Raw genomic sequence first — 72,089 nt, 5'->3', positions numbered from 1 at the left:
CATAGTACTCCCTGTCTGACTGAGGGCTCCTGGAGCTATGATATGAAGCACCTTTACCTGAGACAACAGATTATAAGCACATTGGCAAAAAGGCCAGTGCAGAAATGGGTCAATAGCATGTGTCAGATTCTCAGTATCAGAAAGTTTAGGAATAAACCAATACAACAGAATTTTTGCAGAGGTACATTTGGGACTGTCTTTATGTGGGTTGAAACAGAAAGGGAGGAATTAAATATCACAAGAAAATTAGTCTTCGAAGTTGAAGTTATTACAGTATTATAATGACAACATTTAGAGCACAGTTTGTACATGTGTAAGTAAAGAACTGTCTTGTAGATTGAGAATTGAAAAAATAATTAACAATAACACTAATATTATTTTTAGAAATAACAGTTGTTATCACAGAGCAAATGAAAATGAGTTTATTCCCTTAAGCTGGCATAAGTGAAAACATCATGGAAGGAATCAAATCAAACATAGGCCCTGTCACGCACGAGTGAGCAGGGGTCCGCGGACGGACCTTAATACAATCGGGAAGACATACGCCAGGAGGGAGTGGCGGGGTACTAACCTTTCTCGCTTTTGTTTCTTACAGAAGAAAAGACGCACCGCCGCCATGAGCCTACCTCCTACAGCTTCCTGCAGTATACTACTTCCGTCCTTCCTCTGTCCACTACTCATGACGTCATCAATCCCATCAACCACCACGGCTCCTACCCAGCATTCCTCCACTTCCGGCCCCTCCTACATAAATACTCCGCCGACGCCATCTTTGACTGTCAAGCCAATACTAATTGTTTCATGTATTTTTTGACCATAATATTTTCATACTGTGGATAATTTTTCAGTATTCGGGCCGGAAACCCCAAACCTTTATGCGTGTGTTTGATTACTCTTTACAGTGGCGTAGTCGGCAGGATAGAGTGTCCGAAAGAATGTCAGGAGGACAGGACCTGAACTCCGTGCTGCAAGGGCTGTCAGCACAGATCCAGTCCCTACAGAGAGCGCAAGCTGCGACAAACTGGGAACTAGAGGAGACAAAGTCCAGGTTGGCCACCGCGCAGACGGTAAGACCGGATCCGCCTCGACCGATGCCTCCTCCTCTTGTTCCCCTGTCGGAAGCCAAAAACATTGAGTCGTATTTGGGCATCTTTGAAAGGACGGCCACCCGGAACCAGTGGCAGCGGTCCGAGTGGGCGTCCATCATGGCACCCTACCTGAAGGGACCCGCGCGGCGGGCTTATTACGTCCTCCCCGAGGAGGAGGCCGCGGACTATGACCTCCTAAAACAGGAGATCCTGGCACGCTACAGCATTACACCGGGCCAGCACACGAGCGAGTGGAGGAACTGGCAGTTTGACCCTGACAAACCGGCCCGAGCTCAGGCATTCGACTTCTGGGGCAAGATGGGGCGTTGGTTACGGCCCGAAGGTCCCCAAGCCCGGAATGTGGTAGAACAGGTGGCCTGTGAGGGCCTGGTCAACGCGATGCCAAGTTACCTCGCCCAGCAGGTCTGGCGCCATCCTTTTAAGGATATGCAGGGTCTCCTGGAAGTCCTCAAGCGTCAGCTTGCGGTCCTCCGGGCCGGAAAGGCAAGCTCGCGGGAACCGAAAGGGAAGTGTCTCCACCCCCGAGCCCACTCGACTCGCTGTGGAAGCACCGCCGAAACCCAAAGAGAAGCCGGCCTCCCCGCGCTGTTTCAAGTGTGGTGAGGTCGGCCACCTGCTACCTACGTACCCACTAAACACGGAGCCTATGGATTGCACTTGGGCTACAACAGAGAGGTACTGTGCTCTGTCGCATCCCCTGGCAAGTCCTAATATGGGAGTGGTGTTAGTAAATGGGCACTCGGTGATGGCTTTGTTTGATTCCGGCAGCAACATAACCATTGTCGCTCCCCGTTATGTTTTAGCACAACAGTGGCTAACCCAACATCTACAAGTCACTTGTGTACATGGGAAGACCAGGTCTTATCGTTCCGCGGAGTGCTACATCGCCTGGAAAGGGGACTTGACTCGCTTGCCAGTCGCTGTGTTACCTGAACCCCCCTTTCCAGTGATTTTGGGACAGGACTGGTCGCACAGAATCTGCGGTAAAAAATACACCGCTCCCGGGGCCTCGTTGGGTCTGGTTATGAAGGGGCGGGACTCCCTTCCCGCGGTCCCCATGCCGTGCTCTAGGGCAGACACGAATGACGCAGGCCCTCCGGGGGACGCTTCTCTGGCAACGAACCATGACCCAGAAGTATCCGCCGGGGAGGGCACGAGCCAGGGAACTCTTCTGGTCACTGACACAAAAGACCCTCTGAATAGCCTGGATCAGCAGTTTCGATCCACGCCTGCGTCATTCAAAAGAGAACAGTGGAATGATGATTCCCTGAGATTTGCCCGGAATGCTATTGTTGTCCCCGGCAACCCACAGGCTGACGATTCCATACCACGCGAGCCTTTTTTTGTTATGGAGAATGATCTGCTATATCGAGTTGCGACCCACGAGGGTGAGGTGCGGAAGTTGCTGCTAGTCCCGCGTACCTTCCAGGGGGAGATATGTGAATTAGCTCATGCTGACCTATTAGGCGCCCACCTCGGGGCCGAGAAAACCTTGGAGAGAATAAAGCTCCGCTTTTACTGGCCCTGGATTAATGAGGAGGTCCGGCATTTCTGCCAGTCCTGCCCGGAGTATCAGATTTGCCAGATACCTAGGAGGGACCGTGCTCCTCTCGTCCCCATTCCGCTAATTGATGTTCCCTTTGACAGAATAGGGGTGGATTTGGTAGGACCCCTGGAACCCTCTAATCGTGGCCATAAATATATATTGGTCATGGTTGACTACGCAACCTGATATCCAGAGGCGGTTCCCCTACGCTCCGCTAATGCAAAAAACATCGCACGGGAATTGGTCAACCTCCCGGATAGATGACCTTATTGAGCGCTTGGGTACAGCTCGATATCTGACTACCCTTGACATGACAAAAGGGTACTGGCAAATTCCCTTAGCGGCATCTGCCAAGGAGAAAACCGATTTCAGCACCCCAAGTGGACATTGGCAATATAAGGATCTCTCATTTGGACTGCACGAGGCCCCAGCGACCTTTCAGCGTCTGGTGGATAGAGTGCTAAAGCCCCACCAGTCCTATAGTGCCGCTGACCTGGATGATGTAGTCATCTATTCCGGCACCTGGAAGAAGCATCTATTGCAGGTATCCGCTGTCCTTGCGACACTAGCGAAGGCCGGCCTCCGCATAAACCCCCGTAAGTGTTTCTTTGGTCTAAAGGAGGCCAAGTATTTAGGCTAAGTAGTGGGACGAGGACAGGTGAAACCACAATGTTCAAAAATAAAAGACATCCTGGAATGGCCCCGTCCGAATACCAAGAGACAGGTGCAGGCTTTCTTGGGGTTAGCGGGGTACTACCGCCGGTTCGTGCCCTGCTTCTCTGAAAGAGCAGCACCCTTGACGGATTTAATGAAAAAAGGTGCTCCCTTATACGTGGTATGGAACAACAAGGCGGAACAAGCATTCAGTGACTTAAAAAAGGCCCTGACATCGGCACCAGTATTGAGAACCCCTGATTTTGCTCTTCCTTTTCTTCTCCAGACCGATGCTTCGGACACAGGCCTGGGCGCCGTGTTGAGCCAAAGTATCGATGGTGTCGAGCACCCCGTAATGTACCTGAGCCAGAAACTGCTGGACCGGGAGACCAGGTATGCGGCAGTGGAGAGGGAAGCCTTGGCCATTAAGTGGGCGGTGACACATTTATGTTACTACCTGTTGGGTCGCGAATTCACTCTGGTGACTGATCACGCTGCTCTTCAGTGGATGTCACTGCACAAAGAGTTGAATCCCCGAGTCACCAGGTGGTTTCTGGATTTGCAACCATACAAGTTCGCCATCACTTATCGTCGTGGCAACCTTCAGGCCAATGCCGATGCCCTCTCCCGTATTCATGACCTCTCGGTTCGGTCCGCCCGACCTGACGGGTCTGGGCTTGGGGTCGTGTCACGCACGCGCGAGTAGGGGGCGCGGATGGACCTTAATACGATCGGGAAGACATACGCCAGGAGGGAGTGGCAGGATACTAACTTTTCTCTCTTTTGTTTGTTACAGAAGAAAAGACGCACCGCCACCATGAGCCTACCTCCTACAGCTTCCCGCAGTACGCTACTTCTGCCCTTCCTCTGTCCACTACCCATGACGTCATCAATCCCATCAACCAAGACAGCTCCTACCCAGCATTCTTCAATTCTGGCCCCTCCTACATAAATACACCGCCGACGCCATCTTTGACTGTCAAGCCGATACTGATTGTTTCATGTATTTTTTGACCATAATATTTTCATACTGTGGATAATTTTTCAGTATACGGGGCCAGAAACCCCAAACCTTTATGCGTGTACTTGATTTCTCTTTTACAGCCCAAAGTTAAGGAATGCATTACTATGCTGCTAACTAACAATATATCTGCTGGTAACACTGGACATGATTTTAATTTCAAATGCTTTACATGGCTGGCATAACTTGAAGTGCTGTGCCCTCATTGTATTCAGACATTGATACAATACAGGGTTAATGCTATAAAACTTTGTTTAAAGTGTTAGCTAGCCTTTTACACTCATCCCCTTTTTTTGGACCTTGAAGCTGGATGAAACAACAATGCAAAATGTTTAAAAACTGCATAAAATCATTTGTTTACTCTCAGTTATAATTAAAGTACTGTGTTTTTCCGTTAAAATGACACACATTATGCGTCAATAACATGCTGCAATGTTTTTCTGTCTTCTCTCAAAGATGACCAAATTGCAGCATCACAGCAACACCTGTGCCCTCGGATCTCTTGAACATGCTGATTCAAATGGATGTGATTTGACTGACAGACTATTATCTACTAAATGAGAGGGGTGATTCAGCTCTCTAATGACACCACATTCCAGTTTCTATACAGTAGTTCAGGTGTTTTTTTTTTTCTTTGCCAAATACATATTTTCTGACAGATTTACACTGGCCTTCAAAATGATACATAGGTTATGGGTTTTTAATAATAGGAAGGGGCGGCACGGTGGCGCAGTGGTAGCACTGCTGCCTCGCAGTTAGGAGACCCGGGTTCGCTTCCGGGTCCTCCCTGCGTGGAGTTTGCATGTTCTCCCGTGTTCGCGTGGGTTTCCTCCGGGCGCTCCGGTTTCCTCCCACACTCCAAAGACATGCAGGTTAGGTGGATTGGCGATTCTAAATTGGCCCTAGTGTGTGCTTGGTGTGTGGGTGTGTTTGTGTGTGTCCTGCGGTGGGTTGGCACCCTGCCCAGGATTGGTTCCTGCCTTGTGCCCTGTGTTGGCTGGGATTGGCTCCAGCAGACCCCCGTGACCCTGTATTTGGATTCAGCGGGTTGGGAAATGGATGGATGGATGGATAATAGGAAAGAAATGCTATGGGTACTTATTTAAAAACAGTATATGTTAAAAAAAAATCCTTCAAAACTATTAAAACTGGACATATTCCTTGTATATAATTTTTCTCCAATCCTTTCATGTCAATTAGTTTTCTAACACTTTGTCACAAAATGCATTTTCAGGAATGTAAAGTAGTTGAAAAATCTCCAAGTTCATTAAGTATGTTGAATGATTTTGCCACCAAAAGAAAAGAGATGTGTAAATGACTAACTTGTTTAGTCATCCTTTTGGCACAAAGCATGAAGTCAAAACACAGTTTTATTCATGATCAGTTTTGATCTACATTAAACTGGAATTTGACAGAAAACAAAAAACAACCATCTCATGATAAGCTTGAAGAACCAAACTGTGACAAACAGCTCTGTCCTGTTGGCTGGAATATTCCTTTAAAAAATATTAATTTATTTTAGTGATGCTTCACAAATAGGAATTGGCTAATTCATGCCTGAACTAATTCTAGCTGTATTTTAAATAAGTATAACTGAAAATGTTCTTCAACAGTTGTTTATTTACTAGAGCTGAAGGTTAAAGCTGTGCGATATGCAAGTAGCTCTCAGGTGACACTTGAGCGAAACACACACACATACAAACAAAACGTGGGAAATAGTGGCCTTTAAAAAACACAGTGGCTAATCTTTTTTTCTCTGTGCTTGGCTTTGCTTCATTTCCACCACTCTGCAGCATGCTGCAAGAGTTCAGTCCCATCTCTCCTACCCTACAGTATCCTCTTCTTCATTGTCCAGTGCCCACTCTTCATCAATTTGAAGTCTCCCTATGCTTACTTGGAGGTCCAAGGTAATACTACTCTCTCACTTCCCACCTCTTTGTAACTCCCCTAAAATGTAACACCACCCTAAAACCACAGGTGAGTGTATTTTTTTCACCACTTCCTGTTCCCAATAAGTAGTGAACAAATTATTGTATTTTGAAACATTCAATTCCTGGAGAGGTATGCCAAGAAAAATGGGTTGAGAACCCCATGCCTAGAAATAGCAAACAAGATTAGATAACATATTTGTCGGTAGTCTATTGTAGTCAAGCATTTTTTTTTTTATTTTAAATTACCCAACATTTGTCTTTATTGAATAGCATTCCATGTCCCATTTCATGAAAAATGCTACAGTCAAACAGGCTCAAAGAAAGAATAAATTACAAAAGATTTTTTGGTAGGTTAACTGGCAGTTGCAAATTGTCAATGCGTGTGAATATGGGGTGTATGTGTGCCATGTGTTTATGTGACTCTTTGTGCTCTTTGTGATGGACTTGAGTCCTGTCAAGGCCCGTTTTCAATGTTGTTGCCCAATGCTAGCGAGCATTTGGCCATTGAAACTTGAAATTGGATCGAGGAGGATATAAAACTGACCTGCAGAACTCTCGATCGCATCTGAATGTTATGCGTACATTTTCTAACTTGTTAATCACTAACTAAACAGCTAAAACTCGCAAAACATACTGCTGTGTTTTGAAGAATTTCACGCAAATGTTCACGCCTTAGCACGTCGATAAATTAAGCATTATAAGAAAATATTATCCTCATGTCAATCCTAGTGTAAAGCCGATGCTTTCCTTGCGAGATTATGTGTACATGTGTTTTAGATAAGCCGTTAACATACAGCTTGATTTAAATATGTCTTGAAGAAAAGAAACACAACTTAATAGCGCTTTTCTACATTTCTCATCACTCGCTGGCGATTTACTATTATGAAACAGTGCAATGGTTAACACCTACTTTTACACAAAAGTAACACTTCCTGAAAGCAGCTAGTACAATCGGGGTCGTAACAATTTAGCAGTCTAAAGAAACCCTAGAAACGACGCCAACAGCCGTCAGCAAACATACGTAACGACTCACGCTAAGGCGTGTGGGAATTAACTATGGCAGAAACGCCGATTCGAAGAGAAAACACTCCGCCACGCGACTTTCAATTCGTGTCGGAACAAAAGCCGAGCGTCTATGGCACTTCTCATACTGCAAAAAGGGCTGTGTTTTCTGTTAGAATCCCTTCAACCACATACACAATAACAATAATAAGAATACACTGGGAGCACCACTATGTTTCTTCACTCGCAAACTTACTGATGGTGTATTTTTACTTTGCCCAAAGCCGGAGAGTCCTCCATACGGTCTAACAACATAACAAGTCATTTTAAAACTAACCTGCCATAAATATCTGGTCCATGGTGCTCATCCAGCCATTTTACAGCAACGTCACAAACAGCGTCCATTAACTCTTTCACCAACAGTGAGGCGTCACTTCCGGGAACTGATGGTCTTTAGATCTCGGGTCGAATTCGAAGAGAATACTGTAGGAAATACGTGTTTGCAGTGCGCGTGCGTGTTTGTTATTATTTATACATTAGATAGATCGATAGATAGATAGATACTTTATTAATCCCCAGGGGAAATTCACATAATCCAGCAGCAGTATACTGAAAAAAAAAAATTAAATTAAATAGTAATAAAAATGAAAAAAAAATTAATAATAAAAAAGAAGACAATAACCTTGAGTAATGTTAGCATTTAATTGTAATTTAAATTTTAATTAAATGTTAGAATTTACGATTCTGTACTTGCGCAATGATATTCATGTAGATGCAGAAGCAGGGGTCAATATTTATTCATAGTGTGAAGTTTGTCAACTAAATATGTGCTAACGATATTTTTTGATTTGAACACTACTGTAATACAATCGACAATGCAAATATACCATATTTTACAGAAATTTAGAGAGGGAACATAGAAATAAATACACAGGACGAATTAAAGAACAGTTCTTTTTCATGCATCGCGAAGAGTAGAAAATTTGAATTAGGAGATGAAATTGAATGAGAGGGGTAGTTATAAGATAGTTGCGTTTATGAATAAAAATTCCCAAAATGCACAAAAAAGCCTGCATATTGTTTTTCTAGAACAAATACAAAAGTAATATATTTTTTCTAATTCTATACAAACATTTACATAGCTCAGATCATCATATACCTGTATTTGTTATTTGGATCAGGGTATGCACAATGTTTCTGTCTTTAGGAGGAATGTAGTAAATCAATGGGCAATTAGGGTAAAAAAAAAAGAAAAATAATCATCACAAACATTTCAAGTTACAGAGGATTCAGGAAGTATTCAGACTTTTTCACTTTTTTCACATTTTGTTATGTTGCAGCTTTATACTTAAATCATTTTACATTATTTTTTTCTCCTCATCACTTCATACCCCAGAATGACAATATGGAGAAAGGATTTTTGACATTTTTACAGATTTATTAAAAATAAAAACTGAAACATCACACTGACACAAGTATGTAGTCTATTTGCTATGACACTTGAAATTTGGCTGATGTGCAGCCCAGTCTGTTGATCATCACTGAGATGTTTCTACACCTTGTTTGCAGTTCACCTATGGTCAGTTCAATTGATTGGACATGATTAAGAGAGACGCACACCTGCTTATATAAGCTACCTTATTTAACAATTTACCTCAGAGCGAAAACCAAGCCATTAGGTGGAAGGAATTTCTAAGGAGCAGAGCTTAGAGGCAGGATTATGACGAGGTGCCAATCTCAGGAAGGCTGCACTGAAGGCTTCCAGGAGCATTGTGGCCCTTATAATTCCTAAATGGAGTAAGTTTGGAACAGCCACAACTCTTCCTAGAGCTTGCCACTTGGCGTATCATTGGAGAAGAACCATGGTAAGAGAGGTAACCAAGACTCCCCATGGTTAGTCTCGCTGATCTCCAGAGAACCTGTATGGAAATAGGAGAAATGTCTAGAAAGACAGCCATAACTGCAACACTCCACTGAACTGGGCTGTGTGACACAGTGGCCAGACAAAAGCCTCTCCTCAGTAAAATACACATAGGAGTATACTTGGAGGTAAGAAAATGGCACCTAAATGACTCTTAGACTATGAGAAACAAGATTCTCTGCGTCTGATCAACCAAGATTAGCCTTAAGTCATATCTGGAAGAAAGCAGTTCATCACTTCTGCAATACCATTCCAGCAGTGATGCATGATGGTGGGAGAAACATGCTTTGGGCCTGTTTTTCAGCATCAGGGACTGGAAGACTAGACGGGTTTGAGGGAAATGTGAACAGAGCAAAGTACACAGAGACCCTGAATAAATACCTGTCCGAGAGCACCCTGGACCTCAGACTGAACCAAAGGTTCACTTTCCAACAGGGAAAGTGACCCTAAGAACAAAGCAAAGACAACATAGGAGTGGCTTAGGAACAACTTTGATAATGTCCTTTAATTGACCAGGCAGTGTCTGGACTTGAACCCAATCAAATATCTCTGCAGAGACTTGGAAAAATGCTGTCTACAGATGAACCTCATTCAGCCTGACACAGCATGAGCGAATAGGCAGAGAACAATGGCAAATAATACCAAATTCAGTTGTGTGAAGCTTGTCACGTCATACCCAAGAAGACTCATTTGCTGCGAAAGGTACTTCAACTAAGTACTGAGTAATGAATCTAAATGTTTATGTCATTGAGATATTTCAGTTTTTATTTTAATGCATTTACAAAAATCCTGTTTGTGTGTTGTCAATCTAGGGTATTGAGTATTGATTGATGTGGGGGAAAATATTAATTTAAATTATTTTAGCACACTGCTTCAACATAGAGTAGCAAAATGTGAAAAAAACGAATGCGTCTAAATACTTTATGAATCCATTGTACTCCAATGGAAACCTAAGCACTATTGTAGTAATTCTTTAGGAGAGTATACAGTATTTAAAATTTTAAAATTAAAAGCTTTAGGATGATCAGGATACTTTAAATGTTAAGTTCACAAATAATGTAGAGTTTTCTTTGGGTAAATTTGAAATAAGTAATTCTTATTTGAATTTTGAAATACTTGATCATAAGACACCATACTACTGTATTTAGAAGACTGCCATCTTTAAAATCAAAATATTGAATTAATAATGAATGGAGATGGGGGTTGTTGGATAAATTACCTGGGTATTCTGAATAATTCTTAACATGGAATACCGTTAATAACCTAATTATATTGTTTACGATTCAAATTATATTTAAAAAAAATGTCTTCAAAAATAATAAAATTCTATTTGTTAATCAAAAATCACTGTCTTCAGTGGTGTGAAAAAATAATAAAATTCTATTTGTTAATCAACATATGCATCACTGATCCTTGTTAAAAAATAACCTAACGGTGGTGTATACTGAGTACAGGCCTTTACTATCAATCAAGAAATCACTTAAATAGGACACTATTGTACAGCAATTAATTTTAAACAAGAAATAAATATTTTAGACTGGTGTATTATTTGGTGTAACAATATAAAATGATCCACCATAAGAAAGAGACCAAAATTGGCAGACCGAAACCATGTAAGCAAAAAGAACATTACGGCTCGTCTCAATTTTGCTAAGAAACATCTTAATGATTGCCAAGTGGGAAAAAGAAGACAGTATAAAATGTCATTTATGTATACTAAGGTCACAGCAAAATAAAATAAATTGGCTAATACCTGTATAGCCAGTATTTCTCTAGGTATATGATGTCAGATACTATTGACAGGTTAAAAAAAGATTTTAACAGTTTTTTTCTCCCTAAATAATAAAACCATTTTAAATACTGTATTACCATTTTAAGGCTAAAAAGCATTCATTTATAGACTATCATCCTTAAACTCTAATCCTGCTTTTCTTTTTCCAAATATAATTTTTTTACCAAGCAAAGTTAAATTGATTAATTTGTGATAGTTTTATTAAAAATAATTAATGAATCAGGTAGATAAATACATAAGGAAAGGCTTTCTATTTTTGTTACAGATATAGCCCTTTGTGGCCATTTATTTAGTTTACATTTACATTCATCAATCATATTGAAAATGTTTAGCCTTTTTACTTAAGCCACTGTGTTTAGTGATTTGTATTTCAGATTATTGTACAGTTGGTTTAATAAGAATATTATAAGCGTCAGTTGCACCACAGTTATCTATTGGCATCAATTCACATTCATTTAGATTTAAAGGCAAAACCTGATGCTCTACACTAGTGTTTCTCAACCTTTTTAATGTCGCAACCCACTTTTTCCCATGTAAATGTCCTCACCAACCCTTCGCACCCCACTCGTTTATGCGGGGAGCATTGGGTTTGGGGGGTGCTTGGTGGGAGAGGGGGTTTTGGATACAAACACAAGCACAATCAACAAAATGACCCACTTGTGACCCACTACAACCCAATGGCAACAAACGACTCAAAATTGGATCGTGATGCAGTAGTTGAAAAACACTGCTTTACACAATTATTTGTTATCTGTAAGGTGCTGGGACTCTTTTTATTTTTTTAAAAAGATTGTAATTTTTTAGCTAATTTAATAGAAATAAAGTATTTCCCAAGTTACTGAGTGATATTAAGGTGGGTAATATCTGACATTTTAATGTGAATGGCAATAATACTGTAAGCAGTAAAGGAGATAAGAGAAAACTCTCTTCTTTATTCCATGATTAATTTTAAATCTAAATTAAATTCCATTAAGCAAATAAACTGAGCTGATTGAATTTTTATACAGGGATTGAATTATAAAGTGCAAATAAAAGGTATTCACCCTCTTGGAAGTTTTCACGTTCTACACATAAATAAATCACAGTGGACTTAATTTGGCTTTTTTGACACTGATCAACAGAAAAAAGACGCTTTAATGTGAAAGTGAAAATAGAGTCCTACAGAGTGGTCTGAATTAAATACAAATATAAAACACAAAATAATCGATCACATACATATTCACCCACTTTAATATGACACATGTAAATTATCACTGAGGCATCCAATTGGTTTTTGAAGTCACATAATTTGCTTTGCAGAGTTCATCTGTCTGAAGTCAAGGGGTTTCACTCGATTGTTTCTAGAAGGTCCAACTTTTGGAGACTTAGTATCTTGACCAGGCCTACTCAATGAAGACAAAAGAACACTCCAAGCAACTCTTCAAAAAGGTGATTGAAAACACAAGTCAGGGGATTTATACAAGAAAATATCCAAGTCACTCAATTTCCCTTGGAGTACATTTAAATAAATCATTAAGAAATAAAAAGAGAGTGCTAAATGATTTTTCATACAAAATAGAAAGCTCATTAATTTTATATTAAAAAAAAGCTTACTTAGCTCTATTTGATGTAGTATGTTTATCTTAACTAACTTATGAAATGATTGATTTAACACCTTGATAGGAAACATGAGTTTAAAGAAGTACAGTAGATTTAAACTTAAAGTAGCCCATGACTCCACAGTAGTAAAGTTTGGAAGGAATCAGAATTAAGCTAATTATACAAAGATTATTATACAAGAGCAGCTGTGTAATTCAGGAAATGCCACATTTATAACAATGTTTGATATTCACCAAAACACAGGTTTAATTCAAATACAGTATACTAATACTTGGTTTATTTCATGCCAGGATCTACAAGACCTTCAAGTCCTGCAAATGTTTTCTGTTTAAAAACTAGGATAACCTAACCCAGGAGTTATATAGGACACACAGCGCTTGCTACAGTTTGTTTTTTACAAACTATAATTCTACTTCTTACTCGTTTAACAGCAGCAGCACTTACTGAAATGTGAGTAATTACTATTCATAAACACTCTTGTCTTAGTTTTAGTGGCTCAATGTCATTCTTTGTTTTCACTACAGTTACTGAAAACTAAGTATTTTAGAAATGACAAATCGGTTAAAAAAACAAAACAAATAAACAAAGCGCTATTGTTGCAAATTGTCCCAGTTTATTTGTTTGTTTCCTGTTGCCTGATACTGCTTATCTTGGTCAACAGCTTTAACATTTATAGCAAGTGACTGAACACAGGCAAGCTTCAGAAAAGTGTTCAAATGCTTGTTAATGAAATGAGCATGATATTTAGGCTTACTTAGATTTCTAACAGACAACAACTGTTCATGGGCGTATGTTTTTTCAAACTGGAATATAATTCTTGTGGCACCATAGAAAGATTTTTTTTAAATAAATGTTGACACTAACAATACTGAAATATATATGTTACATAGTTTACTGTCAAATAATGCAAAGAGTACGCAACATGTGTTTAGCCCTTATTTGGGCTCATCAGGCGTACACACTCCAGCCCTTGCGGCGATCGAACCTCGGACATAAGCATCAGAGACAAAGTCCCTGATAGCCTGGCGATAGGAAACCTGCATCCGGTGTGAGTCTCCTTCGGGCACAGTGGCGCAGTGATAGGTTTAGGAAACCCTCCGGGTGCTCCGGTTTCCTCCCACAGTCCAAAGACATGCCCTAAATTGTCCCTAGTGTGTGCTTGTTGCCCAGGGTTTGTTTCCTGCCTTGCGCCCTGTGTTGGCTGGGATTGGCTCCAGCAGACCCCCATGACCCTGTATTTAGAATATAGCGGGTTGGATAATGGATATGTGTATATATATGATCAGCATGGGCCTTTCTGAAGTCAATAATCATCTCTTTTATATTATCCACATTAAGAAACAGATTGTTGCACTTACACCAGTCTGTCAATCATTGTATTTCCATTCTGTAAGATGACTCATCCCAATTGCTGATGACACAAACCCCTGTTGTGTTGTCAGAAAATGTAATTATGGTGTTAGAGCTGTACACTACTGTACAGTTATAAGTCAGCAGAGTGAACAGCAGTGGCCTGAGTACACAGACCTGGGGGGCGCCAACGCTCAGCATGATGGTGCTGGAGATACTGTTTCTGACGCTGACCGTCTGTGGTCTCTCTGTTAGGGAGTCCTGGGTCCAGTTGCATAGGAAAGAGTTGTAGCTTAGCAGATTTAACCTCCGCTATGAACTTCTGACCAATGATGGTGTTGAATGCTGAACATAAGTTTATCAATAGCATTCTTTGTCCAGATGGGACAGGGCCAGATGAAGAGAAGATGATACAGCAAGCTCAGTGGAATGTTTTGGGTGATAGGCAAACTGGAAAAGGTCTTGTGATCTGTAAAGTCTGGCTTTCAAGTGGCCCAAGACAAGCCTCTCAAAGTAGTTTGTGATGACCAGTGTGTGGGCTACAGGGTGATAGTCATTGAAGCAAGAGACGGAGGACTTCTTCAGCAAAGATATGATAGTGATGGTTTTGAAGCACTTGGGGGGTACTGCCTACCTCAGGGAAATGTTGAAGATGTCTATAAAGATATCTATCAGTTGATTTGCACATACACTGGGTGATCATCCAGGTATGTTGCCTGGTCCAACAACTTTATGTGGGTTTACATTCAACAAAGTTCTTCTCACATCAGCTGTGGACAAAGATAATACCTGTTTCTCTGGAGGAGGAATGGGCTTCTACGCAGGTGTATTGCTGACAGCATCAAACCGCTCGTAGAAGAAGGGAGGCATAACTACTGCAAATGGGTGGTGTGGTTTATAATCTGCAATGGCTTGGATTTTCTGCCAATGCGCCATGCATCTCTGGTATCCTGAAAGTGGTTATGAATTTCCTTACTCTCACTTAGGGAGCAGCACGGTGGCGCAGTGGTAGCACTGCTGCCTCGCAGTAAGGAGACCTGGTTTTGCTTCCTGGGTCCTCCCTGTGTGGAGTTTGCATGTTCTCCCCATGTCTGCGTGGCTTTCCTACGGGTGCTCTGGTTTCCTTCCACAGTCCAAAGACATGCAGCTTATGTGCAGTCCAAAGACATGCAGCTTATGTGCATTGGCGATCCTAAATTGTCCCGCGTGTATGTGTGTGCCCTGTGGTATGCTGGCGCCCTGCCCGGGGTTTGTTCCTACCTTGCATCCTGTGTTGGCTGGGATTGGCTCCAGCAGACCCCCGTGACCCTGTGTTAGGATATAGCAGGTTGGAAATGACTGACTGACTCTCGCTTAGCTGCTTTGATGCCCCCAGACAGGTTTTCCCTTTATCACCTGATCTGTGTATTGTGTTGTATTGACCCCCTTCTTTTGACACCCACTGCACGCCCAACCTACCTGGAAAGGGGTCTCTCTTTGAACTGCCTTCCCCAAGGTTTCTTCCATTTTCCTACAAGGTTTTTTGGGAGTTTTTCCTTGTCTTCTCAGAGAGTCAAGGCTTGGGGGCTGTCAAGAGGCAGAGCCTGTTAAAGCCCATTGCGGCACTTCCTGTGTGATTTTGGGCTATACAAAAATAAACTGCATTGTATTGTATTGTAAAGGCTGTATGTCACTCACTGTTTTTGATTTGTACATACTCTGTTGGTCTTTAAGACAGTACCATCAGTTATGCTCTTGTTACTGTAGCCAAGTGATGCACACTCCTCGAAGTTGATCTGTTGGCCATTGTTGGCTACTACTTTAAATACTATATGTTTCAGTCCAGTTCCCTTATGTACTTCTTTAATAAAAAAATCCAGAGGATACACCAGTATCTTGGTGCGGATTCATCCAGTACTTCGTTTGAATTTCATCCACCTACTCACTCATTTTCCTCCTTTCAGCTTCCTACTTTCTCAGATCGTGTCCGTAAATCTAAGCAGTCCACTTGTCAGTTGGATCCTTTTCCCACAGTTCTGTTTAAAGCCTGTCTCCTTTCTCTGGTCCCCCTTATTTCTGCTATAATTCACTTCTCTCCCACCACTGGAACTGTTCCTTCATCTTTCAAAACTGCTGCAATAACCCTAATACTGAAAAAACCTGGTGCCGATCCTACTAATTTCAGTAATTTTCATCCTATTTTTAATCTTCACTTCATCTTTAAAATTCTCAAAAAAACAGTAGTTATTCAACTTCATTCCCGTTTATCTCACAATAATCCAGTCTGGTTTTTGCCCCCTCCATAGTACAGACATGGCACTTATCAAAATTACTAACAACCTCCTTATGGCTACTGACTCTGGTTTAATTACTATTCTCATCATTCTTGATCTGAGTGCGGTCTTTGACACTTTTTGTCACACCACTCTTCTCAATAGATTATCTTTGATTGGCATTACCCACACTCCACTGGATTGGTTCAGATCCTATCTCTTAGGCCACACTCAGTTTGTTCAGCTCAAAATTTTTACATCCCGACCCACTGCTGTTACTTCAGGTGTGCCCCAGGGCTCTGTCATTATTTATCTCCTTCCCCTTGGCAATATTTTTCATAAATATAACATTAATTTCCACTGTTATACTGATGACACCCAGCTCTACCTCACTGGAAAACCTACCTTTTCCTTCCCACCCTCCTTGCTTATTGACTGCATAGCAGAAATTAAATCTTGGTTCTCCTCAAATTTTTTAAAATCAAACAGTGACAAAACTGAGGTTCTCCTCATTGGTACAAAATTAACATTATTCAAACCCAATAATTTTTATTTGTTATTGATAATTCCTCTGTTTTCCCTTCCGCACAGGTCAAGAGTCCGGGTGTCATCCTTGACAGTGCTCTATCTTTTCAGTCCCACATCAATAAAATCTCCCGGTCTGCATATTTCCACCTGTGTAACATTAATTTATATATTTGTCACTTCCTCACTCCCCACACCACTGCTATCCTTGTTCATAGCCTTGTCATTTCTCCCCTGGATTATTGCAGTTCCCTCTTCTTTGTTCTTTCTCACAGATCCCTCTATAAATTTCAACTGGTCCAGAATTCATCTGCCCACATCATTACTAGAACCCCCTCGATTCACCATATCACTCCCGTCTTACAGCATCTTCACTGGCTTCCAGTTAAGTTCCGCATTGACTTAAAAATTCTAATGTAAACATTCAAGGCTGTCCACAGCCTAGCCCCTCCATTCAATTGCTCTGCTCCCAATCTGTGGAACTCATTACCATCAGAACTTAGAAATATTGATTCATTTTCACTTTTCAAATCTAAACTTAAAACTCATCTGTTGAAGACTGCTTTCTCTCTGTGATTACAATTGTTCTGTCTGATTTTAACTTTTTTTTTATATTTCTTTGTATTTTTCTTTTTGTTTAAAATGTGATTTTGATCTGTTGTTCGGTGTTCTTGAGTGTTTAGAAAGGCGCCTATGGATAAATAAAATGTACAGGTATTATTATTATATGTTCAAAACAGTCCTGCATGGCTGAAACTGATCCCTCTGGCCACACCCTGATCTGTCTGAGAGTTGGTTCAGACCCTTTAAAATTGGACCATGTGGCTCAGATGGAATGTTAGAAACTAATACTGATTAAACAACCAGCAATTAGGACACCTGGACTTTTAAACAAAGCTTCTATATACCAAGACTAATTGCAGTCCTTTCAAGTATACCATACTGAACTGTGAACACTAGTGAACTCTGAGCATTAGTGACAAAAGTAATAGCTTAGGGAAAACAGGAAGACAAGTTCATATTAAGTTTCATTGATAATAAGAGTGACATATCTAGGTTCCAAATTAAATCATCATATCAGTAATAAACAATATGAAAAATTACTCACAGACTGCATGCCAGAAACAAATACTTGAACTTCCTATAATTCAGGGTGAGCAACGTTGGTCTTAGAGGGCCACAGTGGCTGTAGGTTTTTGTTCCAATCCAATTTCTTAATGAGAAGTCAGCTATTGCTGTTAAAGCACTTATTACTCAAACAACATTTTTATGTTTCATTTAAATTGGTTCAGTTGCTAAGATTTCCCACTCATAATTGACAAAAGAACCAGAAGATCTTCATTTGATTTGTTTCCATTTGCACCTGTCTGTATTCATCATGAACTATCTGGTATGGAAATTATGCGAAGGACACAACAAAAAGGTTGCAGGTAGCCACCCCATATACTTGAAGATTTGGCTGAAAAAACAAAGAAAAATCAACAGTATCTGTTTACAGAGCTGAGTCCACAACTGAACTGATTTGTAACAGACAAAATGGCGATTTCAAAGGCGGATAGAAGAAGTGACATCATCGGGACCGGAAATGGAAGTGATGTCTTCAAGGCCAGAACCAGAAATGATGTCATCGGGCCCGGAACAAGAAGAGACATCCATTGGGCCCAGGCCAAATTTCTCATAGTTGGTCTGTGGAAAAAAAGGAGAAAGGATCAGTGCACTCTGCCACCCCCTAGACTGGCATGGAATTACCCTCTTTCGAGCCCTTTAGTTGCCTCCCGTGCACATATTTGTGACACTGGTTTAATAAATTATGTGGAAAGAACCTGAAAAGGAAAAATGAAGGACTGAGAATTACTCAGCCCTTTCAGGCTAAAAATCATTTGGATAATAGTTTTGGACAGAAAAAAAAATCTGACATTGCAGAGTTAAAACACTAACAATCCATGGAATTAAATTTGATATTTTATTGGCAAGGATTGGTTTCTAATTAAGCAATTGGGTTGGAACAAAACCCTTCAGCCACTACGAGCCACCAGGACCAACATTACTCACACTTGCTACAGATTATAGGTTGATTAAAAAAGTGAGCATTTACAAAAATGTATTACTCAGCAAAATGTAGTTCTCACAATTTTTCTTCATCTTATAAATGCTCAATATGCGCCTCTTGTGCTAGTGACATACGTCAACAGTGTAATCTAATCATCCTGAGCACTTTGCATGATGACCCACTCTTGTTCAAATCAAAATAAATTCAAAATCTGTAGCAGAAGTAATATAGCTATAATTTTATTGATGCTTACTGTAATCTACACTTTTGCCTTATATCCAATGTTTCTCCAATATCCTCTAGACCCTGTGGCCATGTATTGAACAAAGCAGAAAGTAAAGAAATAAATGGATTAATGGATAAAAATATTGAACTTATTTCTTAAAATACACATTATAACTTATATGTAATTGTATTCCAGAGCTGTTGCATCCAAATAATAAAAACACATTGACCTTTAACAAGCAATTTAAATTGAAAGAAGATAAACATTTTTTTCTAAATTGCATGAATTAGAATAGATAAATAAAATTAAGTTAAGAGCATAAAAAAAACATTTCCTGAGGAGAGACTCAAAGGCTACGTAGGTGCAGCGGGGTGGAGGAGAGTTGTCTGTCACATTAAATGCTTCTACATCTGACACAAGGATCTATTCAGGGTTTAAACATTCTGAAATCCACCTTCCTTCCATACACAGAAAGAAAGAAAAGGTAAAGCCATAAACTGAGTTTTATGTATAAAGTTAAATTTATTTAAGACTCTTTAAAACACCTTTTCAGATAAGATTCTGAAAGCAGTTTAGGTTTTCATTCAGTTTATACTAATTTTGATCTGATGTAATTTTTAATTTAGGAAAATGAAGATGCCTATTTGTGGTGCAATATTTATTATCTGTATGCTTGTCAGATGCTTAACTGGTAAGTGAGATCTTTTAAAACTATATCAAATATGACTGCATAAAATATAGACTTGAAGAAATTTGTCAAAGTTAACTTTTGCTGTTTTTATTGCAGTATAATAAATTTTGAGTTCTTCTTTTGATATTTTAATTTACATAAAAATGCATTCATGAAAGTAATTAGCTCAGGAATTTTGTGAGCACTATATTTTTAAAATAATTACATTATTGGCCTTTTAATTGGTATACATGTATGATTTTAATTCACAGTAGAGCACATATTAACATTAAGAAGGATAGAGGAAAGTTTCAAAATGCAGACAGAGGGCCTTTTGTACATTTTGAAGGAAATATCTCTGGATGCCTCATGGGATATACTTGATTTTAGCAAACTGAAATGATTCTTTGTATGCCACATGCACAGAATTCTTAATGTGCTTTTTTTTCATTTCCAGATGCCTCAGTGATTCGAGAAGGAGGTAATAATGCAAAATATCATATTTTGTAAAGTTAAATAAAACTGTAGCACAGAACTTTATAAAATATTTATAATAAATATATTCTGCTGAAAATACTAGACAGGATGAAGACACATGTATCAATGTGAGCACATATGGCAAACAGAGATCAATAGACTGTGGAATGTAATGTTTTGTACAGATTGGTAAATCTGTCTATAATGAGTTACAGTTTTTCTTCGATTTACACCAAACACAAATATTTTCATAAAGGTGCACAGTAATTTTATCGCAGCATTTAACTTTGTGACTAAATGAAAACAATCATTGTAAGTACTGAATATAATACAAAGCTTTAAAAATGAACCAAATTTAAGTTTAAAACAGCAAAAAATGAAAATCATTTCTTGATCATAAAGAAGTCTCCGGGGTAATGTGTTTACATTGAAAGTAACACAATCTTTGGACGCTATTCTGATTTCTTATTTGCAAAACAGAGTACTTCTTGGTCAGTTTTAATGGTGAATTTTGACTTTATAGTTCTAAAGTGACAGATTTGTACAAACTAAAAAAACAAATTAAATTTGAGGCTAGTACCAAATAAACAAATAAAAGGTGTTTTAAAAAGTAGAAAAAAACAACCAGCATAAACAAAACAAATAATGTATAAGAAAATGTACAAATTGACAGTAATAAAAATAAATAGAGAGAGGTTTAAAATTAAAGTCACATAATTTTAAAATAAAAGCTGAACAAGTTTTAATTAAAATTTAAAAATGTAAAAAATGGTTAGTACAGACTTAAGTATTAAACTTCAGCAACAAGATAACAAATCTATTAGTCCCTAATCTGGACAACCCAATAGAGAGCTTTTTAGATTAGGTATTAGCAGGCTATCCAAAAGAAAATTTTATATCATGGCCAAATCCCTCGGTTCTAAAATTTCCAGTATTTTTGTTACAGAAAATTATAAAACATTCAACTTGAATAATTTAATCAAAGGGAAAAATGGGGTTTTTGCAAAAATCAAGCTGATGTTAGTTTGTGGAAAACTGAAAGGGCAGAGGCTAATATTCAGAGGGAACAAAATTAAATGGGACAGAACCCTTAGATCCCAAAAGGCAAAAACAAAAAATCCCAATATTAGTTTCATTCTTCTTCACAGTCTGTGAGGAGTATGCACTCTCTTCATATGTTTATCTTTTATCTAGATTTACTATATTTTCCAGTATCAGAAAAATACAATATGTATTTCAAGGTACTTAGAGACACTAAATTTATCTAGTATATGCTTATGTGTATGCATTACCTGCGATAAACTGACATTCTTCCAAGGTTAGTTTCTTTCTTGAGCCCAAAACTGCTGGAACAGACTTGGGTTCTCTGCAGCATTGTACTCTATTCAGTCATTTGGCAATATTAATGAATGAATAATATTAAATTTGTAGTCCACAATATATGAAAACACCTATCCATATCAAACCTTTTAAAATGAGTTTAACGTTGCATGGGCTGGAGTCTATCTCAGCAGCATTGGTCACAGAACAAAATTAACTTTGTGCTAGGTATGCTCAGATGGACAAATGAATTCTCCAGTTATCGTAACATGTACAGTTTGTATTTGAGATTCAAGAGGAACACTGGAGCATAGACAGAAATTGGGACAATGCATACTCACCACAGGCAGCACCTGGGTCATATTTAAAACTGGAGCTCAAGAACTGTGAGGCAACAGCAGTTAAGAAATATGACAAATACAATTGTTAATGAGCCATAAAGTGAAGTTTTGAAGAAAGTGTATTGTTTAGTTATATGTCATTTTTGTGATTCATAAACAAACTAAACAGGAAAACAGACATTTCAACAATAATAGCATCAAATGTAACATACAGCATTAAGCTATGTTATGAAAGCAAATCATCATTTTTTAAAATAATGTGATACACTTAAAAAAATTAAATTGCACATGCAGGCAATCATAGCAAGACACACACTGGGTCAAGGAAATTGTTATCAATTTATAGAGCTTGAGTCATTACAACCTGGCCATATATTTTTTAAATACTTCATAAGATTATGTTTTAACTCAGTTTTTTCTGTAAATATTCTCTGCTCTTAACTGATATGTTATATTCTTATATCTAAAAAATACATAAAAGTTATAAAATGTTTTACATACTGTAAACAGTTCACAAATGTCTATGTTCTATGTTACTTCTCACTTTCTCAGCCCACCAGCAGAAAGTAACTTGTTTCCACATAAATGTTTAGCATTCTATTTGCTCATGGCTTTTATCAATTGTGATGTCTAATGCTAGAAGGGAAGTTGGAAGAGGAATGGCAGGAAGATTAGCATGAACAAATTCAAGATGGGCAAGCACCGACTCATTGTAGGACACATTCATATACTCACTTATGCTGGCCAATTTTGAAAGTACGAAGAAGTAGGTTGAAATGGGATGAACATTTGATCAGGAGTGACAATAAATATGTGGGCAAGATGGAAAACTAGGTGCAGAGATAACTCATAGAGTGCAGTGTGGATGGAACAATTGGATTAAGAGATCAGGAGTATTGTGTGTGGGCGGCACGGTGGCGCAGTGGTAGCGCTACTACCTCGCAGTTAGGAGACGTGGGTTCGCTTCCCGGGTCCTCCCTGCGTGGAGTTTGCATGTTCTCCCTGTGTCTGCGTGGGTTTCCTCCCAAAGACATGCAGGTTAGGTGGATTGGTGATTCTAAATTGACCCTAGTGTGTGCTTGGTGTGTTTGTGTGTGTCCTGTGGTGGGTTGGCACCCTGCCCAGGATTGGTTCCTGCCTTGTGCCCTGTGTTGGCTGGGATTGGCTCCAGCAGACCCCTGTGTTCGGATTCAGTGGGTTGGAAAATGGATGGATGGATGGAGTATTGTGTGATTGAAGAATTAAGGCGTATGTTAAAGGTAAGGTTTTTAAGACAGTAGTAAGACCAGCAGTGATGTATGGAGCTGAAAAAGGGAGCACAAGAGAAGAAATCGGTTGTGGCAGAAATAAGAATTTTCAGATAGATGTGTTGAATTACAAAACGGAGAGAATAAGAAATGAGACAATAAGAGGTGTAACAAAAGTATGAGAGATATATAAGAAAGTACAGGAAAGTAGGTTGAAGTGGTATGGATATGTGATGAGGTGAGACAATGAGTATGTGGGGAAAAGAGTGATGGGAAATAAAGTAAAAGGGAAGAGAAAACAAGGGAGGCCAAAACGGAGGTGGATGTAGTAAAAGAAAAGGACTTGTCTGGCTAAGAGTTGCAGGACTGAGCTGTATGAAGAAGGTTGATCAAGCACATAGAAATGGAAAAAGTTGAAGAAGAACAAGAAGAAGAAGAACCAGGATACCTGTGGAAAACTCATGTAAATTCCTTACTGAAAGGGGCTATGCCACTATTGAACCTTAAATTCCTGTCAAGAAAGGTAATGGCAGTAATCAATGCATAAGATTACATTTTCAGAACTCTTGTGTGCAAGTTTTCAATTGTACTGTGGCCACTAGGGGACACCAGAGAGTCCCAAACATGAATGCTTAGACAAGTCCTGAGTATAAAACAAAGGCTTTATTTTTAAACAAACACCTCCAAACAATTAACAGCACTAAGCAATCAAGTGCACAATTATTCAGTCTTATTCTCCACTGCTACTCCTCCCAGGCAAGTGTTGCCGGTCTCCACTCTCGGATCTAACTTGCCTGGCCAAGGAAGTGAGGTCTCTTTTATTGAAGACCCAGGAGTAATTTTGGTGCCAGGGCTTTGCCTGTTGAAAGCACTTCCAGTCCACACAGAAGTCGCAAAAAGTAGGGAGTGTAACTACCTGCTGTGCCCATCAGGAGGACCCATGGACTCCAGCAGCAATGTGCTCCCAGACTACAATTCCCAGCATTCCTTGTGGGTTTGCAAATAGGTACCAAAGCCCAGGGATGCTGCCATCTAGTGGGTCAGGGGAGTATACAGCCTTGAGATAGAGCATCCCCCAATCTTTCAGTTATATTGGTCTCCTGGCCAGTTTAGGTACTTGCACCAGTCCTGGCAGGGATGCCACCCCATCCATGCTGTTTTACATATTAAAGTATTCTACAAATCACATCTCTGAAGGATTCTAAACATACACAATAGAAATCCTATACAAACCCACTTTTAAAAAATTAGAGGATGAGCAGTGTAGTCACAAAGGACAATGTCCAACAACTCTTAAGAAGGCAGTGGCTGATTAAACAATTATTTGTTCTTTGACCTAGTGAATCCCTTGAGTTAATTTATAGTACACAGAGAGCAGAGAAGCATGGTTCTTCCATGCAGGCGTGACAACACATGGCGGATACTTTTGTTAAAAGGTTTCAGCAGAGGGAGTTATAACTGTAAAATAAAAAGTACATAAGATGTGCATGCTTCACATTATTATTTTCTAGGTAACTAGAATTTTAGTTATCACAACAGCCTTTTGTTTCAGATTAAGCTGTAAATACAAATTCATGTTAAAAAACAAACAAATAAACAAAAATGGGTATCTAGAGTTGTTCTGGGTGGAAAGGTAGCTCAATGGTTAACATTGCTGCCTCACAGTTCATGAAGTCGGGCCAGGGCACTGTTCTGCATAGAGTTTGAATGATTTCCCAGTCTCCACAAAAGTTTAGTACCCTAAATGTTTACATGTTAGATTAATTGGCAACTCCATAGACTTTGTAGTAATAATACTGTGGTTAAATTAATTAGAGTGGCTGTGTGTGTGCAACTGTTCCCCAGCACCTCATCCAGGGTTGGTTCCCAACCTTGCTCTAGATCAGGGGTCCTCAATCACGGTCCTGGAGAGCCGCAGTGGCTGCAGGTTTTTGCTCCAACCCAGTTGCTTAATAAAAATCACTCACAGTGCTAAAGTAACACTGCTGCTTCACTTTAGTGATTTTGAGCCCTTATTGCTTAATTTTGTCTTAAACAGCTATTTTAATTGCTCCTTATTATCAATAACATGCAAATGACAAGAGAGAGAAGCATTTCTCCATTTAGCTTATTTACATTTACACCTGTGTGTATTTATCTGCACTATTGGGTTTAATTAAATACTTGGAAGAAAAATGAAGAGAAAAAAGTGAAGGACTGAGAATAACTCGTCCATTTTAGCCTTCAAATCATTTGCATGATAGAAAGGGAAAGAAAATCTAGGATATGAGAATGACCTGACATAGCAGAGTTAATTTAATTTCATAGCTTGTTAGTGCTTTACTGGCAAGAATTGCTTTCTAATTAAGCAACCAGGTCAGAACAAAAACCTGCAGCCACTGCAGCTCTCCAGGACTGGGATTGAAGACCCCTGATCTAGATAAATGGAATAGGCAAAGAGTGTATGCAGTACTTATGCAGTACTGCTGCCTCTGTACTATTCTGTTGGTCAAAATTTGCAGCAAGCATATTTTTCATATACTGTACTTTTATTCTGAAATGCAGATGACATCACCTCAATATATAAAGTCCACTTATGACGTATGACTTCAGCTTTAGGCATACCAAATGTATACTGATGAAATAAATTATTAATAAATTATTGACATTTTTAAACATCTCAAGATTTTTTTTTTCTTTTTATAGTTCCATATGATGAGTCTCCTGCTTTACCATACTGGTCATATTCAACCAATGACTTCTGGAGATACATTGAGTATTTCAGGAGCATTGGAGCTTATCACCACATCAATAACATGGCCAGGACATTCTTTGCTCATCAGCCTTTGGGAGACACTCTTGGCTACGAAGTGCCTGTTGCTGACGAAGAACACTAAGCGGCTGTCCAAACTTGTATTGAGAGCTATTCACTTTGACGATAATTCATAGAACATGTCTAATATTCAATGCATTTATATAATGGTGTAGTTTAGTTATAGTGTTTACCATATCCCTTAGTCTGTAATGATGCTTCCTTTTTGGTTTTATTCTGTAATGTGATCAGTGGTAATATTAAACTAAATTATGGTTGCACATTGAATTTTCAAAAATCTCTTCTTCAAGATTTTTATGCCAGAAATAGAAAATAAATACTGTACATCAAAGCTGAACAAATGGAAATGAAAATGAAACTAGCAATAGTCCATGTGGGTGGTTGGTTTCATTAACTAATTATTATTTGAAGCAATTCTATGTAAAACTAACGTTATCTGTTCCTCTTTCTGTTACATTATATCTTACATCTGCTTGGGCACCTGAGCTTCATTAGTTAAAAAAACGTAATGATTTGCACTTTATGTTTCTAGCTGGTGACAGAATAAATGAAGAAATCCTTATCCAAATGAAAGGCAGTTTCTCCAAATACTACACAAGACTCCTTGAAATTCAGTACCTACACATACTGTATTTGTACAACTCACTGGCAGATGGGGATGAGCAAAATAAAACCACTTACAGTAACATTATATTAATGTCAAGGACCTTATAAAAATTAGGTACGCCCTTTGTCTTCTGAGCAGCCTCATTCCTTTCTGGAATGCTATGATGCAGCCAACAATGTGTAGTGAGTTACTGTACAGTACTTGTTGCAGAAAATACTCAAATCTGTTAAAGGATGAAGGAGGAGTACTTTGTACTCTGCACTCCACAGCTTTCCATGAAGGTTATATGATGTTTAGATCTGACGATTGGAGAAGCCATTGGAAGTATTTGGTTTTTCTTGGTGTTTGTGAAATCAAGTTTCACCTACTTAATCTGGATCTATCTGCTTGGAATATCTATATTATCATGGAGGAGGAATGTTTGCACATCAGATTATATTTTTGGGGTGTTGGCCTTGGACAATAGCAGTTTCCAAAGTGCATTCCTGCCATAAAGCTAACAACAAGCAATTTTTATTGTGACTGGTCACAGATGTTTCTATGATTCTATTCTTTGATCATTTTTTGAGGCTGTACTTATGTGGCATTAAGCAAATACCCTGTAAAGTGTTCATCTGTCCATCACAGTGAGCTTCAACGTCAACATCAACTAGGGGCAAATAACTAGCAAACGTTTACCGCTGTGCTATTGAAATTATCCTGACTGGATACATGATGATGTAGCATGATAACCTGACTTGCCAGGATTGCAAACTTCTCCAAAGGACTCTCTGTACAGCTTCTAAAATCGTTGGGGCTTACATTCCACAACTTTTCTTATTTTTAGCTCCTTATTCATTTATTTATCTTCAGCTACTCTTATTTATTACTATATTTTTATACATCTCCACAACTGCGGCATGCATGTACGGTGTATGTGACAATAAAGATCTCTAATCTCTTATCTAATTTTGCTAATGCAGTTTGTTCATGTTTGGCATATGCCATCATTTTTTTGAGGCTATTTGACATGAAACAACTTTGCATTTTTGTTATTTAGCTTCTTTAAATTTCTGTTAGTTGCCCCATGTTTTTTTAAAATCTCATTTGTCAAAGTAATAATGACCAGACCTTTCTTTATAGCTGACACATACTGTTAACTGGCAATCACCCTCATTTAACTGACCTTTACAGCTGTTTTTGTAATTGTGTTTTTTTTTATTAATTTTATTACACTTCATACAAAGCAATCAAGTTTTTACAAAAAGAGAAATAGAGTTAAGAACAGATCGATCCCCACCCTTGAGAGAGAGAGCAAGCCAAAGGCATACAAATTTTACAGCTTTTAAAAATACCTAAATTAATAAATTCTCTATGCTTCATGAACTTATTTTAAAATATTACTGATTAGATCCTGCCATGTTTTGAAAAACGTCTGTACGGATCCTCTAACTGAGTATTTGATTTTTTCCAATTTCAAATAGTATAACACATCGGTTTCCCACTGACTTAAAAGAGGAGAGTTTGGATTCTTCCAGTTTATCAGAATAAGTCTGCGTGCCAAAAGTGTAGTAAATGCAATCACAATTAGTTTGTCTTTCTCCACTTTAACCCCTCTGGAAGAACCCCAAACACAGCTGTTAATGGGTTAGGAGGGATTGTGAGTCCAAGGCTATCTGAAAGGTAATTAAAAATTTTTGTCCAGAATAATGTTAATTTGGTGCAGGCCCAGAACATGTGACCTAGTGAGGCTGGAGCTAATTTGCAGCGTTCACAGGTTGGATCATGCCCTGGATACATTTTGGAGAGTTTTAGTCGAGACAGATGTGCTCGATAAATAATTTTAAGTTGTATAATTGTATGCTTTGCGCATATGGAGCTCGAATGAATTCTCTGCATTGCTACTTTCCACTCCTCTTCTGATATATTAATTGAGAGATCTTTTTCTCAGTGTCCTCTTGGATCTTTGAAAGGGAGGGATTGTAAAATGATTTTATATATTGCAGAGATGGAGTCTAAGTCCTTGAGATTGAGCAATATTTTTTCCAGCATGGATGAGGGTGCAAGATGAGGAAAATCTGGAAGGTTCTGTTTAACAAAGTTCCTGATTTGAAGATAGTGAAAGAAATGTGTAGCTGGAATGTTAAATTTGGAATGTAATTGTTCATAGGAAGCAAAGACGTTGTCTATATAAAGATCTCTAAGCAAGTTAATTCCAAATTTTTTCCAGATATTAAAAACTGCATATGTTTGTGAAGGTTGAAAGAGATGGTTCTCTTGCAGAGGTGCCACAGATAGAAGCTTCTCCATCTTAAAATGCTTTCTACATTGGTTCCAGATTCTAAGTGAGTGGAGCACAATTGGGTTATTAGTGTATTGCCGATAGCGTGTGTTTATTGGAGCGCATAGCAGGGAATACAAAGAAGTACTGCAGGATTTTACTTCTATTGTGGTCCAAGCCTGTGTATGTTCTTCTATTTGTGTCCAGGTTCTTGTGTTTTAGCTATTTCAAAATTCAACTCCTTAGTATAACAGGAAAAACCCCATTTTTAAGAATTTCCATTTTCCCCTTTAAAATCCCATTTACGTTCTATGGAAAATTACCAACAACAGAAATGTCAATCAAGATCAATATACATTTAACTTGTTAATGGACATACAAATACACAGCAGATGCCAAGGGATCTTTTTTGATCACAAAGAGAGAGAGAGAGAGCCTTGGCTTTAAATCTCATACTAAGGATGGCTCCATTTTTACAACACAGTTTCTTCATCATCGCACTGCGATTCACACACAGACCACAGGGTAAGTGCCCCACTGATGGCTTCAACAACATCTCTTATAGCAGCAACCCAAGCTTTTGTCTAAAAGGTCTCTTATCCAAGTACTGGCTAGGCCCAAACATGGTTAGTTTCAGGTGGATGACCTCTTCTGTAGTGCAAGTGATATGGCTTGTTTATAAATAGGTACAGAGTATGCAATATCTTTTGTGATTTTGTTTTTTCTATGACAGTTTTGACAGCTGCAAGTGAACAGATACCAATACTGACAATCTGTACTTTATAAAGCAATGGTCCACCTTATTACAACCTTATTACAAGGCATTTAGAAATGCAACGTGGTTTATACAAAAGTGCAAAGTGTGAAACAAGACAATACAAAAATGATGCTGGCTAAATCCTAGTAAAATAAAAATATGAAAAGGACTACAAGATTAAAAATAAGTTGACAGTGCATAGTTCACTCACTCACCAATGGGTGTCTTTAGCATACTAAGTAGATGACAATTTTCCACAAAAACTTGGAGAAAATCTTTTATTCTGCAAAACTACAACTGTTCCAGGTCATTTTTGTGATGAGGAAAACCTGACAATACACCACTTGGTGGTGCAATAGACCACAACTGGCAAGTGCAACACCAAATAAATAATAGTCGTAAATTTAAAGAAAAGTCCAGTACCAAACTAAGGAAGAACTAAATTTTGTAACCGAACTCTTTAAAAATGAGAAAAAGGAATATAATTTTTGAAAATATTAGATCATTAGAGATAGTATTTTGTTAGTAGGACATAAGGAAATACATTCATCACATGACCAATTTTTTTGCAAGGCAGATATCAGCACTGCATAATGTGTATAACAGTGCAGAACATCTCATGCACTTTTGAACTGCAAGGCGACCTAATGCATCTCTTGCAGGGATGTGGAAAGTGTCACACGTGTGCTTAGGGATCACTTTCCTGGCTCTGCTAAGGTAAGCGGTACCACTCCAGGGTTAATTCTCTCTCTTTTTCCACCTGCAGCTCCAAGGAACCACCCAGTGTGGGCATCTAACCTGTTCGTAATGCCCAGAGCTGGCCCAGTCCTTTTTGGACAGAGATCTATAAAACTGGACAGTCCCCAAAGGATGGTGTCTGACTTCAGAGACAAAACATGACCTAGAGTAATCGCCAACAAGTTACCTGTGCCTCCCTAACTTAGGAAAACCTTTATTTGTTTGGCTAATACACTGTGTTTTTTTTTTTGTTGTTGTTTGTGCCACCATGCACAGGTTTTGTTTTATATGTTTACTAGTGGGCCAAGCCCCCCGGCACCTTCAGTGCCCAGCCCCTATTTGTGGCCAGAATATTAGTAAAATCTGTAAATGTACAAAAGAAAAATTTTTATTTATTAAAGTCAAAATCATGAAAATCTATAAATATGTAAAAGAAAAATGGATTATTATTTAACAGAGTAAAATCATGAAATGAGAATAAAATATTTACTCTCTTACCGATTGGAGTATTCCCATTAAACTGAGGTCTGCTATGCTCGATGAGTATTTATAAGAGACTAAATAAGCAATCCATTCATTTTAATTGAATTTTCTTATGGATAAAAAAAAAATAATAAAAAATGACTCATTTAAATAACAGGAGAAATCACGTGAAAACTAAAGTGGTATGCAATGGGTCATTGTAACTCAACCTTCAGCTAACTAAATCACCTAAATACAAACATTGGTGTTATGAATAGATAATTTTTTTTAACAGTTTGTTCCTATGAAAGAAAGTTTACTCGATCAAAAATAAAAACCTCGACTTTCTTGATATTAAAAACCACGACTTTCATGATATTTTAGTTTATAATTTACAAACGGAATAAGAATCTGAAAATCTAACAACATCACATTAAAGTCTGATAAATTCTGAAAAGAATGATACCAAACATATATATGTAGGTTTTAAAATAAGCCTAATTTAAAGTGTGACAAAAAAGTGACATAAAAACATCACATAAAATCGTTGCACTTTTAGGCTTAGGATTTTATATATAGAGAGTAGATTAAACAGAGAGACCTGGCTGGTGCCCCAGTGTTTGAAGTGGCATGTGATGTTCTGTCCACAGGTCACAAAGGTAACCAGATTCCATGGGAAAAACCTTACATAGATATTACTCAGGCCTTGATTTAAACTCAAAGGCAGCACTATGTTGCTGTGTTGTAAGAAAACCTACAGTACAGGTGTAATAGTTCATGTATCTAACCATATTCAAAATGCGATTTTCCCATTCATGTTGCAGGAAGCTTGAATTTATCCCAGCAGCTTGGGCGAGTAACAACCTGAGACAGTATGCACCAACAAACAGACTGTGCATTCACTCATACAAGGTACCTACAGAATCTCCAGTTAAATAAACCTGAGGGTATTTGCAATATCGAAGGCAAAACTGGAGTATGTGGAGCAAACATCACGAGAACATGCAAACACCACACATAGCGTGTTGAGGCTGGGATTTAATCCATGGAATTTGAACATACAAGACAACCACTCTGATATCTGCATGAACATTTTTTTTTGTTTTGCAAAAGAATGTTTTTGAATACAGAGGGACATTAAGTGTTGTATTTTTAGATATATTTTTCTAAGTATTTGTACAGTATTTCACTATTAACAAAAGGTACATGTCAATATTACTAATTACACCATTCATAAACTGGCTGTTTAAAAGGAAACTGTTTCATTACCCAGTAATGAAAAGAAGGGATTCATATAATGGATAGACAAAATGTCTTAAAAGTAACTTATAAAATATTACTGACAAATTCATCCATCCATTCATCCATTACCCAACCCGCTATATCCTAACTACAGGATCACGGGGGTCTCCTTGAGCCAGTCCCAGCCAACACAGAGTGTAAGGCAGGAAACAAACCCTGGGCAGGGCACCAGTGCACCGCAGACTGACAAATTCAGTAACAGTAAAAATGGATGCTGTGCTAACATTGCTAACTCTCAGTGTAAAGAATCCCAAGCTACAAAATGATGTCAGGATTATATGATGAAAGGAAAAAGAATGGTCAAGGCCTTTCCAAAAAGAGTCTTAACCCAGTGAGTCATTGTTTCAGGAAAGAATATTTCATCTAGGCGAGATTCTTATTACGGTACATTGCAAATACACAATATTGAATTTCAAACAAAGTAATTCTGAGCCTACCCTAGTTCAAAGTTTATCTCCATTAGACCTGCCCGTGGAATTTCCCACATTGCACCTTTCAAATTCCCAAAAAGGAGTTAAATATTTAGGTCTTACTATAACTAAAGATCTTTAAGTCTATGAAGTGGCAAACTTTCTGAATAGTTTAAAGAAACATGAGTCAATTTTAGATTTATAACTTCACTGCGATATTGCAATTTTTGAAACACCGCTGCTTATCAAAATGGAGTGCTTGCCTCCAAAGTCATTGAAGAGGTATATGAGATGAATTTTAATTTTATTTGGAAAAACAGATATAATTACATAAGGAAGGTAAACATCCAGAAATAATACGAGAATGGTGTCTTAAACATTATTGATTTTGATACTATGAATGGTACATTAATATTGAATTATTGTAGTCTGTTATTTTTGATAATCTGTCTGTATAGTTCACAATATGTTCAACTGTCTTGAATGATGTAAGTGGTATAGAATCATCGATTCATTATCCAACACGCTATATCCTAACACAGGGTTATACTGGAGCCAATCCCAGCCAACACAGCGTGCAAGGCAGGAACAAATCCAGTGCAGGACGCCAGCCCACCACAGGGCACACACACACACACACACACACACACATCCACACACCAAGCACACACTAGGGACAATTTAGGATAGCCAATGCACCTAACCTGCATGTCTTTGTACTGTGGAAGGAAACCAGAGCACCTGGAGGAAACCCATGCAGACACGGGGGAGAACATGCAAACTTCATGCAGGTGCGAAGCGAACCCAGGTCTCCTTACTGCGAGGCAGCAGCACTACCAATGTGCCACCGTGCTGCCCATGTGGTATAGAATTTCTTTGGAAATTAAAAAAACTATCAAATTTTCACCAGCAAGCTCTTTGATACTGGAAATCAGCTTCTAAGCAAATCTTTTCTATTTATAATTTTCAAGGATGGGACAATATGTATTTATTAGTAAAAACGAAATCTACTGTTTATTATTACAAACATGGCGAGATAAGCGTATTTTGGGCTCTACTGTCGCATCTTGGATGTTATTTGGAATTTCATGGATTATAAAGTTTTATAAAAGTTCAGTAAAATATATAAATAGTTTTGAAAGCTATTCCTTCAGTTTTGGCTCATACTGTATAATGTGCCCTCCATAATGACTGGTACAAAGACACATTTTTCCTTAATTTACCCCTCTGCTCCACAGTTTAAAACTCAAACCATCCAGGCATGATTAAGGTGCATATTACAGACTTTAATTTAAGGGTTTTTAAATACATTTCAGTCAAACCATGTAGAAATGACAACACATTTTCTACATGGTCTCCCCATCTCAGGGCACCATAATGTTTGAGACGAATAGTATATTAATAGTATAGTATATTAAAGCTGTCATTTTTAGCACATTGTCGCATGTCCCTTGCATGCAATGACTGCTTGATTTACTACAACTTGAGCAGATAAGATGTTTCTATGCAACTCAGAATTCATTGTGCCACTGCTGTCCAGCAGTTCTATATTTAATGAAGATAAGTGTGCCAGTACCTGGGGCAGCCATACTGTACATGCCCAAGCCATAACACCCCCACCACCATGTTTAACAGATAAAGTCGTATGCTTTGGATCTTGGGCAATTCCTTTCCATCTCCACACTTTGCTCTTGCCATCACTCTGATGCAGGTTCATTTTTCTCTTGTCTTTTCACAAGACCTTTTCTTGAATTCTGTCTCTGTTAAGTACTTTTTTGCAAACTGTAATAATCCAATCAATGGTAAACATTCTGTTTTTGTGGCTAACTACTGTTTTTCATCTTGCAATTTGGCCTCTGTATTTCTGTTCATAAAGTTTTTTGCAGGTAGTAGTCTCTGACACATACAGTGGGTACGGAAAGTATTCAGACCCCCTTCAATTTTTCACTCTTTGTTATATTGCAGCCATTTGCTAAAATCATTTAAATTAATTTTTTCCCTCATTAATGTACTCACAGCACCCCATATTGACAGACAAAAAAAAGAATTTTTGAAATTGTTGCAGATTTATTAAAAAAGAAAAACTGAAATATCACATGGTCCTAAGTATTCAGACCCTTTGCTCAGTATTTAGTAGAAGCACCCTTTTGAGCTAATACAGCCATGAGTCTTCTTGGGAAAGATGCAACAAGTTTTTCACACCTGGATTTGGGGATCCTCTGCCATTCCTCCTTGCAGATCCTCTCCAGTTCTGTCAGGTTGGATGGTAAACGTTAGTGGACAGCCATTTTTAGGTCTCTCCAGAGATGCTCAATTGGGTTTAAGTCAGGGCTCTGGCTGGGCCATTCAAGAACAGTCACAGAGTTGTTGTGAAGCCACTCCTTCGTTATTTTAGCTGTGTGCTTAGGGTCATTGTCTTGTTGGAAGGTAAACCTTCGGCCCAGTCTGAGGTCCTTAGCACTCTGGAGAAGGTTTTTGTCCAGGATATCCCTGTACTTGGCCGCATTCATCTTTCCCTTGATTGCAACCAGTCGTCCTGTCCCTGCAGCTGAAAAACACCCCCACAGCATGATGCTGCCACCGCCATGCTTCACTGTGGGGACTGTATTGGACAAGTGATGAGCAGTGCCTGGTTGTCTCCACACATACCACTTAGAATTAAGGCCAAAACGTTCTATCTTGGTCTCATCACCATCTCAGAGTCCATCAGGTGTCTTTTAGCAAACTCCATGGTGGCTGTCATGTGTCTTGCACTGAGGAGAGGCTTCCGACAGGCCACTCTGCCATAAAGCCCTGACTGGTGGAGGGCTGCAGTGATGGTTGACTTTCTACAAGTTTCTCCTATCTCCTGACTGCATCTCTGGAGCTCAGCCAAAGTGATCTTTGGGTTCTTCTTTACCTCTCTCACCAAGGCTCTTCTCCCCCGGTAGCTCAGCTTGGCCGGACGGCCAGCTCTAGGAAGGGTTCTGGTCGTCCCAAACGTCTTCCATTTAAGGATTATGGAGGCCACTGTGCTCTTGGGAACCTTAAGTGCGGCAGAATTTTTTTTGTAACCATGGTCAGATCTGTGCCTTGCCACAATTCTGTCTCTGAGCTCTTCAGGCAGTTCCTTTGACCTCATGATTCTCATTTGTTCTGACATGCATTGTGAGCTGTAAGGTCTTATATAGACAGGTGTGTGGCTTTCTTAATCAAGTCCAATCAGTATAATCAAACACAGCTGGACTCAAATGAAGGTGATCTAAAGGATGATCAGAAGAAATGGAAAGCACCTGAGTTAAATATATGAGTGTCACAGCAAAGGGTCTGAATACTTAGGACCATGTGATATTTCAGTTTTTCTTTTTTAATAAATCTGCAACAATTTCAAAAATTCTTTTTGTCTGTCAATATGGGGTGCTGTGTGTACATTAATGAGGGAAAAAATTAATTTAAATGATTTTAGCAAATGGCTGCAATATAACAAAGAGTGAAAAATTGAAGGGGGTCTGAATACTTTCCGTACCCACTGTATACATTTACCTCCTGAACACTGTTTCTGATCTGTCAGACAGGTATTTTGGGCTTTTTCTTTACCATAGTGATAATTCTTTTGTCATTAGCAGTGGAGGTCTTCCTCTGCCTCCCAGTCACTTTGTGATTACAGAGCTTACTTACCAGGGCATCATTTTTTCTTAAAAATATTGCAGACAGTTGATTTAGGTAATCCTAAGGTTTTACCGATGTCTCTAATGGTTGTTTTTCCTTTGACTTTCACTGGAGCAGCTCTTGTCCTTGTTTTGAATGATGACAACTACAGACTTCAAAGTTAGTCTTTAGGTAGAAATAAGCCTGGGTATCTTATGCCTGCACTAATGAAGCAATGAAATGCACCTGAGTAATTACAAACACCAGTGATGCCAATTGTCCCAAACATTATGGTGCGCTGAAATGGGGGGTCCATGTGGAAAACATGTTGTCATTTCTACATGGTGTGACGAAAATGTATGCAAATACCCTTAAATTAAAGTCTGCAAAGTGAACATTTATCATGTCTGAATTGTTTGATTTTTTAATCTTAAACTGTGCAGTAGTGGGGTAAGTCAGGGAAAATGTGTCTTTGTCCCAAATATTATGGGGGACACTGCAGTTAAAGGGTATACAACATATTCTAGCACAGTGCCTTTATTAATGCATCTTTTGTTAGGAAACATAAGCTTTAAAGAAAGAAACTATAACAATAAAATTATTTGGATAACCATGAGTACCAGACTATATCTGAGAAACGGTAAAATAAAGTATTTGTTGAAAGAGTATATAAAAGTATTACTTGGAAAATGAGAACAAAAGATCTTTTCCTATTCCATCAACAGCAAAAGAAATACGATTACAATTTTTGATTGGTATATAACCCAGCCACAGGGGATGCACAAACCAGTGTGTTTCTTTGTGCTGGTCCCAAGCCTGGATAAATGGGGAGGGTTACGTCAGGAAGGGCATTTGGTGTAAAATTTTGCCAGATCAATATGTGGACAACAATACAGATTTATTTACCGTATCGGTCAAGGCCTGGGTTAACAACGGCTGCCACCAGTACTGTTAGCTAACAGGGTGCTGGCGGAAATTGGGCTACTGTTGGCCGAAGAAGGAGAAGAAGAGGGAAGAGGCGTCGTGGAATAAAGAAGGTCAGATGATAGAGGATTATGCAAAAAGGATGGACATGGCTGGGGTGAATACAAATTTAAAGAAGAGGGAGGAACATAGGGTGACATACAAGAGTGAAGAAAATGTACACAGGTAGATTATATCCTATGCAGGAGGGTTAATCTAAAGGAGACTGAACATTGCAAAGTGGTGGCAGAGGAAAGTGTAGTAGGATTGTGGTCTGTAGGATGACATTAGAGATCAAGATGAGGAGGAGATTGAGGGAAAAGCCAAGGATCATAAGGTGAAAGTTGAAAAAGGAAGACTGCAATATTGAGTTCAGGGAGGAGGTAAGACAGGCATTGGGGGCAGTGAAGAGTTGCCAGATAGCTGGGCAACTACAGCAGACATAGTAAGGGTGACAGCAAGAAGGGTGGTGGGCATGACATCTGTATAGAGGAAGTAGGAAAGGGAAACCTGGTGATGGAATGGGGAAGTACAGGAGAATATACACAGGAAGAGGATGGCTAAAAAGAAGTGGGATAGTCAGAGAGATACAGAGAGTAGACAAGAGTAGAAGTAGATAAGGCACAAAGTGAAGAGAGAGGTGGCAAAGGCTAAAGAAAAGGCATATGATGAGTTGTATGAGAGGCTGGACACTAAGGAGGGAGAAAAGAACTTTTACTGATTGGCTAGACAGAGGGACCGAGCTGGGAAAGATGTGCAGCAGGTTAGGATGATAAAGGATAAAGATGGAAACATATTCACAAGCGAGGAGAGTGTGTTGAGCAGATGGAAAGAGTACTTTGAGAGGCTGATAAATGAAGAGAATGAGATAGAGAGAAGGTTGGATGATGTGGCTATAGTGAATCAGGAAGTGCAACAGATAAGCAAAGAGGAAGTATGGACAACTATGAAGAGGATGAAGAATGGAAAGGCAGTTGGTCCAGATGACATACCTGTGGAAGCATGGAGGTGTTTAGAAGAGGTGGCAGTGGAGTTTTTAACCAGATTGTTTAATGGAATCTTGAAAAATGAGAGGATGCCTGTGTAGCGGAGAAGAAGTGAACTGGTACAGATTTTAAGAAAAAGGGGGATGTACAGAGCTGTAGTAACTACAGGGGAATAAAAGTGATGAGCCACAGCATGAAGTTATGGGAAAGAGTAGTGGAAGCTAGGTTAAGAAGGAAGGTGATGATCAGTGAGCAGCAGTATGGTTTCATGCCAAGAAAAAGCACCACAGATGCAATGTTGGCTCTGAGGGTGTTGATGGATAAGTATAGAGAAGGCCAGAAGGAGTTGCATGGTGTATTTGTAGACCTGGAGAAAGCATATGACAGGGTGCCTCGAGTGGAGTTGTGGTATTGTATGAGGAAGTCGGGAGTGGCAGAAAAGTATGTAAGAGTGTTACAATATACTGTATGTATGAGGGAAGTGTGACACTGGTGAGGTCTGCGGTAGAAGTGACGGATGCATTCAAGTTGGAGGTGGGATTACATCAGGGATCGGCTCTGAGCCCTTTCTTATTTGCAGTGGTGATGGACATGTTGACAGATGAGATTAGGCAGGAGTCCCTGTGGACTATGATGTTTGCTGATGACATTGTGATCTGTAGCGATAGTAGGGAGCAGGTTGAGGAGACCCTGGAGAGGTGGATATATGCTCTAGAGAGGAGAGGAATGAAGGTCAGCAGGAACAAGACAGAATACATGTGTGTAAATGAGAGGGAGGGTAGTGGAATGGTGAGGATGCAGGGGGTAGATTTGGCGAATGTGGATGAGTTTGAATATTTGGGATGCACAGTACAGAGTAATGGGGATTGTGGAAGAAAGGTGAAAAAGAGTGCAGGCAGGATAGAATGGGTGAAGAAGAGTGTCAGGTGTAATTCGTGACAGACGGGTATCAGCAAGAGTGAAAGGGAAGGTCTACAGTATGGTAGAGAGACCAGCTTTGTTATATGGGATGCAGACAGTGCCACCGACTAAGAAACAGGAGCCAGAGCAGGAGGTGGCAGAGTTAAAGATGTTAAGATTTGGGTGTCACGAGAATGGACAGGTTTAGAAATGAGTACATTAGAGGGTCAGCTCAGGTTAGATGGATTGGAGATTGTGTTGGTTTGGACATGTGCAGAGGGGAGATGCTGGGTATATTGGGAAAAGGATTCTAAGAGCTGTTGGGCAAGAGGAAAAGAGGAAGGCCTAAAAGAAGGTTTATGGATGTGGTGAGAGAGGATATGCAGGTGATGGATATAACAGAACAAGATGCAGAGGACAGGAAGATACAGAAGAAGATGATCTGCTGTGGCAACCCCTAACGGGAGCAGCCGAAAGAAGAAGACTATACTGTATACCGTTCTGAAGAGTTTTTGAAGATTGAAATTTAGTTTAGATTTTAGTTACAATTATATTGAAATTACATTACAATTCATATCTTCCTTCTTAAAAAAATAGCATAAGATTTTAGGGAATCTTTAAACAACTGGCTTCATGCAAATAAATCTTACCTGCAATCCAGTTAGAAAATATTGTATTTGGTTAATTTAAAAAGGACAAGAGGGTAAATTATTTGATTAACAATATTCTAATTTAGGTTAAATACGATATCTCTAAACTTCATTGGCAGTATTGGCTAATGGTTAAGAAACAGTATTCTTTGATTTCTTAAAACTAATTAAATCAAAGTACTGTATCTTCTGAAATTATTCCTTTTGTTAGCAGTATTAAATTTTTATTTCTTTATTTCAATACAATTTGAATTGCGAATATTCAAAATGCTCAACTATAAATTATTTTATATGTGATCGTATTTATATTGATATTGTATTCTCTGATTATGTTCAATAAAGTTTTATTTAAAAAAAAATTCGTTCTTTCCTAACGGACGCGTTTCATTGTAACACTGTAGCTACAGAAACACATTGGTACCCTCCCAGTATATTAGTGTCTAAGAATATCATTCTGTTTGATTCCGTTTAGTTGCTGAAGCTACTGTTTAATTAAAGCTCAATAACGTTTATTTATTCACTTTTTAAACTCTAAGTAGTGGAAACTATTTTTAAATGTTTATTTCTATTTTTGCCGGTGCGGTTGGAATTGTGGGCCGTGTTGCTGTAGGATCAATTTCACTGCGGCCAAAGGCGGAAGAGCGGATCCGAAGGCTGGTAGACTCTTGTGGTACAGTTTGATGAGCTTGTAAACACCTTTAGTAAAATGAAGCCTGCCGTGGACGAAATGTTTCCAGAGGGTGCTGGACCCTATGTAGATCTCGATGAGGTTAATGTCTTTTTTTAATACTGCCATTGAATAGTAATTTAGTATACATTATACATTTCTTTGTTGTTAAAAGTAGAATATTATAGGCAAACCAGATGAAGAATATGTTGTACATAGATCGAGGTATATACTGGGTTATTAATGCTTTTAAAGTAAAGGAATTGTCTTGGTGCCGTCATTCTAATATGAGCTAAGGCGTAACGGCTTAAAAAGAAACTGCCAAGCAACATCGTATTTGCTGAACGAGGTGCTTGTTTTGACCTTTTTATTACTTCGTTTTATAGAAGGAGCATTAACGACGTTATTTGCAAAATGATGCCACTGACAGCGCAACTGTTTTTTAATGTATCTTTCAATTTTGACACAGCAAGCTGTAGTTACAGTACATAGTCATTATTGAGAGTTTTAAATCGCTTAATACGAAAGGTGAATTTTACAATTTAACAATAATATATATGTATATATTTCTAAATGAAAATGGAAGAGAAATACAATTTGAGAAAATGTTAACACATACGTAGGATTTAGAAGTCTGTATAGCTTTAGGATTCATTTGTCCCTTAATCATTTTAATTTAATTTAACGATTAACTTTTTTTGTCCCTATTCTAAGTGTGCGTTAATTAACTGTATTTCAGGCTGGGGGAAGCACGGGTCTCTTGATGGATTTGGCTGCTAATGAAAAAGCCGTTCATGCAGATTTTTTTAATGGTAAGTTATTAAATACATATTTAGAAGACTGAAAAACTCACTGATTAATAATTATGTATGTTAAAAGTTATTTTGTCAAAGGTATCTGGCCACTCATAAACAATATGTGTGGCAATTTTACTGAACATTTTGTTGTACTTTTTTCATGTATTGCTATTCCTGACATACAGCATTTATGTACGTTTTATAAAGGCATGATGGTTAATAGCAAAACAGATTAAAAGTAAAAATAAAAAAATACTGCAGTGGTGAAATACTTGATACATTTGACATTATTTAAAACCTGATAAATAATGGCTTGGAACATGTAGGAGTGAATCTACATTTTAGGTACATTTTGCTTTTATCTATCTTTGTGGTTTGTCGTAGCCTGAGGCTTACTGACATAGCCTGTCTTAGCTTGTAATGAAACAGTGGGCATCTGTTAGTTTGCTTATGAAAGGCCAGTGATAATACCTTTTTATTACATGGTAAGGTCTGTAATATCCTGCCGTCTCCTACCTCGAGCTAAACATTTCAATTAGTTACAACTTGTACTTCACTTACGTTAACTCCAGCTGAAATGTTGAATGTATGTATTGTACAGACACTTCATATGAGAACAAGCAATTAATAGGTATAAAAGTATTGTGTTCATTTCACATTACAACTGTTTTCTAGTTGGAACATCTGCATTAGAGTATAAATACAACAGGATAGCATTCACTCATATGTTCAGCCTTTTCATATATACTGTATATTTTTTTCTCTTTGTAATTATTTCAAAGTCTGTAATATTTCTGTTGTTGAATTTAAGGTGAAATTCTGTGGTGGCCTTTTTACATTTTTCTGCTTACTGTTAAATCATGTGAATTATTTTCTGTTTTAGATCTAAAGAAAACGATTCACTAACCTTTTCATTTTACCAAGTACAGAACAATTTTAATCATAACGCAACACATTTTCAACATAGAGTTTTGGAATAAAAATTCAGTGCAGTTCATACACCGCTGCATAAAAACATTTGGTGCTTTTTTTAGAGGAACTTTAGATATGTCAGGTAGTAAATGCTATCTGTCAAAAGTTGCATTTTTGTGTATTGCACTTTGCAATATATAATTTAAGACTATTCAGGTTAGAACAGAGATCTAGTTAAAGTTGAGCTGGTTGTAAAGAGGTAAGATGTAAGAACTGTAAAACAATTGCTGGCATAAATTAGTCTCCATCCCAGCATGACTTCCAGTCTTACACTAATTTACCCACAAATTAAGACATCTGGGTTTTACTTTACTGTGGGGAACCTTTTAAGGGAAAACAAAATGTGGCCAACAGATTTGTCAGCAAGAAAAAGTCCACGTCAACACGTTTTTGCAGCTGGGGCACAAGGGGTTGAGTATAACATCTGCTTTTCAGTTTCTTTCATAATTACAGTATAAGGACATTAGCAGATCTTACATGAGATTTTATCAGGTAATGTGAAGGTAAACTGATTGCAAAGCATATATAAAATTATGCTGCCAACTACCATTCATTATTTCTGTCAAGCAGAGCAATTTAAATTTATATAATGATATTAAACTAAAGACCTGAGTCATCTTTAGTCAAATTACTAGGCTTGGTTTTGCTTTTTTGATTTTCTTTTTCTTTCTCTTTAATGGAATATTTACATCCTGTGATTTAATCTTTGACTTATATTTTTTTTAAAATTTTTTTTAAATCTAAAGGGATTTGAATGGCTTCTTTCTGTTAAAGTGTGAGGTAATGGATATGATTTTGTTTCTGCTTTTCGAAGACTATGTACCAAAATTTGGCATTGTATGACTAGAAAAAAATTACATTAATGGGAAGATGTGTGTGACCTGTGGTATCTGGCACCAAGACATTTGTAGCAGCTCCTTTAAATCCTGTAAGTGGCGATGTGGGACCTCCATGGATTGGATTGTCTTTCCAGCACATCCCCACAGACGCTTAGTCAAATTGAGATCTGGGGAATTTGGAGGTCAAATCAGCACCATGATCTCCTTTGTCATTGTCCTCATCCCATTCCTGAACAATTCTTGCAGCGTGGCAGGATTTATTATCCTGTTGAAAATGGTCTTAGCCATCACGGAATACCATTGCCATGAAAGGATATATATGTTGTCTGCAACAATCTTTAGGTAGGTGGTACATGTCAAAGTATCATTCAAATGAACGCTAGGATCCAATGCCAGGTAATTTTGACACATAAACAGATAAGTTATACAGTAGTTATGTAAGGAAGAAAAGGGTAAAATATGTGAAACAGTCTGAAACTTTACCATGAAAATCAGAATAGCTCAAGAATAAAAACACAAAAAAGTTTGGGTTTGTTTCTTCTTTTTTTGGCAGCTGGCAAACCAACTGTAAAAATGCATTGTCACCCCCTACTGAACTGAAGTATGCAGAAGAATTAGGATGGTGAAACCAGTACCTACCATGCACAGTTTACATATAAAAAAAAAAAAAAAAAAAACAACCTTTCTAAATTAAATAGCGTTATATAACCCAGTTGCCTGCAAGTACTTCAATATGTTTTTATGATTCCTTTGGGGTCCTTGACTATATCCAGCCAAATTATCCAGTGTCACATGTTTATTTCCTATAGTGTGCCCCCAGACATCCTCAAACACTATTCGATCTCTTTTCGCTGTTCCTTTATTTCACAGAGTAATATTTTCTGTTTGTTTGCGCTAATGCAATCTTTACTATCATTTTTTTGAGACTTTCGAATTTTCCTACTTCCATTATCTCTAACCTGCTCTGCATGTGTATCGCGCCAGTGTTTTTAAATTCTTTACGACGTTCTACTTTGTCATCTAGTCTTTGTTTTTTTCCTGCCCCGAGCATGGTTAAATCTCTTGGCACAAACTCTAGTCTCGCGGGACTTGAAAGTATCTCTCTGAAAAAAGTCATGTCTCATCCCAATTTTTTTTTATATAATAGAGAGATAAGACAGACGTTTTATGGTTAGATAGTTATTAGAGTTAATTGAAGGCAAAAGGTTTTATGATAAAGTATATGCACAAATCATGGTGCCAGAGAATGGCATTTTATTGCATGTTGATTAGTACATGCAAGTGAACATTCCATCACACTCTGCAAATGACAATATTTATCCTATAAACATAAATGTAGATATTGGCAGTGGAGTTGTTTTGGAGAAAGTAGTGAAGTTCTCTTGCTTAGGTGTCATGTTATTTTGAATACAGACATAGGAGTAGTCACAGCACTGAAGGCAAGGATAAGTGGTGCGTGGAAGAAGTTTCAGAACCTGTCCTTCTCAAGTATTGAACGGAAAAGTTAATGAAAGCTGTGTGAGTAGTAATAGTAGTAGTATGCACAGTGGGAGTTGACATATGATTGATAAAGGTGGGACATGAAGCTAAGGTGGAAAGAAGAAAGATGAGAATGATCATGTGGAGTGTCACAGAGTGAGAGGAAGATGAATGCTGGTTTATATAAAATACTTGTATTAGAGACAATAGATTTTGTGCTGTAGAGAAAGGGACTAAGGTGACTTGGGCATGTGGAAGTAAAAGCAGAGGATGATTGTGTAAAGAGGGGCACCAAGATAGTGGAAGCCCATATGCATGCCAAAGAAAATGGAAGTAGTGGCAGATGTTATGAAAAGTATGGGTCTTGCCTAAAAGAATGCCCAAGACCACTGATAGCGGAGGGAAAAACTGAGGGCCATTTTTAGATGCAGAAAAATGGCCCAAAAAATGGATTATTTTGATTTCTTTTTTGTATATTTTAAAATAAATGTAAAGTATATTTGTTAGAAAATACATGGATGCAACACTATTACAGTCAAGTAATCCCTGCTAGACAGTAAGACTTTAGGGACTTTCAATACTAGACTTGATGTTTTTTTAGAAGAATTAAGTGGATAGATTAAGCTTTGTGGGGCTCATCTAGATTTATTTTAATGTTCAAACCTGTAAATATATGCAATGTATGTGTAGTATGTATATAATGTGTCTGTATATGTATATATGTGTTATGAGCAGTATATATATTAAATCTGTATATTTTCTTTTTTAGAATCAGGACAAATAAAGGTTTTTTTGTTATAAAAAAAGAGTGGTTTATATTCCTATTTTCACTTGTTTATATTACAATAAATTAGAATATTTTGTGAGCATTGATTTATAACGAGAATGACTACATGAGCCTTTTCACTGCCAATCAAAAAGATCCCCATACGAAACCAAATATTTATTTATGAGACAGATTTTTGTGAAATATGCATTTTCTGTTGTTTGTAAAAGCTGTCATGTAAAGTTAATCAATTATTCTTTTTTGTATTGCCTGTTTCATAAACTTCACTATCATGTATTTGTATCATAATAGTTTACATTTTGTTGTCTTTCACAGTGCTTCTTTAAAAATGTTTTATTTTTCTGAGTTGTTTTTCTTACTGCCTATTAACATATAATTTAATGTCAGTGTGACTTGGGCAGTGTTTATTTTAATTAGTTTTAGAAGAGCAGTTTATCAAATTGCTATGATATTTAATAAAAAGAACTGGGACAATACTGCAGGTGTATTCCAATTAATTACACTTAAGTGTTGAGTCATTGTGATTTGTTTTAGACATTTGCCTAACAAAGCAGGTTTTGGAATGCATTATATGGGCACAGATGACCAAATGAAATTCCTAGAATCACTGTCAGTTCTGTTTTCAACTGTTGTTCATATGATAGTGACTTGTTTGTTGAAACTTTTTTTATTATATGTCCTGTGTATTTTGTGCTTCATGGTGTAGTTGTGAATACTCCTTACTGTAAATACAGCCTTTCTCTCTTTTATCTTTAAATTCTACATAAATTGTTAATGTATGTAGAATTATTTGGCTATGAAAAAAAAGGCATCTACGATTCTTTTTTTCCCTTAAAATAATGCCTCAGAAATATTTTAATTTGTTCTTGTATTTGTTGCCTAAAGAAACAAATTTGATTATTTACATACATACACACTATATATATATATATATATATATATATATATATATATATATATATATATATACATACATACAGTATATAATGTTTGTATGTATATGTGTGTGTATGTGTATGTGTGTATGTATGTGTGTGTGTATGTGTATATATATATATATATATATATATATATATATATATTAGTACATACAAACACCCATTCACTGGCCACTTTATTGGGAACACCTGTTCAACTGCTTGTTAATGCAAATATTTAAGCAGCCAATCACATGGCAGCAACTTAATGACATTGTCAAGTTGAAACTAAGCATCGGAATGGGCAAGAAAGTTGATTTAACTGACTTTGAACATGACAAGGTTGTTGGTGCCAGACGGGCTGGTCTGAGTATTTCAGAAATTGCTGATCTACTGAGATTTTCATGCACAACCATCACTAGGATTTACAGAGTCTGAAAAAGGGAAAATATTCAGTGAGTGTCGGTTCTTTGGGTGAAAATGCCTTATTGATGCCAGATTGGTTTGAGCTGATAGAAGGGCGACAGTAATTCAAATAACCACTTGCTACAACAGAGATATACAGAAAAGCATCTCTGAATGGATAACACGTCAAATATTGAAGCAGATGGGTTACAGCAACAGGAGACTACATCATGTGCCGCTCCTGTTAGTTAAGAACAGGCAACTGAGGCTGCAATTCGCACAGGTTCACCAAAATTGGACAATAGAAGATTGGAAAAACATTGCCTGGTCTGATGAGTCTCAATTTTTGCGGTGAAATTCAGATGGTAGGGTCAGAATTTGGCATCAACATGAAAGCAAGGATCCATCCTGCGTTGTATTGATGGTTCAAGCTGGTGTTGGTGTTGGTGGTGGTGGTGGTATAATGGTGTGGGGTATATTTTCTTCGCACACTTTGGGTCCCTTAGTACCAATTAAACATCATTTTAATTGCCACAGCCTACCTGAGTATTATTGCTGACCATGTTCATCCCTTTATGACCACAGTTTACTCATCTGATGATGACTACTTCCAGCAGAATAACACACCATGTCACAAAGCTCAGATCGTCTCATACTGGTTTCTTAAGCATGGCAATGAGTTCACTGTATTCAAATGGCTACAGTCACCAGATCACAATCCAATACAGCACCTTTGAGATGTGATGGAATGGGAGATTTGCATCGTGGAGGTGCATCTGACAAATCTGCAGCAACTGCGTGATGCTATCATGTCTATATGGCTCAAAATCCCTGAGGAATGTTTCCAGCACCTTGTTGAATATGTGTGCCATGAAGAATTACAACAGTTCTAAAGGCAAAAGGGGGTCCAACATAGTACTAACAAGGTGCGCCTAATAAAGTGACCGGAGTGTGTGTAAATTTTTTTTTTCTCTTCATTCCACATGCTGCTTTACATTTGTTCTAAACCTCACCAGTAATTTGGGGCCTCTCTATTTATAATTGCTTATTTTGTAATACTTTCTACTGAGTATTGTTTTAATAAATTGTTTAAACTGTTTTTTCTTTTAGATTTTGAAGATTTGTTTGATGATGATGATATTCAGTGACAAAAGCTAGAATGGACAGCACATTTTTCAAAAAGAACTAATTCATCCAAAGTAATATATGCTTGTCTACTGGATTAAAAGAAATTCCTCTTTCCCTTGCTGGGAAACATGTTGACTGACGATGAGATTAAATTCTGTTTTCACCTGCACACCAGAGCTATTTTGTCTATATTTTCTTCTAATAAAGTATTCTTTTAAATTACGTCTTCATTTTGCCAGCTGTTTCAACATTCTAAAAATACTTTGGATTCCATTATTTCTGTTAAATTATTACCTGATACCTGTTTCAGACTTAGATTGTAGGTTTACTTTTTCTCCAACACCTGCATTTGAAAAACTCTGTTTATAATTATTTGTGTAATACCTCATTGTGGCCTATGCTGAAAAGTCATGATATAACAGATGTCAAATGATTAATGTATTTAGCCTAAGACCAAATAGTCTCCAAAAATAAAGGTTTCCTAAAATTAAATAACTCTTGATCATGTTCACATATAAAGTGATTTTTTTTTAAATGATTACTTTAAAAATACTATTGTAGTGGGAGAGCATTTGCCTACTTTACTCAAATTAAAATTTAAGTTTAAATATAAAGTGAGCCGCAAAGGTACAAAAGAGTATGCAGCTCTTTAGACTCTGATAGTTCAAGGAAATAGAGTGTAAAATTAACACTTCTAGTTGGTGGATTAAAAAAGTATGTACACCTTTGTTCTTATGAAAAAAATAGTTGTGTCATTGTATCTTTTTAAATGGTAAATATTGTATAGAAGTCTAGTATTGATCTTCATCAGGTCTGTCATATTGTCTGATAAACTGGTCCCGAGCTATTAGAATCACTTTTCAAATACTTTACAACTGAATGCAAACCTTTTTGACTTTATGAACTCATAGAATTACAAAAAGATAATTCAGTATATAAAATATAACAGAAACCATCAGCTGGAGAGGATTAAGATAAACTTCTTAAAGGTTTAGGTAATGTGATTTGTACTTGCAAGTAAGGTCAAGCTTTATTGATCATTACAGTATCTGCTGAGAGAGGTAAAATAATAAAAATGAGCTCTTATTTCATCTTTTCTTTATGCTTTGTTTAAAATTTGGTCTCATGAGGGCTGTTCATCTTATTGTAATCTCATCATAAGCAGAATCCCATTACACTAAACAATGTTCATGGTGTTAAAGACTGCACATTTCCATTACAGGAAAAAATCCATATTTGGAGAGCATTTTTTCATAGTGGTTTTAAAAAGTAAAAATTGCCTGAGATGATCATTTGGCCTGCCAGTAAAAATGCTTTCTGTTTTTGATGTCTTTTAAATACTTAAATGGTAGTAGAGAATTTTTTTCATGCAGTGCTATGAAGAGGCATAATAATAAAGCAAAATTGACTTTGGGTTGTTTTTATTGGGCTTGGGAGCTAACGTTTGTCCAAAGAAAGATCATGAAAAATGATAAAATGCTAGAGTCTTGATTTGAACTTGTGATTGACTGCTGGTAACTGAAGCAATACTGTTTGAATAAGGTAGATATGAGCAATCAATGGATGTTCTTCATTTATTTTGATGTTAAGTTGACATATGGCGGTAAAGACTCCCATACTATTGATGCGTTTAGAAAAAAGACGATTATTCTTGGGTTTGATTATTAGAACATGCCTTGTGCTACTTAAATTTGTGCCTAAATAACTTTTCCTATGTGTGGATTAAACAACATATCTCATTTGGGAATGTATCACAATTAGAGCCTCATTCATTTGCCTAGTATGCCCCTCAAGTGTGAATAGCTTAATACGAACATATTTTTTCCAAGCATACTTGTGAAATGGATTGGGGTAGCACAAGAAGAGATTTTTAGTTTAGAGAAAAATGAGGTGAACAGTGAAAGACACAAGTGTATTGGCAAACGTTTTGTCCCTCACTGCTCTTGTTTTCCAGGTTTGATACCTTACCTGGATACTTTCTTTGTGAAGCATGCACGTACTCCTATTTATTTATATGTCCTAAGAAATGTGTATTAATATAAATGGAAGCTCCATATTAGTCGATTATGAGTGTGTGTCTGAAGTTTTCTGCCTAATGTTGGTATTACAAACTTAAACTCTAACCTTAGTAAAGGCAGGTTAATAATATTATGGTGGCATCAATTGGGAATTGTCAAGGAGCACATTTATTTAAAATCCTTGAAAACAGACTATGTCATTTACCTGAAAGGATCTTGGTAAAATGGCCCATAAAATGTGTTTTTTTATTATTTTGAATCCTGAGGTGAAAGAAAAAAATTATACCCCATCAATGTTTTTAAGCATCACTTTCATGATTTTTTTTTTTAGAATCCCAGCTGCTTAATTGGTCATTCCACACAGTCACCATCAGCCAATCCCCTGGCAGCTAACAGCATGAGCTCTGCATGTCATCCTCCTTTTGTTTTTAATTAGCAAGGTGCCATTTAAGATGCTGTGCTGTGGAGAAGTTCAAGGTGAGGTGTGCAGGGGCCCCACAAGACAGAGAGCTTTCTTTGCCTTTTTTTGGTGCTTATCTGTGCAGGGCGCCAGCAGCAGCAGCTTGTTAAGCTGGTCTCCTTTTCCAGCAAGGTAAAGTTCAACTTGCATGTATCTGTCTTTGTTTCCTTGAAGGTGTATGTGCATGTATGTAAGTATGTATGTATATAGATATAGATATGTATAGAGATATAGATTTATCTATCTATCTATCTATCTATCTATCTATCTATCTATCTATCTATCTATCTATATATATATATGTATATGTTGTGTGTGTGTGTGTGCAATATGTACAGGAGTGTAGACCTTTTTATTATTTGTAATAATAAGACTACAACAGCTAAAATACACTCCTTAGCCTGTACACAAAAATTCTATGCCTGAAGGGGCCAAAAAAATTCAAAGGTGCTGCAGTGCCTTTTTGAGCTTATTTTCATATATCTTTTTTAAACATGCTTATGGTTTTGCCTTCCTTAAATGTAAACTGGTATCTTAGTGAAAGTCAAAGGTACTATAACATATTTATTACTAATAGATATCTTTCAGTTAACTATAGGTATTTGATCATAGTAAAAAATAGAAAACGTTTAGGTGGGGAACTTCATTTCCAGTTGTGGAACAGGATAGAGGAATGGATGGATGAAAGTTATGTTTCATCAAAGTGTAGAATCGGGACTTCTTTCAGAATGGAATTAACAAAGCAACTTAATTATTTTAGACTGGTTGTATTACATAAATATCTGTATTTGTGCAAAACAAGAATTATTGGGGTGTTTATTGGTCATAGGAACCAAATTCAACTGATGCAGCCAAGATCTTACTAATATTTGAGTGTTAGCTGCAAAAATGTTATGTTCCCAGTCATACAGAAATCTATATAAACACATGCAGTATGTATATATACACACCAATAGAGAGATTTTTTTTTTATTATTTTAAATTAAGTGTCAATAGATGATTTTTTGGTATATGAGAAAATAAAAAGTGGGGAAATGTCCCTGAACAGGACAGCAGTCCATTGCTGGGGATACACACACCCCTAACAGTGACATGTTCTGGTGTTGATATACAGTAGATCTGTCAGTTACCCTAACTTGCACATCTTTAGGAATGTAGAAAGAAAATCAGGGAAACACTTGGAAAACCCCATGGAAATGCAGACAACAACTCTTCATTCTTCACATTGTGAAGAATATTAAGTTAACTGCATATAACAAATCTTACCCAGTGTGTGTATTTTCTTTTAGTTGACAGTTCTAACAATATCTTCTCAATACTCACAACTGCATTATTTTTCAGCACACTTCATCACATGCTTATTTTTGCTGAATTGTATGTAACCTATACACTGCTTATTTCAGGTTAGTAGCAAAAAGTCTCCAATCACCTTTGTGGGATTTATCATCATTCCAATCATCAGATGGACTCTGTAACAGATGTTCTAAGATTTTAAACATCTGTTTATTCTGGGTGTATTTAAGAAACTTGAACAGCATGATTATTTCAGTAATGTGACCTCTCAAACTCTTCTGAGAAAGGGCTTAAAAATTCTTGATGTATCTTATAAAACTGGGCATATGTGTGATTTGTAAATGAAGCTGTCATGCTAAACCCACTACTCGTATGAGTCTAAGCAAAGTTTTTGCTACAACTTAGTTGGAGAGAGGTATTTTTGGCCCAATAGTTACTAATGCCGCCTCATAACTCCAGACACCTAGAGTCATTTCCAGGCAAGTTATCATGTAAGTGGAATTTCAGTGTTCTTTCCTTGACAGTGTAGGTTCTCTCTGGGTGCAGCAGTTTTTTTTTCCACATCTAAAATACACGCACATTACCTTAATTAACCACAGCAGACTGGCCCAGCATAAGTATGGGTGTGTGAGTGAGTGTCCCTCACTGTGGACTAGTGTCTTATCCAGAGTAAGTTCCAGTATTTTTCTGATGCTGACAGGATAGGCTCTGGCTCATTCCAGTCTTATATTGGGATTAGTAAGTTTTGAATATTAAAGGATTAATGGAATGCATATTTAGCAGTTGAATCAAAATTGCAATTTATCCTTACACATATGTGAACATTCTCTCTTACATACGCACACATAAATATATAGTGTGGTACACAGAAACTAAGTAAGCAGTAGACAAAGAATATCCATTTAGAAATAACATTTATGCTTTTGCCCACCAAATATCTAAACTGAAAAGGTTTACTTTGTAAAATGCTTACATTAAATGGCACAATATAAAATAAAGATGGAAGTAGTAGCTGAATAGTGCAAGGATGTTGAAACAGTTTTTTTATAATCTAAATTATACTTTGTTTAGTGTTGTGAAGGTCCTGCAAACATGGTCCATGCTGAGCGAGCCACCTTCTCAGTCATCCTTACTGGAACGCTTCTGGTGACGTGTTTGTTACCCGGTAAGTTGGGAGTAAAAGGGTAAAAAGGATGGATTGCTTTTGGACCCTTTTCATAGCTTAATATTTCTGGAATTCTGTCATGCTTCTGTTTTTCCCCCATAACAATTCTGTTCTGTAAAATGTACACTGGTGTATATTGCTAAAAAGGTTAGTAAACCTCAACATTTTCTCTTTTATAGAAGACAGTATTGATTAGAGTGTATTTGTAAAGAAACCACGAGGCAAATGGGTAAAGGGTGCATGATTTAGAAATAGTCTTTCAGGTTTCAGTTCCAGCTCTTCTTTATGAGGTAGCTGTGTACCAAATAATGAGCGTCCCTGGGATTTTGGGCGCTTGCCCATTTACCTTCAATCTGCTCTGCATTGCGTTACGTTTTCTATATGCTGCGGGCCACTGCAAAACCCCTTTGTCCTTAAAATCCCATTTTGTCTCACTACAAATGACAACAAAAAGTCTGTGTCCTGAAAAACATTATGCATTACCTTGTTAAAAAAGCCACCTTAAAAGTCAATATAACATCTTCTGTGAAATTTAAAGACCGACAAGCTCACTACAGTGAAGTCAGAATTTATATTAAAACAACTATTTGCCTCAATCAAGCATCTTATTTTCTAATGTGAGCACTTGTCCTTTAATGAAAATGTGTGATTTCATGTCTGATTTTTTTTTTTTCAGTTTTCTTCTTTTTCTTTTGGCTGCTCCTGTTAGGGGTCGCCACAGCGGATCATCTGTTTCGCATATTATCCTGTCCTCTACATCTTGCTCTGTCACACCCATCACCTGCATGTCCTCTCTCACCACATCCATAAACCTTCACTTAGGCCTTCCTCTTTTCCTCTTGACAGGCAGCTCTATCCTTAACATCCTTTTCCTAATATACCCAGCATCTCTCCTCTGCACATGTCCAAACCAACACAATCTCGCCTCTCTGACTTTGTCTCCAAATCATCCAACTTGAGCTGACCCTCTAATGTATTCATTTCTAATCCTATCCATCCTCGTCACACCCAATGCAAATCTTAGCATCTTTAACTCTGCCACCTCCAGCTCCGTTTACGGCTTTCTGGTCAGTGCTACTATCTCCAACCCATAATAACATTGCTGATCTCACTACCATCCTGTAGACTTTCTCTTTCACTCTTGCCGATACCCATCTGTCACAAATTACTCCTGACACTCAGTAATCTTTACATGTAGGATAAGCATTATTTCTTGAGTGCCATTTTCAGTGTTAAAGGAGGTGACTTGGGATTGCACCAATGACCAAATCCCCCTTGACAAGTTAACATTCACATTTTAACTGCAAGTTCTCTATAACCCTGCTAGAAGGATGTGAAACTGCATCTATGATGACTGCAGATACTTTAATGACATGTAAGAGGTGCACCAAGCAAAACTCTGCCTTAATGTCCCTTATTCCCAATATGAAATTATTATTTGCACATGGTAGCTAACTCCATCACTTTATGTAATTGCCCATTACTTTCAGTATCCTCACACTAAATCATTAAAGGGGCAACAGTGAAGGTGAATGACTGTTCAACACAAATATCCAAATAATTACAGCCTTCCTTATTTGCTTCCTGCTTCTTAATTTCTGAAGTTACATTCAAAAAGAGACAAGCAGCATAATTGATAAAAACAGTTAGCTAACACAGGAACACAACAGAAATGACTCATCTTTCACACAGTGGGAGCTAATGTATTGTGTTTTAAAATAAAATGGATCAAAAAGAAGTTAAAGAAGCACCATACCTCAGGCCAGCTGGGTCTGGGTGCACATTACAGATTATGGTGCGACCTCATTTCCTAATACAGTGCTTACTCTAGTTTCTGCCACCTGAAGCTTTCTTATAAAAAATAATTGGCTGCAAATCACCCTTCTATGGAAAATGTGTGTTTTTTTTTCTTTCTACCAGAAACCTGTAAGGGTAATCACAGGTAGCAGCAGATGCCTTGTGTTTGTTTATGGGCACTTTTTACAAGGAAAGTTGCCTGTGGGCTCTCTCTTTGTACTTTTATGGCCTTTAAAGAAAATGCCAGTGGGCCAAATTGAAGCACGGCTCATGATGTGAGGCAAACCTTGTAAAGTAGCAAACCTGCTGCGTTCACAGAGCTCCTTTCCACATCTCTTTCTCTCTGTATTCTCTGATCAGCCTTCATTTGGTATTTACCTTTGTGCTGCACTGTAAATTTTTTTTTATATTTTTGTAGACTTTCTGGATGCCAGCCCAGTAGGCAAGCGGCTGAAAGGAGATGGTAAGTGGATTTCCGAAAAAACAAAATAGACATGGGGCCACATGCAGGGGATATTTGCTTTCACACCAGTACTTCTTGATCTTTATCTTTGCTAATTTTTTATTTTAATTTTAATTTTATCTGAGTCTTATTGCCACAAGCATTCCAAATATCAGCAGCAGTGGATAGCAAGGATTATATTTAATTGATTTTTATTTTCATCAGGTATTTCAGAGATGAAAATGTATCACTGGGTAAAGCATACTTTACCTTTCAAATGATCATGATCTAAAATTTGAAACCTTTGTCATCATCACATAATTATGCCGGTAGCATTTTCAGTCAATGCGAGATACTGATTCCCCTTATAAAATAGAAACATTTCATTGCAGTGATTAATCAGTAATGGCTGCCCCCATCACTCAGGAGATAGCACTGTTGTGCAAAAATTAAATAAATAATCCTGCCTTAGCAATTTAAAGTATTGCTAAAATGTAAGAGCAAACAAACCTAGTCTGAAATTTTTCATGCTTTCCCATTGTGCTAAATGCAATTTATCTAGAAAAATATTTCTTTTTTTGGTATGTGAACTTTTCTTTGTTCAACCCACCACTGTTCTTAGCTTATGTTTGATTATGTGTGTTCACTTTTCAATTCTGCTTTGGAGCTTGAAGGCTGGAACCCATTGTTTGATTTTTATGACACAATTTGAAGATGTTTAATGTTTAGGAGAAGTTCTCATCATTATCAGGAATCATGTTGATTCATTATGTGCAATACAATTATTGCATATAATTTGAAATAAATTGGAAATTTTTGAATATTCAGTTGTGCTTTCAGTGTTTACAAAGAGATTTTTTTTACTTATGTTATGTGGTGGTTGTACTGTATGACAAAATAATAGGTTGATAGAGCTTTATTTTTTGTGCTTTATTTAAGATATTTTTGCCCATCATTCTGTCTCCACTGGTGCTGGTAGCCTGATACATTTTGAAATGCAGTGTCTCTCCCTTGTTTCCTCATGCAAGGTTTACGACAGATTTACAAGAGAACTCTCCAATGTTACTTCTGCCACTCCAATCTTCCATGGCTCCTTCCGAGCACCATCCAATATATAACAAAACAAACAAATAATCAAAGGCCTACTTAAAATGAGAACTATCTAATATGTTCTCAGGATTCATTGTGATGGATATATCAAATTAATATTTTTAAAGAAACAGAAAGAATAGGAAGCAATAACTATTCTACTATAGAGTACGTAAAATGAGCACAGTAAATGTAATCAGGTACAGTAGGTGAAAATAGTTCAGACAAATAAATAGAAGGTAAAAGATGAAAAATTATTACAGTAGTGAAAAATGCATACATTAATGTATACATAGAGAAGTGAAGGTCTGTGATACCGTTTGCAAGCAAGAAGTCCACAGAGGGAGAAAATGAATTGTGTTTCCACACCATCTCACATTTAAAACACGGGAATAGGAAAATATATTTGTTCTACCACAAAACTGCTAAATCACAAGAAATTTTACCGTGACTTTTTTTTGCGCCCCTCTGAACATGGCACAGCTATCTGACGCTGCATTCTGCTTCACTACACAAAAAAAAATTCCGTAGTAAAATGACCTGTAATTTAGTATATATGTACTTGAATACATGTATTTTCATAATCCAATGTCGTTTTGTGATATCGTACACAAAAAAGATGTATTCCTTGTAATTCAGCAGAATGTGTTGTGTCAGTTAACCAATGCTCACATGTGTAGTGTTCAATGGTCACAAATTAAAAATTCCATTGTAAAAATTTCCTGTAATTCAACATATATGTGGTGGAATGTATATCATTTCACATCTTAGTGTCACTATTGAAGATGGTGTATAAAAGAAAAGATAAATAAATAGCAATATAGTAGAAAATGGTGTGTCAGTTGACCATATGTTCCACAGTAACATTTCTTGTTATTCAGCATATTTGTAGTGTAACACGGGTATTTTCGTATTCCAGTGCTGTCTTTGTGAGATGGTGTGCAAAGAAAAAGAATGTGGCAGTTTACAATTTTTAAATAGTGAATGTTGAAGAATAGGTTTTTAGCGACCTCTACTGGCTAAATATGCAAAATACTGCAGAGTTTAAGGTGGAATAGAGACCCCAAATAAGTAGCTGGCAAGTAAGTATCCAACTTCAGGATACTTAAGCTGTATATAATTGCAGCTGACACTCCTCATATCTTCTGGCATGATCCAACACATCGGCTCCCCTATGATATATAAATTTGAGAACCATCTTCAGATGGACTTTACAACAATTAAGATGAAAAACCCCAGCAGTTACCAAGAAAAACAAAATTCAGCTACTGTCCAGACGGCAAGAAAATCAAAGTGTCAAAATACACAAAATGAAACAAGTTTGGGTGTGTGGCAGTTTGTACCCTTAAAAACGTTAAACGGCCAGAAGCAAACGTTAGATCCATTAGGACAGCAGTTAGAAAAGGAAATTAGGACAGCCAGTCATGCAGTTACTATGTAGTGCTGTGTGAACAGATGTTTTAAAGCATGTGGGGTTACACCCATAGTGTGAACAGATGTTTTAAAGCATGTGGGGTTACACCCATAGTGTGAACAGATGTTTTAAAGCATGTGGGGTTACACCCAGAGATTTGCTTCCTTGCAGATCTCTGTCATGTAGGACAGGCACACGTGCAAACCTATGACAAGGCGCCTGCTATCCCATGTACCCCTTCCTGAGGCGCCGGATGCTTGACAGGATGCAGTGACAGTCTCTGAGCACTGGGTCTAATTTGGAATTGTCAGTTAACCTGCCCTGCAAGTCTTTGGGGATATGAAAAGTGTACCCAGAGAAACCACTAATTTTGACCGAAAAAGAAAAATTATTCTTTAAAAAAAATGTTAATTTTTATTTCATTGCACACAATTTTCTAATTTTGGAAACATTTCTTTTGCTTCCTTTTTAGGAGGGGATAATGATCTTTCACTTATGAAGAAGTCAGAAGTGTTGGGTTCAGCAAGAAGGCTTCAGCGTTCCAGGAGGAACATTAACTGGTATAACCAACATTCAGACTTCTGGAACTGGTACAAGTACTTCAGTGACACTGGCAATCAAGAAGGGGTAAGAGCTAAATATGGCTGCCCATTTCCTGTCCTTATTTTTTTTTTTTTTTTTTTTACACCTCACAGCAGACATTTTGCTAAGCCTGAAGAAATTTATTTATTAATTCATGCAGTGAGCTTAAAGTTCTTACAGTAGATACACATAAAATTAGGTCGCCTTCTAGGGTTCACTTGTATTAAAATACAGTATATGAGCCACTCTCTGATTTCTGTTATGTGAGCATATTCCTGTAAAACTGTGAGCTCTATTAATGCTACTATGATTGACTAATTACCATATCAGAAACAGCTTACAATTTGCTCTCCTTGCCATCAAACAAACTGTATTTTGAATTATTCCATTCATAGCAAGACTACTTGGTGTTTTCTAATGCAGTTAAAGAGATTTTTCTTTCTTTTTTTCATTTCAGGTCAATGAATTAGACAGGATGTATCTGAAGTACCTACAAAACAAAAATCGAGCCGAAGGAATGCGGTCTTATGACCTGTACCTGCGCCACCTGGGTGACATTTATAAGGCCTGTGCTAATTCAGATAACCCCAACTGTATCTCTGACATGACAGGAAGGTCAAAGCCTGACGTGAAGCCCACCACTCCACCAGCACCTCAGGCTGCCCCAGTAAAAGGGTGTGATCCGTACAGGGATCCTTACTGCCAGGTTATGCGAGTAGTCCCTCAGGCCCCAGCACCTTACAAAACCTTTGCACCTCCTGCTCCTCCTGCTGGCTATTATTACATTACGGCTCCCGCACCTTTCCTAAGTGCTCAACAAAAGTCTGAACTGGCACGTATCTGTAGTCCCACTGACGTTGAGTGTCTTCAATACCACCTACGTGCTGCATATGGCTACACCTCTGGGTCTGCTTCCCCTTCCTATGCCTTTCTAGGATGTGATCCTAAGAAAGACCCGTATTGTCTTCAGAAACCAGCAAAAGATGAACCCTACCACCGTTATCCTAACTGTGACCCCAATTATGATCCTTACTGTGTTCCTGAAAGACAAAGCCCTGCACCACTTGCACAGTCATCTTCAACCTCTGTTAGCTGCAACCCACTTTTTGATGACAACTGCAATCCTCTTACTGCAACTAAATTTCTCAGTGAAGAGCAGAGGGCTAAAGATGAACCAGCACCTGAAAATGGCTGTGACCCTCGTTATGACCCATACTGCAATCTTCCTAGCCCTTCCCAAAGTGACCATACAGGCAGTTCTCTTCAGCGTTATCCAATGACTAAGGGAAAAACTAAGGAAGGCTATGACTGTTACATTAATTATGATGAGGAGTGTTACCCTGTTCGCCAATCGCAACCTTCCCCTGCAGGCCCATTAAATGCAGCCAGGTCCCTATTTGACTGTGATCCATCTGATCCCAGATGTCCTCTTTTCTCCAGCCGCAGGAGGTCTGTTCGTGACTGTGATCCTAGCTATGACCCCAACTGTCAGGTCACTAACTCATATTCTAACTTGTACCCCCAGATCCAAAATTCCCAGCAAAACTGTAATCCTTACTTTGATCCTAACTGTCGCCAGAGTGCAACCAATACTCAATCCTACCACCCCTACCTAAACCCAGATGGTTACCGTGATGGAGTGTACGAACCAGATGAAGACTGTGACCCAGAGTACGACAGAAATTGCCGTCTACGCCGTCGTGAAGAGAAGAACAAAGGCCCTGCTTCAGAGTCCACACGCCATGAAAGAAGCGATACTCAAGGTGATAATGAGCAGATGCCAGCTCAAGATGAGCCAAGACACGGTCACAGGGATACCTATGAAGACAAGCACACCTCTGAGAGGATCCCTGCAGAAGATCCTTACAGGGAGGAGGAAGCAAGAAGAGAGGATCCATATCACAGATATGATGAAACACACGAGGGCAGCGAAAATGAATATCCAAAGTATGAGGAATCGCAAGGTGGGTATGAGCAGGCAGATGATAGCACCAATGATGAAGACTACCGGAAGAAGTAAAATCAAATAATTCTTCACCTTGTGTCAAATAGAGCATAAGGCTTCACTCTGCAAGCCCATTTGAGCAAAAATGTATTGCGCAAGACAGCGATGAGCTAAGGAAGACTTTGTCCTATAAAAAAAGGGAATGGGATGGAACCTGCTGAGAAAACAAGCCTGCTTTTCTTATGTACATATGGAATTCACTTTCAGCTTTAAAAGCAAATGATCAGCCTGGTGAAAGTTTCTGTAATCTGTGATGGTAGGGGGTAGCGTGCCTAAGTGTACTTGAAATGGGTCTGCAATCTCTTCCTCTATGTGCCTTGAATGTCTCTTAAAGAGTATTTAATAATGGGCTCTGCTTGAAACGTCTCTGACCCTAAACGAAGAACGTTTGGTTTTATTTTCAAATAAAAGCTTTCAATAAAAAACTAGATTTTCTCTACCTTTTTTGGGGATTAATACTCTTTTGTGTCATTTTAAAAGATAATTCCATATAGTTATACCTTGTAGTGGCCTATTTACAATTTAAAAAAATACCTTTTAAATAAAGTATACAAAAGAACACAATAAAAGCAGGAAATTAAAAAATGACTTTGGATGAAAGCCAATATCAGAAGTGTTAAACAGCAAATTAAAAAGCAGATAAATGAAAAATAGATCTGGGTTGCCTGTTCCTCTTTATTGCTTTGGCATTGGCGTTGGCGTAACAGACTGAACGTTTAGTCTGAGGAAAGGACATGATGGAGAACTGTCATAATATATAATTCAGAGAAAGGATGCAAAATGTATAAATAAATAGAGAATCAGTTACAGTCTCAACATTTCTGTGTCAAAGATCTAAGATGTTACTTTTGCATTGCATTTTTAATGCAAAATTTAACAATGGATAAATAACTATACTCTCCTTGAAGTGGGACTTAATTTTCTTTGCCCATTTCTTCTTGCTAACATGTCTCACAATTACTACAGTGCACAAAATAAGCTTCAGAATTTGCATAGCAGTCATATTTGATACACATGGGCGTTGCTTAACAGCTTTTGTTGAGCAGTTATTGCATACCAGATATCTATAAATACATGGAATTTTTGCACTAGTTACAATGACCTGCAAACAAAATTAAAAACACTGACCCGTTCAAACACTAAGCAATATAAAACTGAAACATACAAGTTTGTACAAGAAGAGATGGATGTGGTGTTTCTCCTTTGTTTCAGCTTATATATGTCTAGTTATTACCCAATACATTTATTATTTCAACTAAGGGGCTTTGCCCCCTGCTGTCTTCACTTGCCAAACCCTGGCCTGTGCTACACGCCAGCCACATTGCGTCTCTGCTGCTCGCGTATGTGGATTTCACTTTCACCAAACAACAAATCTTTTAGTTCTCATGGATGCGCCTCTTCATTGGGAAGAAACACTACTTTTCCCTCATGGCAACGTGAATTAGATGATCTACAAGTTTCCAACTTAAAGTTTAAATAAGTTTAATAATTACCGTTTGTTTGCACTAATACGATCTTTACTATCATTTTTTTGAGACTTTCGTCTCATGTGTATATTGCCAATGTTTTGGAACCTCTTTATGACGTTCTACTTTGTCATCTCCTCTTTTGTCTTTTATTTCCGGCCCCAGGTGCGGTTAAATCTCTTCGCACAAAGTCTCGCGGGACATGAAACTATCTCTCTGAAAAAGTCACGTCTCGTCCCAAGCTAAAAAGTCTCGTCTCGTCCCAGGACTTTTTTTTATATAATAGAGAAATGCATTTTGAAGGAGCCCAGCCTGGCAGCAGAATGGTGAACTCACTTCCCTCACTTATTGACTGAATCCCACCGCCCAGCGAAGTGTTAATGCAGTTTTGCATGTTTTCCTCCTTTCACATGGTGGTTTCTGTGGGTACTCTTCTCATATCCCCAAAGACTTTAACTGTTAACTGACAATTCCAAATTAGACTCAGTGCTCAGAGACTGTCACTGCATCCTGCCAAGCATCTAGCGTCTTAGGAAGGGGTACATGGAATAGCAGCCGCCCTGACATAGGTTTGCACATGTGCTTATCCTACGTGACAGAGATCTTCAAGGAAGCAAATCTCCTGGGTGGAACCCCGCATGCTTTAAAACATCTGTTCACACAGCACTACATAGTAACTGCATGGCTGGCTATCCTAATTTCCTTTTCTAACTGCTGTCCTAATGGGTCTAACATTTGCTTCTGGCCGTTTAACGTTTTTAAAGGTACACGCTGCCACACACCCTAACTTGTTTCATTTTGTGTATTTTGACACTTTGATTTTCTTGCCATCTGGTCAACAGCTGAATTTTGTTTTTCTTGGTAACTGCATCTGAAGCTGGTTCTCAAATTTATATATCATAGGGGAGACGATGTGTTGGATCATGCCAGAAGATATGAGGAGTGTCAGCCGTGTTACACTACATATATGCTGAATAACAAGAAATGTTACTGTGGAATTTTTTATATGTGGCCCCCTGAACCTGGCACATGTGAACATATGGTCAACTGACACACCATTTTCTGCTATATTGCTATTTATTTATCTTTTCTTTTATACACCATCTCCAATAGTGACACTAAGATGTGAAATGATATACATTCCACCACATATATGTTGAATTACAGGACATTTTAACAATGGAATTTTTAATTTGTGACCATTGAACACTACACATGTGAGCATTGGTTAACTGACACAACACATTCTGCTGAATTACAAGGAATACATCTTTTTTGTGTACTATATCACAAAACGACACTGGGTTATGAAAATACATGTATTCAAGTTCATATATACTAAATTACAGGTCATTTTACTACGGAATTGTGAACATTTGGGCAACCAAGCAGAATGCAGCGTCAGATAGCTGTGCCATGTTCAGAGGGCCACAAGAAAAATACACAGAAAAATTTCTTGAAATGTAGCAATTTTATGGTAGAACAATATATTTTCCTATTCCCGTGTTCTAAATGTGAGATGGTGTGCAAAACAAAGTCCCTTGCAATATAACAGATTGTGATGTGCTGATTGGCCGTATGTACACAAGTGCCATGTTCAGAGTGCCACAGATGAGTAAAAAACAGTACTTCAACATACTGTATATATAGTGGAACTCAAGTAATTTCATATTCCAATTTCATCTTGTGAGAAAAGTACAAAAGAAAAGCTCATTTTACAGAAATATAGCACAATGTGGTGTGTCAGTTGGCCATATGTACCCAAGTGCAAAGTTCATAGGGTCACAAAGAAAAAGACGTCTTATAATTCAGCATGTGTATGGTGGAACACATGTAGTTTATTATTTCCCTGTCTTCTTTACATATTACATATGTATTTCCAAATGGCTGTATCATTTTTGAGACAGCATACAAAAAAAAGCTAATTTTATAGAAATATAGTAGAATGTGCTGTTTTTGATGAACAAATGTTCACATACACCATAATCAGTGTGCTACAAATAAAAAATCCCACAGTAAAATTTCTTGTACTTCAGCATACATGTAGTGGAGCACATGTATTTTCGTATTCTAGTGTCATCTTTATGAGTTTGTGTATAAAAGAAAAGATAAGATCATAGCAATTGATGCAGATGTCACAATTTTCAAATATTGTATGTTGAAGAATAGGTTTTATAGATAGATAGATAAACAGATATAGATTTATTAATCCCAAGGGGAAACTCACATACTCCAGCAGCAGCATACTGATAAAAAAACAATATTAAATTAAAAAGTGATAAAAATGCAGGTATAACAGACAATAACTTTGTATAATGTTAACGTTTATCCCCCCGGGTGGAATTGAAGAGTCGCATAGTGTGGTGGAGGAACGATCTCCTCCGTCTGTCAGTGGAGCAGGATGGTGACTGCAGTCTGTTGCTGAAGCTGCTCCTCTGTCTGGAGATGATCCTGTTTAGTGGATTCTCCATGATTGACAGGAGCCTGCTCAGTGCCCGTTGCACTGCCACAGATGTCAAACTGTCCAGCTCCATGCCTACAATAGAGCCTGCCTTCCTCACCAGTTTATTCAGGTGTGAGGCGTCCCTCTGCTTTATGCTGCCTCCCCAGCACACCACAGCCCTGCGGCGCTCCTGTGTTGCTGACCACAATGTCAGACCTGCAGTTCCCAAGATGCACATACTGAGGTCTGTCTTTAAGATAGTCCATGATCCATGCCACCAGGTATGAATCTACTCCCATCTCTGTCAGCTTGTCCCTAAGGAGCAGAGGTTGGATGGTGTTGAAGGCGCTAGAGAAGTCCAGAAACATAATTCTTACAGCACCACTGCCTCTGTCCAAGTGGGAGAGGGATCGATGTAGCACATAGATGATGGCATCCTCCGCTCCCATCTTCTCCTGATATGTGAACTGCAGAGGGTCGAGGGCATGGCGGACCTGTGGCCTCAGGTGGTGAAGCAACAGCCGCTCCATGGTCTTCATCACATGTGACATCAGAGCATGACATCTACTTGCTAAATATGTAAAATAGAGCAGAATTTAAGGTGGAATGGAGAATCTGAATATGCAGCTGGCGAATAAGTAGGTAACTTCAGCCTCAATAGTGTACAGTGCATTAGGTCAAGGTCTCTGGAAATTGAGTGTCAGTTTAAATGGGGAGCAGCCAATCATGTTTGCCAAAACTATCACGGCACAACCTTGTTCCAAATGAGATTGTTAACTGTGATTAAACACAACCAATATTAAATCGCTTTATAAGTAATTTACCAAGTTAAAGACTTTTAATATTATTTTTGTATTACAATAAATGTAAACTTGCATCTGCCATGCACTGCCCTCAGAAAAGACTTGTAGTTCATGTAGTCATTGCTGCCCTCTGCTGGGAACTTTGAACATTACACTCTTAACAACAGCACAAACTGTGTAATGAGTATAAGTAGTCTATGGTCCAAGGTTGCTGGGTACTTCAATCAAAGTAAACCCCCCACACCCCCCCATTGGCAAGCACCCCCCACCCAATTCTGAAATATTTAATCTCTTAAGCATCGTTTAGTAACTTACGTACTTAATAAAGGCTGTTGCAAAAAAATTGGAACACTGATCTATTGTAAAGGTCTTTTCACTTGTACAATTAAATTATGTTGCCCAAGCTAGTAAAATAAAGTAAATAGATCAGGCTACAGTTGTATTAAAATATTTTAAATTCCTCCAATAAAGAATAAGTTTCAACTTTCATGTGCATTATTATATGCCACTGCCAAAAGAGTGTCATGTTTTTGCACAACATGGAGGATACTGAAAAAAGATAGGCACATTTCATTATCTAAAACAGCATAAAATATGTCACTTCATAAACAATCATGCTAATGAAAAATGAAACGAATATATTCTTTAATATTAATATTTAATTAACTTACTGCATATGAAGACGTGGAGCGAGCAAACCAAATGAACAACTTCTTTAACAGGTTTGACCACCCTAACCCGCTCTCATCTCGGAGTACTGCATCCTCCAACCATCCTTCTGCTGATACCAGCATAGGTGAAACATCCCCACCCACAATTACAGCAGTGCAGGTGAGCAGAGAGCTGAGGAGACTTCATGCCAGCAAAGCAGCGGGTCCAGATGGAGTATCGCCACGACTGCTGAAGGCCTGTGCATTGGAGCTGGGGAGTCCTCTACAGCACATCTTCAACATGAGCCTGGAACAGGGGAGTGTTCAGAGGCTTTGGAAAACATCTTGTATTACCCCAGTCCCAAAGGTATCACGTCCTAGTGAGCTGAATGACTTCCGGCCTGTTGCTCTGACGTCACATGTGATGAAGACCATGGAGCGGCTGCTGCTTCACCACCTGAGGCCACAGGTCTGCCACGCCCTCGACCCTTTGCAATTCGCATACCAGGAGAAGGTGGGAGCGGAAGATGCCATCATCTATATGCTACACCGATCCCTCTCCCACTTGGACAGAGGCAGTGGTGCTGTAAGAATTATGTTTTTGGACTTCTCTAGCGCCTTCAACACCATCCAACCTCTGCTCCTTAGGGACAAGCCAACAGAGATGGATAGATCCATACCTGGTAGCATGGATCATGGACTATCTTACAGACAGACCTAAGTATGTACGTCTCGGGAACTGCAGGTCTGACATTGTGGTCAGCAACACAGGAGCGCCGCAGGGTACTGTACTTTCTCCGGTCCTGTTCAACCTATACACATCGGACTTCCAATACGACTCGGTGTCCTGTCACGTGCAAAGGTTTTCTGATGACACTGCTATTGTGGGCTGCATCAGGAGTGGGCAGGAGGAGGAGTATAGGAAGCTAATCAATGACTTTGTTAAATGATGTGACTCAAACCACTTACACCTGAACACCAGCAAGACTAAGGAACTGGTGGTGGATTTTAGGAGGCCCAGGCGCTTCATGGACCCTGTGATCATCAGAGGAGACTGTGTGCAGAGGGTACAGACCTATAAATACCTGGGAGTGCAGCTGGATGATAAACTGGACTGGTCTGGCAATACTGATGCTCTGTGTAAGAAAGGTCAGAGCCGTCTATACTTCCTTAGAAGGTTGGCGTCCTTCAACATCTGCAATAAGTTGCTGCAGATGTTCTACCAGACGGTTGTGGCGAGTGCCCTCTTCTACGCGGTGGTGTGCTGGGGAGGCAGCATAAAGAAGAAGGATGTCTAACGCCTGGACAAACTGGTGAGGAAGGCAGGCTTTATTGTAGGCACAGAGCTAGACAGGTTGATATCCGTGGCAGAGCAACGGAAGCTGAGCAGGCTCCTGTCAATCATGGAGAATCGACTGCATCCACTGAACAGTATCATCTCCAGACAGAGGAGCAGCTTCAGCGACAGACTGCCATCACCGTCCTGCTCCACTGACAGACTGAGGAGATCATTTCTCCCCCACACTATGCGACTCTTCAATTCCACCCATGGGGGATAAACGTTAACTATCTATCTAAATCTCTCATATGACACAGTCCAAAGACATGCAGGTTAGGGGAATTGACAATGCTAAATTGGTCCTAGTGTGTGTGTGTGTGTGTGTGTGTGTGTGTTCACCCTGTGACGGACTGCAGTCCTGGCGTGCACCCAATGCTTGCTGCGATACACACTAGCTGCCCTGTGACCCAGCCCTAGATAAGCAGGTTAGGAAAATGGATGGAAACAGCACCCTAAATATGTAAAGGCTACGCTCTGTGCTCTGATATAAACAGACATCTTCACTTTTAAACTAGTAAGTCTAGATAGTGCTTATCACAAAATGTACTATGCAATTACAGTTTCATTTGCAAGTCAAAAAGCTTTACAAAAGCAAAAGTAATAATTTAAATAATAGCCATTACCTTCTTGCAACATTTACTGCTGAATCTCTGCCTGTACCTTGTTGCTTGGGGAGTTGTCATTACAAGATGGTAATTGTTATACTGAAATACACTGAAAAGAATTGATTTTAATTTTGTGAAGCTAAGCCGACAACTTCATAGAACTCTCCAAGGTGATACCAGCCCTAGATTTGCTGTTGGGTTTAGCTTGAACTCTCAATCGTATTAGTACAGTTAGAAAAATTACCAGGGGGAGTACAGACTGATGTGGCATTAGAATGCTCAATCCCAAACCACTCTGTCTAACCAGTTATAAAAAAGTCTCAGGATGAGCAGGCGGAGCAATAATAGGCAGCTATTGTACAGTTCAATATTTTCCCTATTGCTGTCTTTACTTTCATTGATCATCTGTAGGTGGAAAAATGTGGAAGGTATGAAATCCTATTTCCATAGGAAGGCAATTCACCTTAAAAAAAAATCCGACTTTTTTAAGAATCCCCCATGTTACATACAGTATCTGTCCCCCATAATTCCTTCCATGAAATACTTCCCTACATTTTTCCCCTGATGATCCTGATTTCTCCCTAAAAAATATAGGGTTTTCCCCTGACATGGCGACCATGCTATGGTAAATTATAGGTTTCTAGAGTCCTTATTGTCACATGTACAGAATGAAATGAAATTCTTAATTGCAAGTCGCCACTTTTTGGTTCTATGATTAGTAAGTATAAGTCTTGACAGCATCATAGGCCTCTGGGCAAAATAGTGCGCTAGGACCTCTGTTTTGAATGCAACACAGACACATCATGAAATCTTATACTCCTGGGGCTCCTGGCCAGTGCCCATTGTCTCTATATATTAAGATGACCCTGCACTGAAAGTTTAGTATTCCTTATCTGAAAAATCTCAGAACACACATCAGACATACAATTACTAGATTGTCAGCCTTTGTTATAGCTGAAGGTTAAGTAATGATCCCTCCTTTAAAGACATCCACACTATTACATTTTTATGCATATGATGTATCTGTTTGTCTATACTAACCAAAAAAATCCTTGCAGGGACGGTAATGGCACCAGCCATGGGATTTTTCATAAAACAGTAGTCATGCATTAATTATTTGCCTTTTGCACATGTATGCAGCATTAAAACTCTATGAATTTCAGATGCATACAGGTAAGTAACTCCTGTATGTCCATATTGTTGGAATATCCATGAAGGATGACCAATCAGGGAATGATAAGGGATCAGGAAAAGCCTATATTATAAACACAAACAAATCAGGGCCTGATTAGAGGCTGTGTTTTCAAAGGTCAAAGTTTTCACCCATCCACAATGCAACGGCAAGTATACGGCTCTGGAGAATGTTTTAAAGAATCTCCATTTTCAGGGGTTAAAATTGGACAAAAGGCAAAAACCTTAGACCTTAGAACCTTAGACCTTAGGTACTTAAGTTAATCTTTCCACACCTCAGACTTCAAAAGAATCCTTTTGATTGACATTATTAGAGCCATTCATGGAAATCAGTAATTTTTCAATACAGTTGGTCACCACTGGGCCCCGATCAATTTGAATCTTTGTTGTCTTTTCCTTAGAAAACTTGAGACTAAAAACATTTCTCGGCCATCATTACAAAATACATGGGGTAGATAAAAATACAAAAATATGATTTTTGGATGGAATGTTCTTTTAAGTGGCAACTCTAAACTGGCCCAAGTGTGAGTGTGGAACATTAAGGTCGCAGTGCTAATTGTATCCTTTTGAGAAAATACCATAGGTTAATGTCAGCTATCTTTAGGGACCCTCATTGTGATAAAGGAAAAACATAATAGAAAATGTAGTTGTTTAAGTTTAACTAGGGGGCTTTGCCCCCTACTTGCTTCGCTTGCCAACCCACCCGGCCTGCAGTACACACCAGCTACTTCGTGTCTCTGCCGCTCACATATGTGGATTTCACTTTCACCAAGCAACAAATCTTTTAATTCTCGCGGATATGCCTCTTCATTGGAAAGAAATACTACTTTTCCCTGATGGCAACACAAATTAGACAATCTATAAGTCTCCAGCTTAAAGTTTAAATCTGAGTAATATATTCGATCTCTTTTCTCTGTTCTGTTATTTCACAGAGTAATAATTTCTGTTTGTTTGTGCTAATGCGATCTTTACTGTCAGTTTTTTGAGACTTTTGAATTTTAGTACTTTCATTATCTCTAACCTGCTTTGCATGTGTATCACGCCAGCGTTTTTGAATTTTTTATGACGTCCTACTTTGTCAGCTATTCTTTGTCTTTTATTTCAGGCCCCAGGCATGGTTAAATCTCTTGACACAAAGTCTCGTCTCTTGGAACATGAAATTATCTCTCTGAAAAAGTCATGTCTCGTCCCTGGATTTTTTTATATAATAGCAATAAATGCATGTTAGTAGAAATTAAGGTTATTCATGGTATTAATAGGTTTCAGACAACAATGGATTTATAGGATGAGAGATAACAAATTAGTGAAGGCAAGCTGACCCGGGTTTGCTTCCTGGGTCCTCCCTGCGTGGAGTTTGCATGTTCTCCCTGTGTCTGTGTGGGTTTCCTCTCACAGTCCAAAGACATGCAGGTTAGGTGCATTGATGATCCTAAATTGTCCCTAGTGTGTGCTTGGTGTGTGAGTGTGTGTGTGCTCCCTGCGGTGGGCTGGCACCCTGCCCCGGGTTTGTTTCCTGCCTTGCACCCTGTGTTAGCTGGGATTGGCTCCAGTAGACCTCCATGTCCCTGTAGTTAGGATATAGCGGGTTGGATAATGGATGGATGGATGGATAAAGAATATATTTACAGATTTAAAAAAATGCTGTTACAGAAGCATACATAACCCTGTAACATTTCAATATATAAAAATATATACATTTTCATTTAATTAGAAAATAATAAATTTGTCAAAAGACTTTGACATAAGGAGTACGTTTTAATGTCATGAAACTTGGTCGTGCCTCATATTTACAGTCCAGGGAGAATGGCTGGGTGTTAGGCTTCACAGGAGCGTGTCAATGACTGCCCTGGACTGGTTAAGAGTATGTAAATGAAGAGTACAACTAAAAATCACTGGAAATGTCTCGTAATGTGATGTAGTCTTAAAGGCATTGAGTCAGTCAGATAATAAAGGTTTATTTTTTTCTGGAGTTACATCCAGATATAATGAAATAGACAGAGTTTTGCTACACCCTAAGGACCTCTCCAGCAACTTGAATCAGAAAAAAAGTATGCTACATGGTATGCTGTTTGTTCACTTAAATAAGAACAGACTGTGAGTTCTTTAAGTGAACTTTATTACAATTATAAACAATAGAGAAACATCCCAACTATGTGCTACTCTATGCAAGTACTAGCGGCATGCGTCCCACTCCTAAGGCTTCTTCTACTGTTTTTATGTATATTTTATTCATGATGTGTACTCTACTGCCATCTACAGGATTATCATGCTTATTTACATTATCACCACACATGGATAATTAAGAACAACCTGGAAATTAATCCTCACCACTCGAACTCCAGAATCTTTTGTTGACAGTTGTGGAACTGGCCCTCTGTGGCAGCACATCGCAAGCTTATTAAAGTAGATTTTATTTTTCATTTGAAGTGTCTTGCAGAAGTATTGAGACTTGTCCTACAGTTCCACAGTGCAGTGTAGAGGTTAGAGTACTACATGTGAAGTCCAAAGGTTGCAGGGTTAATTAATGCCTTTTACTTACTGAGTCTACCTGAGCAAAAATCTTCACTTGCACTTGCTCCAATTATCACGCACATGCCTAGGACCACCTTCTAGGCTCAGATGAGGTAAGTGCAACCACTCTGAGACAATATGGGGGACTGGTGCTAACTGTATTTTTTCCTTCTCCTGTAGCTTCTAAAAGAAGCACAAGAAGGATACATATCCATATCATGCTGGCCTATCACAGAGTTACAGAAGATGTGAAGGATGTCACTTCTCACATTAAAGGAACGCAGACTCCTAAGAAGAAGGAGCCTGCTGTGCCCTTTCTTATATAATTCCCCTGTGTTCAAAGATGAGGCCAATCTGTAATTAATGTGAACTCCTAAGTACTTCTAGGAGTGGACCACATCTACATTTACTTCTTGAATTGTGACCGGACATAGAAGTGGCTGTTAGTTGCGGTGAAAGACAATAATCAGTTCCTTGGTTTTGCAGATGTTATGCTGTTCCTTATGGTGCTCCAGTAATGCTCACATCTGAATCAGAAACACAGTCCTTAAGCCTCACAAACTAGTAGTTCATTATCTAGGACACAATAGACTCATCTACCTGCAAATCTCTGAGCTTACCCCTTAACAAAGATGGCTGGATGGGATTTAAGGTGCTGTAGAAATCAAAAAACATAATCCTCACGGTGCTGGCGGGTTAGACCAGGTGAGAATAAGCCTTGTGGAACAGAGAGATAATTGCATCCTCCGCTTTAATTCAGAGATAGATAGTAAATGTGAAAGACATCACCAGTCACAAAAAAGAGAAAATATAACATTAAAGGCTTTTTATCAGTTGGCCAATACTACTATTATGAGTCTTAAGAGTATTAAACAAGAACTCTTTTAATAAGATTCTGCTGGGCTCATTTAAGGAGTCTTCAGCCTTGATTTAAATACTGGGATTTCTCTAACACTGGAAGAGTTTTAACTCCTTAGCCTAACAGTTCTGCCTCTCACACTGGTTTCATTTATCCTTTTTCTTGAGCTGCATTAAAATTTATTACAAGATATTTATAAAGTTGTATGACTATATTTCTGTTTATTAGTAAGTGGCTGCGTATTACTGTTCATGTGATTCTGAATTGGATTAAGTGAGCTTGAGGATGAATGAACAATTGTGGCTGAAACACACCCATAATTTATTAATTAACAGAACGTTGAAATAAGATGTTACTTGTCACATATTGATTGAACTTGTAGTTAATCGTTGTCCAGCATCCCTGCCCCATTGTGTTTTTTTGCTGCGTCGAGTGCTTTTTATGCTTTTGGCCTTTCTT

At 38.3% G+C, this 72,089-nt stretch overlaps 4 protein-coding genes across 7 annotated transcripts in view; 3 read left to right on the top strand and 1 right to left on the bottom strand.

The window, feature by feature from the left end:
- The window catches only part of LOC120533882 (myoneurin-like), a 77,216-nt gene extending 69,484 nt beyond the window's left edge, over positions 1-7,732 (bottom strand). For 2 of the 4 annotated variants that reach the window (XM_039760962.1, XM_039760981.1), the window contains exon 1: positions 7,601-7,700. Coding sequence is in view for 1 of the 4 variants with exons in the window: in XM_039760998.1 (XP_039616932.1) it covers positions 7,601-7,668 (68 nt within the window). In the remaining 3 variants the exon portion in view is untranslated. Of the gene's footprint in view, positions 1-7,600 lie in introns of all 4 variants that reach the window. The other 2 variants (XM_039760998.1, XM_039760973.1) reach the window with 2 other exon arrangements.
- Positions 7,733-19,380: 11,648 nt separating this feature from the next.
- Positions 19,381-26,112, top strand: otos (otospiralin). The gene is made up of 4 exons (XM_039741411.1): positions 19,381-19,462; positions 19,605-19,669; positions 20,106-20,129; positions 25,719-26,112. Exons 2-4 carry the CDS (start codon positions 19,609-19,611, stop codon positions 25,907-25,909), a joined length of 276 nt encoding a protein of 91 aa, XP_039597345.1. The 5' UTR covers positions 19,381-19,462; positions 19,605-19,608; the 3' UTR covers positions 25,910-26,112.
- Positions 26,113-39,915: 13,803 nt separating this feature from the next.
- cops9 (COP9 signalosome subunit 9) lies at positions 39,916-47,990 on the top strand. Its single transcript, XM_039760952.1, has 3 exons — positions 39,916-40,276; positions 40,914-40,986; positions 47,481-47,990. The coding sequence occupies exons 1-3, from the start codon at positions 40,214-40,216 to the stop codon at positions 47,516-47,518; spliced, it is 174 nt and encodes a 57-aa protein (XP_039616886.1). The 5' UTR covers positions 39,916-40,213; the 3' UTR covers positions 47,519-47,990.
- Positions 47,991-49,963: 1,973 nt separating this feature from the next.
- and1 (actinodin1) lies at positions 49,964-60,207 on the top strand. The gene is made up of 5 exons (XM_039760940.1): positions 49,964-50,108; positions 52,341-52,434; positions 54,650-54,694; positions 57,649-57,803; positions 58,216-60,207. Exons 2-5 carry the CDS (start codon positions 52,362-52,364, stop codon positions 59,776-59,778), a joined length of 1,836 nt encoding a protein of 611 aa, XP_039616874.1. The 5' UTR covers positions 49,964-50,108; positions 52,341-52,361; the 3' UTR covers positions 59,779-60,207.
- The last annotated feature ends 11,882 nt before the right edge of the window (positions 60,208-72,089 follow it).

The sequence above is a fragment of the Polypterus senegalus genome, chromosome 1, assembly GCF_016835505.1.
Source record: "Polypterus senegalus isolate Bchr_013 chromosome 1, ASM1683550v1, whole genome shotgun sequence".
In the NCBI taxonomy this organism is placed as follows: domain Eukaryota; kingdom Metazoa; phylum Chordata; class Cladistia; order Polypteriformes; family Polypteridae; genus Polypterus; species Polypterus senegalus.
The sequence above is the reverse complement of the archived record's forward strand: the minus strand, read 5'-3'. Positions and strand labels throughout refer to the sequence as shown.

Excerpts from the sequence above, each read along its gene's own strand:
- otos (XM_039741411.1), top strand. The coding sequence starts at position 19,609 with ATGAAGATGCCTATTTGTGGTGCAATATTTATTATCTGTATGCTTGTC. Across the intron at positions 19,670-20,105 it reads GCTTGTCAGATGCTTAACTG|ATGCCTCAGTGATTCGAGAA; the intron begins GTAAGTGAGATC and ends TTTCATTTCCAG. Across the intron at positions 20,130-25,718 it reads CTCAGTGATTCGAGAAGGAG|TTCCATATGATGAGTCTCCT; the intron begins GTAATAATGCAA and ends TTCTTTTTATAG.
- cops9 (XM_039760952.1), top strand. The coding sequence starts at position 40,214 with ATGAAGCCTGCCGTGGACGAAATGTTTCCAGAGGGTGCTGGACCCTAT. Across the intron at positions 40,277-40,913 it reads CCTATGTAGATCTCGATGAG|GCTGGGGGAAGCACGGGTCT; the intron begins GTTAATGTCTTT and ends ACTGTATTTCAG. Across the intron at positions 40,987-47,480 it reads TCATGCAGATTTTTTTAATG|ATTTTGAAGATTTGTTTGAT; the intron begins GTAAGTTATTAA and ends TTTTTCTTTTAG.
- and1 (XM_039760940.1), top strand. The coding sequence starts at position 52,362 with ATGGTCCATGCTGAGCGAGCCACCTTCTCAGTCATCCTTACTGGAACG. Across the intron at positions 52,435-54,649 it reads GGTGACGTGTTTGTTACCCG|ACTTTCTGGATGCCAGCCCA; the intron begins GTAAGTTGGGAG and ends ATATTTTTGTAG. Across the intron at positions 57,804-58,215 it reads ACACTGGCAATCAAGAAGGG|GTCAATGAATTAGACAGGAT; the intron begins GTAAGAGCTAAA and ends TTTTCATTTCAG.